At 34.9% G+C, this 71,773-nt stretch overlaps 5 protein-coding genes and 1 pseudogene across 6 annotated transcripts; 3 read left to right on the forward strand and 3 right to left on the reverse strand.

The window, feature by feature from the left end:
- Positions 1 to 3,677: 3,677 nt before the first annotated feature.
- Positions 3,678 to 5,455, forward strand: LOC105774745 (glucan endo-1,3-beta-glucosidase 5). The gene is made up of 2 exons (XM_012597310.2): positions 3,678 to 4,074; positions 4,176 to 5,455. Exons 1-2 carry the CDS (start codon positions 3,731 to 3,733, stop codon positions 5,305 to 5,307), a joined length of 1,476 nt encoding a protein of 491 aa, XP_012452764.1. The 5' UTR covers positions 3,678 to 3,730; the 3' UTR covers positions 5,308 to 5,455.
- Positions 5,456 to 6,309: 854 nt separating this feature from the next.
- Positions 6,310 to 9,704, forward strand: LOC105772792 (uncharacterized). The gene is made up of 6 exons (XM_012594246.2): positions 6,310 to 7,224; positions 7,322 to 7,419; positions 8,044 to 8,068; positions 8,552 to 8,672; positions 8,758 to 8,892; positions 9,123 to 9,704. The coding sequence occupies exons 1-6, from the start codon at positions 6,741 to 6,743 to the stop codon at positions 9,337 to 9,339; spliced, it is 1,080 nt and encodes a 359-aa protein (XP_012449700.1). The 5' UTR covers positions 6,310 to 6,740; the 3' UTR covers positions 9,340 to 9,704.
- Positions 9,705 to 9,874: 170 nt separating this feature from the next.
- On the reverse strand, positions 9,875 to 18,004 carry LOC105772791 (alpha-aminoadipic semialdehyde synthase). Of its 2 annotated transcripts, none has more exons than XM_012594245.2 (26): positions 17,838 to 18,004; positions 17,614 to 17,672; positions 17,025 to 17,280; positions 16,862 to 16,948; positions 16,658 to 16,787; positions 16,385 to 16,558; positions 16,158 to 16,240; positions 15,947 to 16,048; positions 15,766 to 15,841; positions 15,527 to 15,698; positions 15,090 to 15,186; positions 14,770 to 14,936; positions 14,624 to 14,684; positions 14,339 to 14,479; positions 13,026 to 13,379; positions 12,813 to 12,893; positions 12,526 to 12,591; positions 12,150 to 12,267; positions 11,815 to 11,944; positions 11,497 to 11,576; positions 11,119 to 11,277; positions 10,782 to 11,019; positions 10,582 to 10,690; positions 10,342 to 10,503; positions 10,179 to 10,248; positions 9,875 to 10,104 (listed from the first exon to the last, which is right to left on the reverse strand). In XM_012594245.2, the coding sequence occupies exons 3-26, from the start codon at positions 17,271 to 17,273 to the stop codon at positions 10,052 to 10,054; spliced, it is 3,159 nt and encodes a 1,052-aa protein (XP_012449699.1). In that variant the 5' UTR covers positions 17,274 to 17,280; positions 17,614 to 17,672; positions 17,838 to 18,004; the 3' UTR covers positions 9,875 to 10,051. The 2 variants fall into 2 exon arrangements, with proteins under 2 accessions (XP_012449699.1, XP_052488967.1); XM_052633007.1 differs by lacking the exon at positions 17,838 to 18,004 and adding an exon at positions 17,814 to 17,832.
- A 2,640-nt stretch (positions 18,005 to 20,644) lies between these two features.
- LOC105771778 (uncharacterized) lies at positions 20,645 to 23,521 on the forward strand. The gene is made up of 6 exons (XM_052631980.1): positions 20,645 to 20,779; positions 20,891 to 21,026; positions 21,109 to 22,190; positions 22,428 to 22,697; positions 22,774 to 22,848; positions 23,273 to 23,521. Exons 1-6 carry the CDS (start codon positions 20,645 to 20,647, stop codon positions 23,519 to 23,521), a joined length of 1,947 nt encoding a protein of 648 aa, XP_052487940.1.
- An 11,793-nt stretch (positions 23,522 to 35,314) lies between these two features.
- On the reverse strand, positions 35,315 to 35,941 carry LOC105771779 (uncharacterized). The gene is made up of 2 exons (XM_012593173.1): positions 35,711 to 35,941; positions 35,315 to 35,656 (listed from the first exon to the last, which is right to left on the reverse strand). The coding sequence occupies exons 1-2, from the start codon at positions 35,939 to 35,941 to the stop codon at positions 35,315 to 35,317; spliced, it is 573 nt and encodes a 190-aa protein (XP_012448627.1).
- A 14,258-nt stretch (positions 35,942 to 50,199) lies between these two features.
- LOC105772374 (alpha-aminoadipic semialdehyde synthase-like) lies at positions 50,200 to 52,038 on the reverse strand (annotated as a pseudogene).
- Positions 52,039 to 71,773: the final 19,735 nt, after the last annotated feature.

Genomic DNA, 71,773 nt, shown 5'->3' on the forward strand with positions numbered 1-71,773 from the left:
ATGTAAGGACCAAAATTAAGGAAATTGACAATCGTGATCACAATGATTGAATGACATGGCAAGTAACGATATCTATAAAATATTAGACTACATTTGTCATAATATTTAACATACCACAATACAATATTCATATTGCATTATGATTTGTTTAAAAGAAAATTAAAATTGTAATCACTTATTTCTTAAAAAATATATTTTTAATCACTCAATTTTGAAAAGTTTATAATTTGCATTAATAATTCTAAAATGTGTTTTTTTATAAAGAAGAAAAATAAAAACGACAAATTACATCACATAACCTATTTCCCTAAATGAGGATACTTCAAAAACATGTAATCCATGACTATTCAAATGAACCAATTTAACCAGTCTATCAGCTTCCTGGTTCTCTTCTTTAGGGATATGACAGATGCTTCAAAGTTGAAGCCGAGAAAACAGTTGAAGAATTTTCCTGATCAAAGCAGAGTTAGATCTTCTTGTGAGTCCCTTCTTTACAACATTAGCCACTTCAAAACTATCCGTTTGAACTAGCACATTATCATAGCCTCGGTCAATCAATATGTCTAAGTCATCTAAGATGCCCCACAATTCTGCCTTGAATACTAAGCAACTCCCTAAGAATATGTTAAAGCCAAATATCAATTCCTAGCTTGGTCTTGCACAATTCCTCCTACTGAAGCAGAAACATCCTCAATTTTTACTGAACCATCAGTATTCAAGTAGACCCAGTTTCCATTTAGATTGGAACACGAACTTGGAGCCTGAATTGGTCTTGTTGGGGCCCTAGCTGTCATCATAAACTGTTTGGCCTAGCTATAGGAGACCTAAATAGTCTCAATACTATTCCAAGATGCCCTTTGAAAAATAGAGAGATTGCAATTTTTCCATATGCGCCATATGAGGATCCCAAAAAAGCATTTCCAATCGGCTTCTCCAAATCCCAAGTCATGCTCGTTCTATAGGTTTGAGACGATCCATTCATGTAGATTAGCTGACTAAAAGCTAACAATTTTATCAGTAGGAATTAAAAGATCCCAAATATGCCTTGCAGCAGAACAATCCCTGGTAGCATGCAACACATCCTCAGTAATGTGCCCACAGACCTCACACATCAAACTATGGCCTATACCTCACCAGACTCTTTCAATATTAGTAAGCAACCTCTACTTGAGAGCAAGCCAAATAAAAAACCTAACCCTTTTGCGGTCTTTGAAACTTCAAGAGGATCTTCCACACAGTCTCCTTCAACTTCCAGAAAATTTCTCGAATTTTCCCATATGCACTTTTAATTGAAAATGTGTTTTGATGTTACAAAAAATTCATATTTCAATTAGAATTTCTTGATTGATGTAGAATGTAATAAATAGTTAAATTTATTTGGATGAAATCAAATGATAAATTTTAATAAATTAGATAATTGAATTTTGTTAGAGTTGTGTGACCCAAATTCCTGTTAAAAAAAGTGACAAGATAGGGGGATCTGTGGGGTAAAGGCTGCAGCCCACCACAAATCCCCATTAAGCATAAAATTGGACTGGGGTTACAACGGTACAAATTGCAGAAGTGAAATCCGTATAGAAGTACACTTCTTCTATTTGATATTGATTTGAATAAGATGTTTCAACCTTATTGCATTGCTTCTATTAGACTTTGATTAGAATAAGGTTTTTAAACCTATAAATAGCCGCAGTCGTCTCTTCTCTTGTATCATTAGAATTCAACAGTTAGTGAATTTTTCTTCTCCTCTACCCGTGGTTTTTCCCGAAAAGGTTTCCACGTAAAACCTGTGTGTTCTATTTTTCTCTCTTTCTTTGCGATTCATTATTATTATCGACGTTCAAATTTCACAAATTTATTGATACAAACTAGTAAATTATGATAAATAAGGCAATAATTATAAAAATCTAATTTATTCATATAAAGTAGTAAGTAATGCTAGGATTAAAACAACTTTGAGTAGGAGAGTTGGAAATTATTTGCTGAATGTGTATGGTTCCTACTTGATAGTCAATTAAATAATTTTGCATTTAAAACTCAAATAAAATATATAATTACCATTTAAGAATTTATTTAATTAAATCTCATATAATTGGGAGTTAGGCGTGGAAAAGGAGGCAAAATAAAATTTTCAATAAAACTAAAATAAATTTACTTTCAGGTGAAAGAAAATTGTTTTCAAATATGAATTTTAACTAGAATTTATTAATTTTAAAAGTGTGTTTGGACATCATGAAAGTGTAATTGTTTGGATAGTAATTATTTTTCTAGTTACAATAAATTATAATTTCTTAAACGTGTTTGGATGATAAAATATAATTACACGTAATTTTTTATGTCTTGTTTAGTAGTATAAATTATAATCTCACAGTTAAATAAATTAATTTTTTTAAAAATATTAATTATTATAAAAATTATCAATAATACCTGAGAAAAAAATTCTAAACAAGTAATAAAAATTGTTAGTCCAAGAAAATAGTCAGCAATACAATTACTAATAAAAATAACAATAAAAATAAATATCATATGAATTTGTTTGTAATTGCTCCAGCATTTCATATTTGTTGGGTTATTACTTTTCTAACCTTTAACATTTACTCATTATTGTCGATTGAGTCTTAGTTCGACTGGCATGAGAATTGTTGCCAATGCAGGAGGTTGAGTTTGAGCGCGTTGAAGCTCATTATAAGTTGGAGAGGGTATATGAGTAATTCTAAGCATTGGATTAAAAATAGCAAATGTGATCAAGGAGATTATTAAAAAAAAACATTTATTCATTATTATCAATTTCTCCATCTGAATATAGGAATTTGTATCTCTGAATAAAACTGTGTATTTACACCATTAAGATGATGACATATACTTTCTAAAGTATAAATATTCCAATTCCACCCATAGATAAACCTGCCAAGTATATAACTTACAAACATAATTCAACAGTGAAGCAGTTTTGTTAAAACATGCTAATTACCTTTCAATGAAACCCACTTATTAAAACATGCTGATTGCTATTTATTACTCCCAAATCTAATCTAATTATTAGTAAACACTACCTAAATCTAAATACAGATTTTGTGTGAAAAGGAAAACATGTAAATTATAAAAAGAGATCCAAATTGAAAAGCCCAGAACTGGGTTACTTGATCAAGCTAGCTCCATTTCAACCCTCGGGGAAGAAACATGGCTTAAGAATTAAGATCTAAACTAGAGTCTTGAGTGACAAGCTCTGGTATCTTCTATTTATGGAATTGTAAGTGAAAATGAAGCTATCCACTGTGACGAATATTATGGGCTGAAATGTAACAAGGAGAAGTAACGAAAAGAGACTTTCCATTAATGACAGAAACCTTTTTTAGATCCTAGTTCCAAAGTATGCATACATTCCTTCTATTCTGGTTTTTCCATTTAGGCTAGGCTAGCTGCTCCTATTGAATATGTGTACACGTCACCATCTCCAACATGTTCATTCTATACCTTTCTTGGTTAACATAACCTCTAGCCTTAAGATAATGTTTTTAAAATGATGATTCAAATTTGGGTTTTTCCCTTTGGAATCCAGTTCGTTGTTGAGCCTTTATGTAATTCCTTCCCTTTCTTTTCCCATTGGTAAAAGCACATTTTCTCCACCTTTATATGCCTTTAAACCTCAGACTACTTCCATTTATAAGCACATACAGACAAGGCTTAAGAAGGAAAAAGAGGCTTTGTCTGATACTGATTATCGTTTCCAAAAATGGGTCAAATCCGTTTGGTGTGGTTCTTGTTTCTTTGCCTGTTGGGACATGAAGGGTTGGCTAAGGGTGTGTTAGGCTTGGCTTGCAACTGGGGGCTGCAATCCACGCACCCATTGCCACCTAACATAGTGGTCAGGCTCCTGAAAGACAATGGGTTCAACAAAGTGAAGCTGTTTGAAGCTGATACTGGGGCACTCAAGGCTCTTGGCAGATCTGGTATCCAAGTTATGGTTGGAATACCAAATGACATGTTGGCTTCGCTTGCCAGTGCTGTGGGAAATGCCGAGGCATGGGTGAAACAAAATGTTTCCTACTATATATCCACCCATGGAACTGATATAAGGTACACTTTCTTTTTATATGTATATTTGCGTATGTTATGTTCTTATATCTATATATAGTTAAAAGATAAACTTTGTGTGGTGTATAATTCCAACTTGCCAGGTCTGTAGCCATAGGCAATGAACCTTTCCTACACTCATACAAAGATATGTTCGTGCGTACAACATTGCCAGCCCTTGAAAACATTCAAGCAGCTCTTATCAAAGCAGGCCTAGGCAAACAGGTGAAGGTAACCATTCCACTGAACGCCGACGTCTACCAGACCGACTCCGGTCTACCCTCCGGCGGTAATTTCCGACCCGAATTGTTGGATCTAATGACAAAGATCATCAAGTTCCTACAAGAAAATGGTGGGTTTATCACCATCAACATCTACCCCTTTCTTAGTCTCCAAGCTGATCCCAGTTTCCCCAAAGAATATGCCTTCTTCAACAACACTGCTAGTCCCCTTGTGGATGGTTCCATCGTTTACACCAATGTTTACGATGCCAACTTCGATACCCTCATTTCAGCCCTCGAAAAGAATGGCTTTGGACGTATGCCTATCGTCGTTGGAGAAGTTGGGTGGCCAACTGATGGTGATCCTAATGGAAATATAGACAATGCTAAAAGGTTCAACCAAGCACTTATAAGCCGTATAATCCAAGGCCAAGGTAGCCCAAAACGCCGTACCCCGCCTGATGTCTACATCTTTTCTCTCCTCGATGAAGACCATAAGAGCACTTTGCCTGGCAACTTTGAGAGGCATTGGGGTATCTTCAAATACGACGGCAGCGTCAAATATCCATTGGATATGGGCAATGGAAGAGCCCTCGTCCCAGCTAAAGGTGTCAAATATTTGGCCAAGCAATGGTGCGTAATGTCTCCTTCGGCTAGCTCGTCAGACCCCAATACGTTGGCACAAAGCGTTACCTACGCATGCGAGAACGCGGATTGCACCAGTCTGGGGTATGGATCCTCGTGTGGTAATCTGGATGCCCAAAGCAACGCTTCGTATGCGTTTAATTCGTATTTCCAGACCATGAACCAAAGCAAAGAAGCATGTTCTTTTAATAACTTGGCTACCATTACAAACGTTGATCCTTCTAAGCCACCTTGTCGTTTCGAGATCATGATCGACACCCGAAAACAGAAAGCAGCTCGTACCCCTTTCAAGTCTTCGGCTTCAAAAATGGAAGGCATATTTGCAGCTTTGGTTGTGGTGTTGGGTTTAGTTATTTGTGGTGTTCATTGATTTGAGTTCTTAATTTGCCTTTGCTGCAGTCACCCAGGCAACCATCTCTTCCATTTTCTGAGGTTAAATTTACTAATTTATTTTTAGACCCCATTGTAAATTTAATTATTCAATCAAAACATTCCTTGTTTGCAGATTAAGATATAAATCCTCGCTATGATATCTCTCTCCTCAATTGTAATATATTAAAAACTTCACATTCAGCGCTATATTGAAGGTGATAATTATGGTCTCAAGGAAGGAGAGGTCAACTGAAACGTAAAACGACTCCATGGGGGGCTTCCTTCATTCTAAAATCAGGTACTTAAATAATTTAGGTCCGAGGCCCAATGTTGGCCTTGCACAAAACCAAAGCGCCCACCTTCAACAACTGGACCAAGAAGCGAAGGGCACTGCCACAATACGCAATTTTCCATTCAGTCTAAACTAACCATAAATCAATGATTAAACTAATTTAATATTTAAACTTCAAAACGTTAAAATTAGGTGTTTATAGTATTAATAAGTCCTTATTTTAATATAAACATTAAATACATACGAATCAAATTATTTATGGTATGGATAATTTAAATCCAATGTGTTCCGATAAAAATTATGAGGATTAAATTTTTTAATACATCAATAATTTAATAATTAAACTAGTTGAAGGCTTATTGATAAAATGACGATACGTTGAGTACCAAATTAAAATTTAAGCATCATATAAAGGTGTACGATGGAATTAACCCTTTATATGAAAGTAATGGATAGAAAATGCGGAACGTGATGAAGATAAGCAATTGGAGTGGCTGAGCCAGCGGCGCGCCTATCAGGTTCTCGGCTGCACCGCACAGCAACACACGTGTTTTTTCATTTGTATAAAATATTGTTGTCCCAGGTATGATATAGTCATCAGCAGCAGAGCTTCTGCCGACCCGGTCCTGATTCAAATGGGTTAAAATCTTTGAAACTCATTATTTAGAATATTAGTTTTAAAAATCCAATTAGATCTGATTTAAAAAAGAAAAAAACAGAAATTCGGCGGTCCCAAAGTCACCCATCTCCTCTCATTTTCGGCATTTTCTTTAATTGGTTTTAAGAAAAGCAGAGACGAGGTTCCAAAATTTGTAATTCATTTACCTATTATTATAAGTAAACATCATTTTATGAAATCCCTCAGATTCTCCTAATTTCTAGATATCCTTCAATAAATCCCTTCTTCTTTTAACAATTTTCAATTATAAATAGTTCACTATCGCCGCGCTTTTCTTTTACTCCCTTTCTCCCTCCCCCATTTTCCCTAATCAATTCAAACACTAGTCTCTCTCTTTTTTCTTTCATTAATTACTCGATTTATTTAACCATTTCTTTTTCTTTTCTTTTCTTTTTGCTGCAAAAATCATTGTTATTGTTTGCATTTTCTGGGGGGAAGCTGGAATGTGAAGACCTTCGTTATGTTACAGAAGCAAAGCAGCAGTGTTCGTTTCTTCTTCAATCAAATCTCTAACCGTAACCGTAAGGGAAACGATATTTTCATGGCGTTTTTGGCCCGTAACGACCCCTTTTTTTCCAGGCACCTTCACACGTCGCCCAAAGACCAGCGCCGTTGCTTCCAGTTCTTGGGCAAACTCGTGCCGCTCGAAAATTACAATGTCAGCCGCTGCGGCAGCGGCGGCGGTTTCAAGTTTAATAAAGCGGCCTCTAGCTTAAATTTGACTGTCAAAAGTTGTCTCAATGATTCGCCGAGAAAGTGGGATCAGAAAGCACTCGCCTTCGCTTCCCAATTGGCGCGCGAATTAGAAATCTCTAAACATGATGAACCCCAGAAAAGGGCGAATACGGTGGCTGATTCTCGTGGCTTGTCTCAAAGAGGGACTCTTGATTTTCCCGACAAGCCGTTGCCTGAGAAAATCGTGGTTGCTGTCGATGTCGATGAAGGTACAATTTTTTTTCCTACCCAGCTCTTTTTTTATGAGAAGAAAATATGTATTATCTAACGCAATGATTGCTTTTTCTTATTTTATGGTATAAGCAGTACTGGGAAACTTTGTGTCGGCTTTGAATAGATTTATAGCGGATCGTTATTCGTTAAATCATTCAGTTTCCGAGTACCATGTTTACGAGTTTTTCAGGGTAAGATTTCTTTTTCATGACTTGTTTATTCATTGTTGGGAATAGTAGTAGAATGAAGTCAAGATTCGAGAATATTTGGCATTCTTTTGGTACTATAAGTCAATCAATGTTGAGTTTTAATTAAGTGGAAAAGATGATGAGCCATAATTATGTGAGTGGGCGAAGACCCACAGAAGAAACAAAGAAAAAAATGGCTCTTCACTGAGTACAGCAAAGCTGGCGAGGTTAAGGGAAGGGGGAAAAAGTCTCATTTTTATGCCAGGAATATCTTTATATGATTGTTGTAGAATTAGCTAAGGCTTCACGGGGTTTTTAGCTGTGAAGTTGTGTCTTTTGTGCTACCATTTTGTGTGAATAGTTTCTACTAGAATGCTGCTAGCCATTTGCACTTTAAGTTATGTCAGTAATGGTCTCATTCAGTAAATTATTGTGAAATGAATTTGCTTCCATGTTTAAGTTGCAGTAACATGCTTGATGGTTTACTCTGCGGTTTGGGACTTGGGGTCTTCCAGTTTAGTAGTTTTACTTTTGTCATTGTATTTTCTACTAGGTAGTCAGATACTGCATCAATGTTGGTTACTTTTCTTAGTAAGTGTTCTAATGCATATTTTATTTTTGTTACAGATATGGAACTGTTCTCGCGATGAAGGTATCACTAGACATACTGATTGATTCCTCTGTGGATGTATATATATATATTAAATTAATGTCACAAAAGGCATCCAGTAAGATGCTGCTACTGCTATTTTGAATTTCATCATATTCTTTGTATAAATTGCACTGACTTTAGCTTTTTTATGCATGAAAGGTAAAGGTTGTCAACCTAGGTGTAGTCTTTTTGTGGGTTTCTGTTGTTTTCTGAAATTCCTACTTTAAAAAAATAGAGTAATAGAATCCTTATTAGGAAGTGATTTGAGGAATTTCTTTTTTCATCATAATAAAGGAGAAGTATCAGATTAAGTTAAATTTGTATCAATAGTAACTTTTTGCAAACTTGCTGAGGTTTCTACATTTTGCATATGTTCTTATTGTTTAATAAAATGTTGAATGTTTTGATATTCTTTCTGAAAAAACTTTCAACTCTTTGGCTAAGGATTACTTCAAAACATACCCTGTTTTGTTGTTTTGGCAGCTGATATCCGTGTCCATGAGTTCTTCAAGACACCATACTTCAAGAATGGTATCCATCCACTCCCAGGCGCTCAGAGGGCGCTTCACAAGTTATCTAGATTCTGTAACCTTTCCGTTGTAACGTATGTATGCATACTATTCTTACTTAATGATGCCTTTGTTTCTGATCTGTTCACTTAAGCAGTTCTTTCATAATTGTTTGAGTAGGTCTCGGCAGAATGTGATCAAGGACCATACAATAGAGTGGTTAGAGAAGCATTATCCCGGACTTTTTCATGAGATTCACTTTGGCAATCATTTTGCTCTTGATGGTGAATCTAGACCCAAGTCAGAGATATGCCGGTATGCTCATCAGGCCTTGTTAACCCATAACATTGCTTTTGGATGATTTTAGTAGCAGCTCCATTTTCATCCGTGAATTCCTTTAATGATTTCAAGTGCAATTGTTTGTTTATTATGAATGATGCAAGTAACCAGCATCTTTTCATGGTAGTTGTCTTGCCGAGGTTATTAATTCCTTGGAGAAGTTATTTCTGACAAACCTTTGGTTGCTATGTTGATTTCTCTTGCAGGTTGTTAGGAGCCAAGATCCTAATCGATGATAACCCTAGATATGCTATTGAGTGTGCTCAAGTTGGAATCAGGGTTCTGCTTTTTGACTACGAGAATTCTTATCCTTGGTGTAAGACGCAATCAATTGATGAACATCCTTTGGTGACTAAAGTGCATAGCTGGGAAGAAGTGGAACAACAAATAGCGTCTTGGATCATTAGTTCTACTATCCTTTAATATGGTCTTTATGGTCAGACTCCTACTTCACAGTTTTGTTAACTGTTTCTCATACTCAAAAATATTTGATAGTCCCGAAAAATTTGAGCTTGTTATTGTTCAGGGCAAATCAGCCATCTCCCAAAATTGGGGACATGGTTGTATTGACAGAAACTGGAAGGAATGTGAGTGGAATAATGCATTAATGTAATTAGTAATTCCGTAGAGTACGGAGGGTTCCACTGAAGAAGGAAAGTTTTCTTTTTAGCTATCCTTTTGTCCAGTTTTAGGGGGAAAAAACATTAGTGAGATCCAAATTGGGTGAAGTGACGTATCATTGAGTTGCTCAACTGGCTATAATATCCAAATTCAAGGTTCTTTTCCAATTGTAGTATCAAGTTTTGTATTTTTTTTCCTTTACTTGCAAGGGTTCTTTTGTTTATTAATAATGATGACATGCAAAGCCTATGTGAAGGAGTAGATCATTAGCATCTGCAGTGAATCCACCTGACAGGTAGCCGTGCATTACAATTTACAAATAAACTCTTTCCATCAATGGCATTCAAATAGTGTTTATATATTCATTTATTAAATAACATCTGTTGTTTACATGCCCCTCGAAATAAACTATATATGCATTTTTACGTATTGGAGTACGCACATTATATACTTACATAAGCACTTTATGCTTTGAGATGTCTGGTTGAATCATAGATATCTTGAGAAATGGTGGTCACTCAGTTTTCTCCATCAGTTTGATACCATAGTCTTGAACAATTTCCAAAGCTGCCACGGTCAATACTATTGATGGTTAAAAATCTCTAAATTAATGGAATAAAGCTGGGTATGGAGAAAATTACCTGGTAGATAAACTTCAGGAACAATAGGCCTCAATACACCTCTTGTTTTGATCTTGTTTACAATTAAAAGCTGAAACCATCAAAATTACAATAAATTAATTTCAAAGCATTTTCAATTATAAAGAGTTTGATGCAGAAGAAGAGAAATGTTGTTAAAGTGTACCAGAGCTCCAACTGCTACTGGAACGCCAACAGTAAGGGCCATAGCAGATATCACTTTTCCATTCTTAGCCTTCCCGAATTCCAGTAAAGTCGCGGTATGGCGCTCGGTCTGTTTGCTATCAGGGAAATCTACTTCCACTTCATGGTGTAACAAAACCATATCCTGAGGATCAAATCAAACAGCTTGTGAAAAAATTCATCCAACTTTTTTCTCATTAAATTATGAGTAATTTATATATACCTGTTCTGTGTTAGAGTATGTTAGCCTTTCTTCCATTCGATGACATGTTACGGCAAATGCGCTTTGGCACGAAACCGGGATTCCTGTCTGTTCGTTTAGTCCCAAAAACCTGAAAAAGATGAAGAGTGTTATGGTTTGCAACTTTTGATTGCTATGTCAAAAGAATACATAATTGATACTAGAATGTAAACTGGGCTTACACAATCGTTTTGGCAGCCTTTACAGCAACTCCTCGCTCCTTGCAATGTCCAAGTTCCAGGATCCTTTCGGCTATCTTTTTTTCCCCAACTACAACTTCATTCATGTCTTTAGTATCAATTTTCAGAAGCTCACAAAGGAAATTTCTAAATGTTGGTCGACCTTCATGTTTGAGAAGTGGATGAGTTTCAGCATTGAATATACCAATTCTTACAAGTGTGGCCATTATCTCACTAAAACCTGGAAAAAAATATAAAGATGTTAATATAAATTCAAATTTCTAGCATTGAAGCTTAAACAGAATTAGGAGTAGCAAAACTCAAGAGGGGAATCCCATGCCTTCATAGCGGAGAGTTCCACGGAATATTGTGGATGCTTCATGTCCGATCCCATACAGATCCCCATAAGTTAACGAGTTACGATTAGGAAGGCACTCCAATGCAAAAGCTGGAAGATCAGGTATCCGAAATCTCCCAGCCGAATCATAGAGGTCATCCCCTGAAAACATGATCGATTAAGTGAAACAATAAAAGGTAAATCCATAAATTTGTAGCCATTACATGACACTAATATACAGACACAAGTCTTTAACTAATTAAGGATCATAAATATGTAACTATAATAAAGGGTGATTAATATACATGTTTATAGTAAAACAAGTTGACTTGGATACATAAATTGTTTTTCTTTGACTTGTTAAAGAAGTTGACAGTTTACCATTTACATGTACTGTTTCACCCTGAGATTTGTACGTGGCAGGATTTCGTCCTGCTCGAATAGCTCCTGCAGGATTCCAACTGAAAAATCAAGAGTAACATTTGTGAGTTATAACTATGGTGCTCAAACATTCAACTTCCATTCATTTATAAGAGTAATATCATCAGGGAAACAATTAGTTGGCCTTCTAACTCCAAAACCAAGCAAAAAAAACAAAACAATGTGTGCTTCAGTTAGACCATGTAGTTTAAAATAGAGTTTAACAGCCTATCTTAACACAATTCTACTTGTTCAGCATTAGAAGATAATTCAATGGACCTGAATTTATATGCCAACGGATTATTTGCAGCTGCTGGAGATGGGATCCCTCCACAATAGGAAGTGAAAGACTTTATTTTGCCCTTTTTGAGATGCGCTTGGTTTATCATCTTCATTGCCATCATATGATCTGAAAAGCAGAAACAACATATTTAATCCATAATTATGTTCTTTATGTATAGGATAATCATATCTCCTTATCCATGTTAAAAAATGCGTCCAACATGGGTTCTTCAAGAAACCAGAAGAGTCTGAGTAACATGCTTTATTACAGAAGCCAATGACATGAGCAAGCTTTAAGAAATACAGGCACTACAAAGCAAAACTAGATTTACCTATTCCAGGGTCCAAACCCATTTCACCAAGAATTGTAATGCCAGCATTCTTGGCCTTTTCATCCATCATTGACATGGAGTCATCGACATAGCTTGCTGTGACAAGATGTTTTTTAAGCTGCATAAAGTGATATTAATACAATAATTTTAGCTATGATCACTGAAGAAGCATATTCACGGTAACAACTCAAACATTTGATTATTACTTTCATCTATTGAATCATTTTTAATTGCTCGCACAACATAAGTTTGAATCATTTCGTTATCCACTGCAACAGGGTATGTTAGAAAGCTAGCATCAGTTTTCAAGGTACTTATTCAGTAAATACAGTGTTTCAGAAGTTATCACTATGCTGAATTGTGTACGAGAAAGTACCTCGACGCACACGTCTGCTATGGCAACATGGCAACTAGCAGGCAACAAACTGATAACGATCTCAACCTGTTAATGGCACAGAAGAAAAGCATATATGATAATGTAAGACCCTGATCTAAGCCTTGAAACAATAATGCACACTAAGCAAAAGGCTTACCTATAAAAGTAACAAGAAGCTACCGAATCAATCATTTCAAATCATTTCGTTCATATATATATCATTTGATACAAATTGCTTCGTGGACCATTGCAGTATGTAGTTACTACTATTAGTTATTACATCTAACCTGCGAAATATACTGATGGAGAGCTCTATGATCAGTGACATCAAGCTCAACTGCCGTTGTATTCGGAATACCTTGAATTATCTGCCATCAGATCCATCATTATCGGAACATAAACTGAGATTTCTAAGCTTATGTTACTCGGACTTGAGAGTAACACGAGTATGATACTCGGACATGAACATTTCAATAAAAATGAAAAGTCCGAGCTGTTACCTCTTCTGCATCCTTAAGGTATAGAGATGCAACAATAACATGAACATCCATCTGCTCTTCGGAATCATTTTGGAGGCAACTTTTATACCATTGGCAAGAAGAAGCGGTTCCTATTGAGGCTAACAGCTCGCAAGCCGGTTGACAAACACGGCCGGCGCCGAGTATAAGCACCGACTTCTTCCTTTTGGGGTCGGATTCGGAGTCTTTCTTCATCCCAGTCTCCTGGAGCTTACCAACTTTGAGGGAAATCTTATTCAGTTGTTGACTTGGGGTTCCATGATTTTCAGTTGGATTAGCTATAGATGTCAATGAATCAATGATCTGATTCAGAACTTTCCCATCATCTGCACCAACCTAAAAAGGAAAACCCGGCTTCTAGTAATGAATTTTAACTTGAAATAGATACGCCATAACTAGATTTAGAAACTAAATAGCTTAAAACTAGTCGCTTTCAATTTCTTGATGATTTAGGAAGAAGATAACCGGTGTATGAATTACGTAACTGGAATAATCACGCAACTGAGGAGTGAATTGATGAATATCTTTGTCCTTTTTCATGTATCAACAACCGTGTGTTTCTTGTTATTTTGTGTAATATTTTACTTTTTCTGCTATCAAGTCGGTAGTAGGGGTGTGAATGAACAGAACATTCGATTAATTATTTGTGAATTGTTCGTTTATGTTTATTTATTAAGTTAAACAAATGAGTATGAACACGAATAGAAGTGTGTTCAACTCATTTATGTTCACGAATAAACTTGTTTAAAACTTGTTTATTGACTCATTTATTTATTAATGATATTTTTTTATAAAAATTTTATTAATATATATTAATAAAATTATCTTGGTTTGTAATTTTTTATTTATAATATAATTATTAATATTTACATTTGACTATTTTATATTTAAACAATATATGTGTATGTATGTATTTATTTATTGTTTTTATTATTATTTATTAACATTATTCGTGAACATGTTCAATTATATGCTCATGAATATGTTTGTAAACATGTTCGATTAAGTTGAATGAACATGTTCATGAATATTAAACAGACGAACATGAACATAAGTTTATTCGTTCAAACTCGGTTCATTTATAGCCCTATTTAGTAACAGTCGCACTAGATTTTTTAATAAAATTAAATATAAGAATTAACTTAAATTGATTGTATTAGTATTAGACTTGAATAGTCTAGGTTATATATTTATTGAGATTAAATGGTTGTATTTATCTGATTATAAACCACGCAGTAGGTGGATAGCCTAATCACATGGCATAAATAGCCGATGCATTAATTATATATACTTACCTCAAGCTCTGAGTAGGACATGGCATCGGTACTCTGGCCTACTTGGCACTTTACCAAGTGAAAGGAACCACCAGCTGCTTCTATTATATCCAATGCCTCATTTATTAGGAACTGATCAAATAAGTGCCCACTCAGTGATACCTGTCCATCATTAATTACAATAGGGTCTGATGGTTAAATTTGGTTTCGCTCCTTCTACTTGATCAAATTTCGGATTTCATCCCCGCATTTTATTTTGATATTTAATTAGTCGAGAGCCATAATGTGATGGATTTAGATACTTACCAATACACTGTATTTCTTTTTGTTATTGATGTGTCCATTAGTATGATTATCTGATATATCTCTGCAATAAAAGATAAATTCAGTTATGAAAGTATGGATGGATCAAATTTGGTTTTGATGTCCCAAGATTGGATTAAAATGCTTACAGTGTGTCAGACTTTCTCATACGAGGGATATATTCATATAAGGTAGTAAGTGTTCCCCCATGGACTATACAAGCTCTGGTGAGGTGTGCAGGCAACTTTGTGAAGTCTGCTGTAGAAGCTAAACTCCCAACGAACTGCGATAGAATGTCTCCAAAGTGTTGAGATGCCTTGAAACAGTTAAGAATGGCATGTTAATGAACATAAGCTGCATAATTATTAACCTAAAAACTTGTTCATTCTACGGGTCAAAGAAAAAAAAAGCCATAAGGTTAAGAATAAACTTCAATGGAAACACCATGGAAGGGAAATATGAATTGCACCTCTTTTGCAAACTCAGTTGGGAGAATATCAACGGCTGAACATATTATGCCATTACCATCCATGTCATTATGGTACGAATCGGTCAATGGCTCATATCTGAAAAGCATGATTGACCATATAAGAGTATTTCAAATATCATAGTAGATTTAGTATGATTTGAAATGCAATCCACGATATATATGCATTTGGATTAGGATTTGACACCAATGGTAAAGTTTGAGCTTCAAAATCAACTCCATCATTAAGTGTGAACTAGGAATCATTAAGCCTCCACTTCCACGGTACTGTGTTTTATGCTATTGGGGTAGGATAAAGACAGATTCCTGGCCATGCTTTCAATTTCATTTTTTATGGAACTTCAAAAATGGGATTGCTTTTAGTGTTTCAGTAGCCTAAAAAACAAGGCATTTTGAGGATCAAAGCAGCATTAGAATACCTGAAGAAAGGCGAGTCTATTGATGTGGTTTGATTAACAAACTCAACTGAGCCCCCTATGTCACATGTTATATCAGAGATCCCAACAAGTGGACATCCTTTCTTGTTTAGTTCTTGAATCTGCTTGGTACTCAATAATCTAGGAAATCTTCTCTCCCAGTACATGCAATTCACTGTCACAAACCGCATTTCAGTGATTTATAAGCAATGAAATCTTTACAAAGTGAAAAACAAACCTACCAATTACTGATGCATATGGGGCTATTTTTTCATGGAAAATGGGGTTGTAATGTTCTGGATGTGCATAATAATCTGCCTGGAATTTGAAAAGAAAAGAGAAAAGGAATACCAAAGATCAGTCTTTCAGTCGGAACCGAAAATGAAGAAGAAAAAACAACCAGAAGTAGAGAGAATGAATTACTTTATCAAATGTTTTTGAAGGATCTTTGTGTGAGACCATGTCGCGACTAGTCACGATACAACCATAAACTTGAAAGACCCTCTTCGATGTAACATTCCTTCCCTGAGAATGGTTTAAAAACTTTGATGAGAGCAGCATCAGAAGTGGGGGAAATTGATTGGGTAGATGCCACTATATGCATAAAAAAGGAGTACTGAAATTGGAAACTGACCTTTCCAAAGAGTTCTGGAAGTCTGATTGGTTCAACAAAAACATGAGGAAGTAGTTTAAATATCTCTTGAGCACCAACAGAAACTGCAAAGCAAAACATTGGTATTAGGCAAGTTTATACATTAAGTAATCTAATAACATCAAATGAATGCAAACTCTGTAGCAGCACAACAGACATGTATTCTGATGGAAGATCACATAATTGAATGTTGTAAGAAGTTCCAGTACCATTTCCGGAACCCGTGAATACGAAGACTACAGGACATATCCCTGAAGGCAGTCCCTGAGAAGCTATCTCTTCACCCACGGTGATCACTGCAGCCTTTGCAGCAGCCAAGGAAGGATACATATATGATGCACCCAGAGACAGGAATGGTGTTGAATATCCCAGACTCAAATACCCTGAAATCTGATGACAATTCAGCATCTTCACATAGACAAAGGTATGCAAATGATAAAATCTCCAAAATTTTTAAAGGATTAAAGAGTCATATAGCATACGCTGTCCCAATCCGCGTAAGAAATCGATCATTCCTGCTCTGCCAGCATATTTGCCAAATGCAAGTAACCTTTTACCATTGTCCCCAACAATAAGCTCATAGTCATACAACGATACCCTCTCCGCGAGGATCTACATGCATGCCATAGACAAAGTCATACAATAAGTTCATAGTGTCATACAAAGATACAACAAAAGAAGCTTACCTTATCTAACAATGGCATATTCTCCTTCTGAGCTTTGTGAGTATGTGAGAAGAAGGCATAAGCTCTATTAGGAAGAATCATGTCTAACTGCAATAAAGCACAACCAGTTAGGCCATAAAAGATTGTAAAATGTAAACAATAGGGAATGGTGAACCTTTAGCACCTTTGGTTGCTTGATACCCAAAATAAGACCACATTCTGATAAGTCATCTGAAATGTGACAACCAACATCCTCGTAGAGCGAATCGTGATGGATGCGCTTCGTCGATGGCTGCACTATTATACGAGCTATACCTGTTTTCTCCCTCCCACTGTGTAAAAGTCGAGCACAATGTGATGGGGTGAGAGGAACCCTTCTTTCCCATTTATTTGATGACTCGGAAAGAATCCCAACAACTCCATTTCCAAGCATCTTGAACCTTCACCAGAGAAAACAAAAGAGAAAAAATGAACAACTAGGACTATTACAGGCTTCTTTAGAATGGTATTGAACAAAAAATACTAATCAAAGTATGTTTCTTACAGAGGATCCCATAATAAAATAGAAAACAAATTAAGTATGAAACAAATTGCTGCAGAACAATTATACCTCAATGAGATATTTAAATACCGCTGACAGTTTTTTTTTATTAGGACCATTTCTCATTCAATCGAACAAATTAAGTGTGATTTTGAAGTTATATAAAAACAAGTTGAGGAAAGATTCAAACACGTAAGAGAGATAAACAGAGATTGAAGAAAATAAAACTTACTTGTAAATGAAGAATTAAACGATGAGATGAACCCAAATTGAAGCGGTGATCAAACAATTCTGGGAAAGAAAAAGATATATCACTGAACTGAAGAGTAGAGACTATGAACATGTATGAATTACATGTCATTAGAACAAATATTAGTCTGAAACTCAGAAATCATATTGATTGAGTTTAACAATGAAAGTAATAATAATAACGTTGAAACAGAGGAACCGCTTTACGTCGAAAGAAAGGAAAAGTTTAGTTGTGAAAATAGATGGGCGGCTGCCACCTAGCTCCCTGGAATCATAGAAGAAGAGATCGTAATACGGATTAAAGGCTTCAGAGCGGAGGAAGTTTATCAGAAAAATATAGTATAAATAAATGAATGATGATATGTTAATGCATGTATCTGGAATCCTACTCGTGAAACATGGATGGATTATCACTTCCTTTTTTGTTTTTGGGTGATGATAAGGATATGACGCTAGGGACAGAGAAGTGGGTCCCACTTTTCAGTTATTACATATCTATTACTTCCAATCACGGGGGTCCACGTATATCCTAGCTCCAAATGCCTTCCCATATTAAATCATGTCTAATGTTAGGTTTCAATTTTTGCCACCTGGGACAAGTTACCCTTTCTCCACCTCATCACGTCTCCTTAAGACTTGCATTTACTAAATGAATACTCAAAGTGGAATGATACCATTTGTATAAATATTAAGGAAAGCTTCAAAAATAAATTATGATGTTGGAGTCATTCAAAATGGTACCACCACTTTTATGTGTCAAGGTTTTTTTAAAATTTTAAAAAATATTATTTTATTTAGTGGAGTTGTTTTAAATGGTTCCACTAGTGCACTGTGCTTTATTATTATTATTTAAGAAATATCGATAGATAAAAATTAACTCCCCAAAATCTACTAATTCGTCTGCCGTATTGGCACGGGGTTCTCTATTTACCGGTTTTGGCACGTTTTTCTGTCAATCTGGTTCAGGTTTCTTTCACTTTTCTTTTGTTAGTTTTCTGGGTGGTTCACATTCAATTTCTTTTCTTTGTTTCGACTGGAATAGTGTCGTGGCTGTGATGGAAGATGCATTGGAGAATTTGAAATTACTGGATGAGGAGGAGGAAGCGATCCAAGAGGATGAAGGAACCGTGAGTGTTGCTTATCAATTCTGTCTGGTGGGTCGGTGTCTAACAGATGGTGTTGTTCACTTTCCTTCACTGCGCAATACAATGACGGATCTTTGGCATCCTATAGGAGGAATTTGTATAACGGAGTTGGGGGAGAAACGGTATCATTTTCAATTTTTTCATGAGGTTGATCTTGAAAGGGTTATTGCTGGTATACCGTGGTTTTTTAATAACCATTTACTTATTCTTCAAAAAGTTCCAGTTGGGGTAAATCCAGCAATGATGGAGTTAAACCATACGGAGTTTTGGATACAAGTTCACAATTTACCTCCGGGGCTGATGAGTGCATCAATGGCAAAAAAATTTGGTGATTTTTGTGGGAAGTTTATTGAGTATGATACGTTCATTCCGACCTTAGGGCTCCAGAAATATTTGCGTGTTCGTGTTTGTTTAAATGTTACTGCCTCTTTGAAACGTAAAAAAAAAGTTCTGGTAGGGAAGTCTATGGTTGTTTATGCTCGGTTCAAATATGAGAAGTTAAGTTTATTCTGTTTTATTTGTGGAAAGTTGGGGCATAGGGAGAGCTATTGTTCTTTTCGACTAACTATTGATTCATCAAAGATAGTTTTTGGCTGGGACTTATCGTTGCGCGCGGTGGTAAGACGTCGGAACATGGTGGTGAGCAGGTGGTTACGGGCAGCAAAAATTTGGCAGGTGTCAAATTTGGTAATTCGTTAAATGCGGAGAGAGATTTAGGACTTAATTCTAAGAGGTCTGGTGGGAATTTGAATCCTAATCCTAATCTAGTTCCTTTGGGATCGGATCAAATTCAGGGAGTTGGCAAATCAATCATGGGGCGTGATGGGTGTATCGATGCTTTGACTACTGATGGGCTCGTTTATGGGCCCATGAAGTTAGTTTTGGATGAGGAAAATGATCCAATTGCGTTGTCTGATGGCAAAAAGCGACAGAGAATTGTGGAGAGTTCACGAGTTCTTATGGATGCTAATGTGGGATCAGGCTTGATAGATGTTTCGGCTAGCTTTGATGGTCAGAGCAGCTGGGGCCGATAAAAATACTAAACTGGAATGTTCGTGGTTTGGGGAGATCACGAACAGTTAAAAGGCTCAAAAATAAGTTACGAGCCATTAATCCCCGTATTTTGTTTCTTATGGAGACAAAATTAAGTTTAAAGAAAATGGAGTTGGTAAGATTAAAGTGTGGTTTTGAGAATGGTATTGATGTAGGTGTAATTGGTACAAGAGGTGGGTTATCGTTGGGATGGAAAGGAAATACATTGGTCCAGCTTAAAAGTTTTTCCTATTCTCATATTGATGTTGAAGTCCATGATAATGAATGTGGTGATATTTGGAGGCTAACAGGGTTTTATGGGAATATGGAAGAAAGGTGTAGAAGTGCTTCGTGAGACTTGCTTCGTCAATTAAACCATGATCAGATGATTCTTTGGGTGGTTTTGGGGGACTTCAATGAGATTACAAACTCTTTTGAGAAGAAGGGTGGTCGAGTCAGATCAGAGCGACAAATGAGGGACTTTCGTAGGGTTCTTGAAGACTGTAGCCTTAATGACTTAGGCTTCGTTGGCCTGTGGTTCACGTGGAAACGATGACGGTTTTTTCGATGCTTATAAGGGAACGACTGGATCATGGAGTAGCGTCATTAAATTGGGTAAACCTCTTTCCTGGGTATCGTCTAGAACATTTGAGTCATTCTTTTTTCGATCATTGCCCTCTTCTCTTAGATACTTTGGGGATGGCATGGAATAGTCAAAGCAGTCATATGAAGTCTTTTAGATTTGAGGCCAAGTGGTGTTTAGATGGTTGGTTTGAGGGAATTGTGAGAAGATGGTAGGAAGAAGAGTCTGATGGAGTATTGAATAAGTTGAAGAAGATGGGTCACCAAATGCTTAAGTGGAGCAAGGCCACTAGTAGTAAGGAGAAGAGGAATCGACTTGTTTTAGAAGACAGATTAGCTAGACTTTATAATCAAGATCCTTCTGATGAGATTCTATTGGAGATTATGGAAGTCCAATTAGGACTTAATTTGGAAACTGAGAAGGAATAGTTATTTTAGGAGCAACATGCCCATGTTAATTGGCTGAAGAATGGGGACCAAAACACTTGTTTTTTTTACAAGGTTGCTGTGCAACGACACTTTCGTGGTAGAATTTTTGAACTGGAAGATGGAGCCGGTAGGAGGACTACCTCATCTGAGAAATTTATACAGATTGCTACAGACTATTTCGATAAGCTTTTCTCTGCTTCAGAAATAGGTTCAGATGAGCATTTGTTTGACTTAGTTGAGAAAAAAAGTTACCTATAGTATCAATGAAAGGTTACTAAAACAGTTCACAGAGGAGGAAATTGTCTATGCAGTCAAGTTATTGGCGCCATTGAAGGCCCCTAGTGTGGATGGCTTTCTGGCTCTCTTTTTCCAAAGATATTGGCGTATTATTGGTCCTGAAGTTTCCCAAATTTGTTTATCCGTGTTGCATGGACATTCAGATATAGGTGATATCAATAGAACACGCATAATTTTGATTTTTAAGATTGATAAGCCGAAAACTATGTCGCATTTCAGACCTATAAGCCTGTGCAATGTTATTTACAAAATTATTGCAAAAGTCTTGGTCATATGTATGAGTGATATGTTGGGAAATTGCATTAATGAAGTTCAAGGGGCTTTTACTCCAGGAAGGCTTATTTCTGATAATGTGTTGATTGCTTATGAGATACTTCATTCTTTAAAAATGAAGAGGAGTGGCAAGAAAGTCAATTTTGCGCTTAAACTCGATATGAGTAAAGCATACGACCGTGTGGAATGGGATTTTTTGGCAGGGATGATGAAGCATTTGGGTTTTCATATGGATTGGATTGTTCTTATTACACGTTGTGTCTGCTCTGTTACATACTCTATTAGTCTTAATGGATCCAATAGTGATTGGTTTTCTCCTTCCAGAGGACTTAGGCAAGGAGATCCTCTCAGTCCTTATCTGTTTTTGATTTGTGCTGAAGGGTTTTCTCTGCTGATTCAGGATGTTAAAGATAAAAAGAAGATGTTGGGGGCGCCTATAGGTAGAGAGAAATTCTCGGTCAATCATTTGTTTTTTACTGATGATTGTACTATTTTCGGTGATGCTTCTTGTGAGGGTGCAGAGGTGGTTCGGGATGTTATCCATGAATATGAAATGGTTTCAGGACAACGAGTGAATTTTGATAAATCCCTAATATATTTTGGTAAAAATGTTGCCTCTAGCGTTCAAGAGGACATAGTCAAGTTGTTAGGAGTCCAGTTGGCCTCTAATCCCGAGAAGTACCCAGGCTTGCCTATGATGGTGGGTAGGAGGAAACAGTGGGCTTTTGCTAATTTTGTGGACCAATTTAGGAAACGGATTGAAGGGTGGAGTTTGTGCTATTTGTCAATGAAGGGCAATGAGGTATTTATAAAATCGGTACTACAGGCTACATCAATTTATGCTATGCAATGTTTTCTGTTGCCAAAGACGTTATGCCGAACACTTGAAGGTATTATCAATCGGTTCTGGTGGACGAATACTAAAACTTTGAAGGGTGTTTATTGGATTAATTAGGAAACGTTATGTAAACCGAAATGTTTGGGAGGCCTGAGGTTTAAAAATTTGTTGTTGTTTAACAAGGCCTTGTTGGCAAAGCAGGTGTGGCGCATTTTATCCCAGCCTCAGTGTCTTTTAGACAAGGTTTTAAAATCACGTTATCTTCCTTTTTATGATATTCTAACAGCAAAGGTTGGCTCTTACCCTTCTTCTACATGGAGAAGTATTTGCAGTGCTCGGGAGCTGATCGGAGATGAGATTTTGTGGCAGGTGGGAGATGGTATCCGCATCAATATTTGGAATGACCCTTGGTTACTTGGAAGGGAGAACAATAGAATTCTGGTTCAGGAAATTAGGCCTTCTTGGACGAAGGTTAATCAGCTAATTACTAATAGGAACAGTACCTGGAACAGATAGTTAATCCATAGTTTAGTGGATGATGTTACAGCAAATCGAATCTTATCTATTCCCATTTCTGCAAGTAGGCCGGATGATATGCAGGTCCGGAAGTATGAAGGTTCAGGTGAGTACACTTTCAGGAGTGGGTATCGAGTCCTCATTACATAATATTTACAAAGTAATTTATACATGTCCTCTAGTGATGAGGATTACAAAAGATTTTACAATGATTTATGGGCTTTGAATATCCCTGAGAAAATCAAAATACATATTTGGAGGACGTTTAACAGTCTGGTGCCCACTATGAAAATCTGGCAAGGAGAACCTTGTGTGAGGAGACCATGTGTCCGCTGTGTAAGGAAGGGTTGGAAAACACCGAGCATCTGTTGTGGTCTTGTGAGATTGTACAGAGTGTGTGGACTTCGTTGCAAATTCAAATCCCTTCTTTTGATGATTTCCTGGATTATAAACATCGCTTTGTCAAAACATATCTTGAAGCAGGTGGTCGTCAAAAACGGCTCATTTATATTTCTTTATGGTGGCTTTAGTTTCATAGAAATAAGTTGGTTCATGAGGGGGTTAAGTTTTCAATGCGAAATTTATTGGGGTTTATCAGGGGTTATGAACAAGATCTTGGTTTTGTACATGCAAACCTCTGTTCTGTTCCTATTTCTAGGGGTAAGGAACTATGGAGGCCTCCTGATTATGGTATTATTAAACTTAATTTTGATGCGTCTTTTATTCAGGAAAAGAAGCTTGCTACAACAGCAGTCTTAGCCAGAGATTACAGAGGGTAAATTGTAGGGGCAGATACTTATCTGTTTGAAGAAGTTAGTGATGCTTTTGTGGCAGAGGCAAGAGCTTGCGAAAGGGTTTTACTCTTTGCGCGTATGAGGAGCTTTAGGCGGCTGATTGTGGAAGGTGACTCCCTGTCAGTCATCAAAAATGTTAAGAAAAAAGAGGAAAATAGATCGGTCCTTAGGCCGATTATTCATCATATTCATCGATTGCATCTGATTTTTGATGAAGTTACTTACAATTTTGTGCCCCGTGCGGTTAATGGTGCGGTTCATGCGTTGGCGCTGGAAGGTCGGAGAAGAAGGGTGGGTGGGAACTGGGTTGATGGTGTACCGGATACTGTGAGGCTGGTGGTGGAGAAAGACTAGTTGTTTTGGAATCAGAGGATCTGAGTTCTATGGTTTTCACTTTGTGTTGGAGAAGGTTATTTGAATCTCCAGTTCTGGTTGCAAAGTGTTGTTTGCTCTTGGTTGTTTGTCGTGGTTGCAGATATTGGGGAGAGCTAGTTTGGCTGATATTGGATGCTGAAGCGGTGCTGCTGCAGGCTCATGAGTTTTCTTTGCTTTTAATTCTTGGATCGATAATTTCTAGGATCTTTTTATTTCTTTTTTGCTGGACAGCTGTTGTCTATTTGTTTGTTTTTGTTGTTGTCATTTTCTTTGCTCTTTTGATGGTCTTTCCAGCTTCCTTTTTGTTGATCCTGTTTATTAATAATATCAGTCTAATATTGACAAAAAAAAAAGAATGCAAAAAAAGCCATTAAGAATAGCGTCACTAATGTACAGTGTTTTTTTTTAATTTTAATTAAATTTAAATATAAAAACAATATTTTATTTGGTGGAGTCATTCTCTCTGACGTGATCAAATAGCTAAATATAACCCCTGATCACTATAAGTTGAAGTAATTTTTTTATTTATATTATGTTAGAGGAGAGGATGAATGGGAGAGAAATGAGAAGTTTTTTTTTATGTATTTGTGTTTATGTTTATTTAGTAAATTTTATAATTTGAGGTATGTTTTGTTTAACGATAATCTGGTGGAGCTTCGACACCGGTAAATTTAATGATTATTTTTGGTTGCCAGTTATTTATTTGGTAACGAGTTCAAATTGGTTATGCAGCAACGAATGAATTATTTGGAATTCTCTAGGTGAACGAAATGTTTGAAGGTTTTAAGGAATTCCAAATCGAACCACACAGGTGAGATCATCACTATCGACAGCATCCAAGAAGAGAGATAATAGCATTGAGAAACTTGCTCGAACGACTTGCTCGTGTTGTGGTTAAAAATTGTATTTTTCAATTGTAAGACACAATACTATCGATCTTGAACAAAATCATTTAATTATGTTTTATTTGTAAGACATAATGTTGTTGGTCTTGAGAAAAATCATTTTTTTAGTATTGAGAAAGTTGCTCGTTTTGTAAAATTATATATTGTAAGTTTAGTGAAATTATTTTTGAATGTTGCAAATGTAAAATTATATTTTGTAAAATATAAATTTTAAATTATGTAAATCGTAGGCACGTACTCCATCATTGTTGAAATCTATTCCTAAAGTTTATTGTATGACTCATCCCAGTTGTCGTACAACTGTTCCATGACCATTTCTTTCGCCCACCATGCTTTCTTTTACGACACTCTGTACTGGAACTGAGCTTGCATGTTTTTAATCAATGTTGACACATGAATGGTTGGGCTATCTTTCACTAGTGGCATGATGCAGTTGCAGATGCTTTTGGCATATAGTTTTTGGGGGTCTTGAGTAATACGTGCGACAATGCATGTATGGCGCCCTTCTAATTTTCATATTTGCCACTATTGAGTCCTCCGTATAAATACAGCCCAAACCCGCCAGCCACACCCTTTGCCAACCCTCTAACATTCCCCAACATATAATGTCAGTGTAGACTTGACGACCTTGTAATCAATCAACACTTTCATGTTATACTGTTTGATGGTAAACACACAATCCACCTTGTTCTCGAACCATTGCCCAACGAACAACTCCTACAACTACGAATTTAACGCCAACCTGTGAGTAGGGATTACATAGGCGTACTCGAAGAACTTAGGTGCATGCGTTGCATCTGAATCTATGCACAACATGTCACCCCAAGGTCATTTCGTTAGACAATGCCATGACTCGAATTACCTGAAGAAGGGGCGTGAACATTTTCAACCTTCTCTGGACCTTCATCGTCAATATCCTCTAGAACCTCATAAAAATCGAGGTCACTATAGTCTTTGACATCGTGATCAGAATCTTTACAATTATTGGACCCATCTTTGACGTTTGTATCGGTGCCTATCACCTCCAGATGTATTTGTAGATAAGGACCCGGGACAGGGTTGTTATACGAACTCTCACCATAATTTGGATTTTCGGGCAACTATGATGTCCTTCCCCAGCTTGACTGATTTGTCCATCCGACATTAAGATCAAAGTCAAACCCGCGATGTTGACTTATTGAACTGACATTCTCAACAGGCTCTAAGTCGACTAACTCAACAAACAACTTAATTGGTTGGGAATTTTCATTCCCGACCGACCACCATATTTCCATCATAGTGCCCAAGTCGTCATCATCTAACAGTTACATCTTACAAAATTTCAATGGATCTGTAGAGATTGGAAACTTGTAAAATAATCTGGACATCGTCGTTCCACAACGAATAGTTATTTTCCTACTGATCTTTCTTTTCATTTCTTCAAGCTTCACAGTTTTATTGAATCGCAACCCAACTCTCTGCCAACCTTGAAATACACAACCAATATCACATTCTACAAGTTCACCATAAAAAAGAACGTACACCAAAAACATCGAGTTATTCATCTTCACCACAATTTTTGAGCTCTCCTACTAAACGCAACAATTTTTCTCTTTTCTTATTTTCCAATTCAATTGTTACCAGAATGTTAAGTAGATCTATATATGTAGCACCACCAAAATAAAATAATAATTTCACTAAAAGAATTTAAAAAAAACAATTAAAAAAACAAATTACATTGGTGGCGCCATTCTATATGGCTCTATCAAATAAAATAACATTTTTTAAAATAAAAAACTAAAAAATATCTTTTTCATTTTAAATTTTTTAAAATAAACAAAAAAAGAACCATAGTACACTGGTGATGCCATTTAGAAATACTTCACCAAATAAAATAATATATTTTTTAAAATTAAAAAAAATACCCCTAACACATAAAAAGTGGTGACACTGGTTTGAATGGCTCCGCTACTATTATTTATTTATTGGCCCCCAATTATAAAAAAATCTTGGTATTTTTTTAGTATTTATACAGGTGGCGCCATTCTCCTTGACTTTACTAAAAACTTGATTTTTTTATTGTGATGGCTGACATGGCATGTTAGTGCACTATTCTCTTTGACTCCACTAACTTTTACTATTCATTTCAAATTATTTACGATATAATCAAGAAAATAATAATCAAGAAAATGAGTCATTTTCCTAATTTATTAAAATTTTAAAGTCATTTTAATAAAAAGCCGCATTTACCACATATATATATATATATATATAAAATTGGAAGGCTTCAAAGCATCTTTTCGCCTTAAAAGTATAAAGTTTTCTCTTTTAGTATTTAAATTTTCTTGATTTCTAAAGTTATATTAAAAAGTTTTTTTGTTGTTGTAATGTCACCTAAATTAAATGTATCATGTGATACTTTAACTCAATTAAAAGTGTCATGTGATACTTTAACTTAATTAAAAAGTATCATTTGGCATCTATATGTATTAACAATAAAAATAGATTAAAAAATTTAATAAATAAATAAAATTATAACAAAATAAAAATAGTTTATAAAATAAAAATATAAAAATTATTAGGTTAACAGTCATTCATCACTCAATCAACTCTCAGTCAACACTGACCAATGATTGGTCAATATCAATCAAAGACAAAAGGGTATTTTCTTTTTATTTATTTATTATTAATTAAACTATTTTTAAAATTTTTATAATTTTAATCTATTTACTATTTTTATTACATATGGATTCATGTAATAACTTTTAATTAATTGAAGTGTCACATATTGTCATTTGGGCACATTTTAACCATATTTTAATGGTTATGAATATTTTTAATGATAGTGGAGTGAGCTAATAACAAAATAGGTATCAATCTAAATAAATAATAATTAAGTATCGAAATAAGAAAAATATATACTTTAGGGCATTTGAAATAATTTTCAACGCATGTTTGTTTTATAGAAAACTTTATGTATTAATTGATACCAATATTTTTAATCATTCAAATGATAATAATTGAAACATGAATGTTTTGAATAATTAATAATAGGATTAGTTCTATTTATTTAATTATTTGCTACATTTTTATCATTATTTAAATGTGAGATTGTAGGTTTAATTATGAATTTAGCCTCTGCGGTTTTGAAAGGATGTCAATTATAGAGCTTATAATTACGCTTTGTTTAGACATACTTTTTAAAAGTATTTTTGTCTTGTAAAATATTTTTGGCTTGAAAGTTGAACAAGTAATCTTTGTTTAAAAATTTTGACTTTTGAAAAGTGCTTTTGCTCAAATAAAAAAGTTAAAATTTATAACTTTTTTTCAGTCAAAAACACGAAGTTAATTTACTTTTTCATCCCTCTATTTTTCGTCTTCCAAAAACACGCGGAAGTTTTATTTCTTTTTCATTTTCTCTTTCAAAGTTGAAGTTCTCTAGTTCTCCCTTTTCTTTTATTTTCTTTACTTCTTCCATTTTCTTCAAACTCCCCTAATCCCATCTTTAATGCTTAAGTTAATGAAGTTAAAAGGAAAGGGAAAAGCATCTACTCACATAACATTTCTTTACTAGAGTAGGTTTGTAGCATGATGTAGTCGCATAACAAGCCAAATATATCATTGTTCGAATGCCTTTTGAGCTAATGCCTTACCACCTAACCTACGTGGTTGCCACATGCTTCTTCATATAACACATGGAGCATGTAGCGTACGTCTTTAAGATCCAAGAAACGCAATGATGGAAACATAAAAGGATTTTTATACAAGATGTGATGGAGGAGAGTGTACCAAGCTTGATGCTTGTATTTCCATTGTTTGAGCAAGTATCAAATCTGTAGGTAAAATGGTGCCATTAACAAAGGAGATGGTGTTGGTCGTGAGAGAACAAACCTGTAGAGATTGTTCATATTTGACTTGCATCACTTGTGCTTTTTTATAAAAATAATACTAAAAAAATTAATTAAATAAAAAAATGAGGTGAAGAGCAGATTAATTACAAAAATAGAGTGTTTGTTACAATGTTTTCTATTTTTTCCTAATCATGTTGCAATCATGACGTTTTAAAAAAAAATATTGGTGCTACTTGACACAGTGGCAACACTGACATGTATTTCCAAAAATACCTATATTTTCACGGGTATACATGGTGGGAGAAAAACGAAAAAAATAATTTTCTATTGGTGTTGTCGGTGTGTTTGGCGGCATCACTTTAATTTTTTTTAAATGGCATGTTAGAAAAAAAGCTGCTAAAGTAAAATAAAGTGGCTGAGCATATGGTGTCATCGATGTGTAAAGTGGCACCGCTTTATTTTTTTAAAAAAATGGCCTGTAAAAAAGCAGCTGAAGTGAAATAAAGTGACTGACGTCATATGGTGTCGCTGATGTGTCAGGCGGTACCGATCTGAAAATCCGAGTCCCGCCATGCTGTCAGGCGACATCAACCCCTATATAATGTCCTGTCCCTTACGAAGATACTGTTTTCATCTATTTAAGAGAAAAAAAGAGAAAAAAAATTGTTTAGCAATTTGGGAAAGAAAAAAATTGGTTTAACAAAATAGGAAAGAAAAAAAAAAGAGCTTTGAAATTAATATTGAAGATCAACATATTTGCTTTTCATTTTAGACTTCAAAAATCAAGTCTGAATTTATAATGTTAGTTTGTATTTATTTTTATATAATTTTATTTTATTTTATTTTGATAATTAGTAATATGAGATGCAAGTTATATTATTTCATAAAAAATATTTTTTTGCTTTAAAATAGCATGAATTATTTTAATAGGAACTAATATTTTTTATTTTTAATTTATTTTATAAATTTGATATTGAAGATGAATAACCAATTCTTTGTATACATTCATTTCGATGGGGTAATTTTACAAACAACAGTTGGTTGTCTATTTGAATCGCTCCATCAAATAGGAATAGGATTTAACAAGAATGTAAAAGTCGATGAAATAAAGCAAAATATTACAGTGAAAATTGCACGACGTTGTGAGAGGAGGATGTCTATTCTACAAATTTCTAGTTTCGTCAAATCCGTGCAAATATAAGGAGATGAAACTTATAGAGGATGATGATACGAAGACTATGATCGCACTATATTGCTCGCCTAGGAACATTGAACTAGTTGAGTTAGTAAATGTTGATCCCGTTCAAAATGCCACTCCGTTAAATCAACAATATGGAGTTCAAGACTCGTATACGGAGGTTCCGAGAGCGTTTGCCAATAGCCGATCGTCTGTATAGGGGTTTGACTTTGATCTGAATGTTGCGTGGGTAGAACTGTGCGATTATGGAATGACATTGACATGGGCTGATAATCTACACAATGCTCCGACTGTGTATAACAACCTTAACTTGGGTCCCCGTTTACAAATACAATATTGTATATTGTCAGATATTTAAATATTACATTTTAATACTGTAAAAATGTTTATAGTGTACATTATAAAATTTTAAAATTTGAATTACAATATTTTAATTTAAACAATTTATTGATTATATTTGTAAATAATTACAAATAATTAAATTTACATGTATCAAAACTGATGGTTTGATAGAAGTTGTTCGTGGGGTGAACCATTGTAGAGTATTGGGGTGTGGAGCTAAACATATCAACCATTATTGATGATATTGGTTGTTGATAATCAGAATTGGAACCGAGCATCTCTGGAGGATATGCATTGCCCTAGGACCTCGACACAAAACTGTTAAAGCACAACTCTTGATGGTATGTGTCCTTGCAAGTTCAAACTTGGCCTTGGGAGCAGGAGGCGGATGTCCGTAGAAGGATGTGATCGACTTGGTCCACTTTGTTGATGCCCTCATTATTGCATGTGTTTAGGGATTATAATAAACTAGCTACCAAATAAATATGGCAACCTATTCTCTATGTACCAAAGTTGGTAGTGGACTAGGAGCATGAAATCCCTCATACAAGACTCCAATCGAGGCCTTCTATCCATCTGGGCGTTCCACAATACAATCCATTATTGATGCTCCAATGCCCAATTCTTTGTATCTTTTCCTTTCTTATTAATGACGTGGAAATTGTCGAAGTTCAGCGAAATGACCGAAACATCTTGCTTACTTTCGAATTATTACAGAACTTGATCCTCGTTATACTATTCAATGATTGAAAAAATTAACACGGGTGTATTAATGCACCATACGAGTGAATGGTTGTAAGTCGACTCGGGAATTACACACGCAACGTCCGACGCAACATATGACATTCACACAAACTGCACAATTAATAACATGATTATAGTGACATGAGTAAAATAACATAACTAAAGTAATTACATGACATGAATATAATTTTATTTTGAAAAAAATTACCTCCTCCTCGATGTACACCTCAATAATTTATTTGTAGACAATAAGGGTTTCAGACTTCTCGATCCCTGGACAAGTAAATCATCTAAAAAGAAAGCAAACTTGTTAGATAACATGATCATAAAAAAATAATTCTTGATCGAAGTTCAAATTATTATTTTTACCTATTTACAAGTGGGAACACATATTTTTGGTGAATTAGTGATGCCAGAAATGACATCCTGTACAGCGTCTAGGATTGCAACAATACTAAGCACCCACCTATATCTTGTGTATCATGCTTTGTTGCCCAAAAAACTCACGATATAATGTTGCTAATATTGGTGAACCCCAACTGTATGAACGACCAGCTTGAAAATCAGCCAACAGAGGCAAGTATGTAAAGCCCCTCGCTTGACCTAATCGTCAAATTCGAGCTACGAAATGCTAAATTTTTTGTCAGTGCAACTACAGTCAATCAGTCAACATACAAGCACTTATACATGAAATCAAATGTTATTCAAACTTAAAATATGATAAACAATCATTTTCTCGTCTTAATTGAGCTTACGAAAGCCCTTTTGTTGAACTGAGCACGAAATATGATAAAATTTCAAAGTTTTAAAAGTCCAAGGTCGATGTTGTGATATCACTTCCTCCACGTCGAGACGTATCCAAACACTTTGTCATGTTGTGACCTTAGGCCACTCGACGTCGTGATGTAACTCAATGTTGAACGATGTTGTGACAAAGAAAAGTTGTTTGTCGGGACGATGACCCTATTTTTGGTAATGAACCATTTGATACCTATTTCAATGCTTCCAAACAAACTTATAACATATGCACCTAATGTCAAACACAATTGATCCAAAACATGCCTAAAATTATACCAATCAAGTTTAAGCACTCAATTCAACTTTTTAACAAGTGTTCACAACATTTATACCAACTTAAGAATTTCAATACCATTTGAGCACACCAAATTAATTCATTCAAATGCTTAACCTTACATATGCCAAATCTATCAAAACTTACCATTTCACTTGTAATACATACATAATCCATTCACCAACATTTCTATGCCATTAACCATGAACTGTTGGATCTGGTGCCCTGAGTGTAGTATATTTGTTTATAAACTTGTAATTTTTTCAAATAGATTGGTTAATAAAACAAACTTATTGATATACTATAACACTTGGGTATCTTATTGACCTGGAATCTAGGGAAATTTAGGATTAAATTGAAAGGATTAGTGAATTGTAGAGTTCTACTGGGAAATTTAGAAATTTAGTGGTCGAATTATGATTAGTTGGATTTCAATCCTGGTTTGGTTAAGATGAAACTGATTGGTTCTGTAGTGGGAGACAAAATGATTAAGGATGAATGGTTGTGGCGACCAATGAAGATCATGTCATAGGAGTATATATAGGTGTGTGGAGATGAAATTTCTCAATTCTGTTTACACATTTTTCTCTCTATAACATAATCTTCTTTAGTCGCTTTAAAAAAGAAGAGGATGTAGTTGAAGGAAGCTTTGCATGTCGTAGCATTCATGTGTATTGAAGTCTAGTAATAGAGAAATTGAGGAATTGAAGTTTCTTTACCTCTCTGTACTTGTGGATTGAAGAAAGAAGTCTGATTTTGAGTTTTAAGGGTTGAACACCTTTATTTAGCCGATAAATGGTTGTCATGCTTAGCTACCAGTACAAATGAGGCTCTGGTGTTTAGACAAGCTAAGTTGACAAGGAGAATGAAGCAATGTGAGTTTCTGTACCTTACTTTGGGTGATAGATGATGCTATGTGACTTGTATGTATCACGTTGATGGCATACTGAGATTACCTAATATATGGTGTGTATACGCTTGAAGAAAGAGTAGGCTGTGTATGTGCACAATACTTTGTGAGCTCTTATCAGTTGTCTGCTGATTATTTTAGGGTAGAAAGATAATGATAGATAATTTGACGTAATGTTGTTTAATGATAAATTATATGATATACTTGATTAATGTATGTGTAATGTGGAGGAAAGTGTTGATAGGATAAATGAAGTTAGAACTTGGGCATGGAAATTTCTGTTAGATACTGCCATATGCTGTTGCTGAGTACAAACAGTGATGTGCGAAGCTTTGAGCCTTACGGAGGGGACACTATGGTGTTCGAGCATCAAGATGGAATAGATAGAGGAATAGAAAAAATGGAATTTTGTTAGGATACCGCCATACGATATTACTGAGTGCAAATCGTGATGTGCGAAGCTTCAAACCTTACCGAGGAGGGGTAGTTCAGTGTTCGAGCATCAAGGTGAAATCTGAAATAGGTCTTTCGGGATGACATCGTGATTATGGTTATTAGGTTTCGTAGAGCAACAATGTGATGGTGGTCTGCAAGCTCTATGGATTGACACCGTGACGACAGTAAGGTTCTACGAGGCGACACCTCAAAAGAGGTCTAATATGTAAGACCACAGCTCGACTTTAACAACCAATATAGTCTACTGGGATAGCAAACACGGGGTAGTTCACCAGAACAGTAAATACGGGGAAGTTCTTTCAGGACGTCAAACATGGGAATCAAAGTTGGAAAGTTAGCAGTTTTGGAGGAACAATAAGGATTAAAGTAGAGTTCGTTGTGTGTGATTGGAGCAATAACTTACAAGAATGAATGAGTTTAGTGTGTATGAGGAACATAGTCCATCGAGATAATGAGAGATTTCACCAAAGGCGATGATGAATGGGCCAAGGGAATGCCATAACCCAAATTAGGATAAAAAGAGGAAGAGGCTCCTTAGATAAAGAGGTATACATAAGTACGTCAAAACTAGTCTGCCAAGGAAGCTACGAATCTGACATGGTCCAAGCAGGAACAGAATAGACCCCAATAGGATGTAGTCACGAGTCAAAAGTCGACAAAAAGTTCGCTGAAAGATTTAAATAGGCCAAAAAGGGTTTTTGTGAGAGGAAATGCCTGCACAAGGCTAGATGGTCAGTAAAGTCTATGTGAAAATAGTGGAAAACAGAGCTGCATCAGGACCATGTTAAACGACAAAGATCTTGTTGATATACCAAAGGTAGAAACCACATGTCTAATGTAGCCTCTTTAAGGAACAAATTAAAAGGAAGGGTTGCATTGTAAACACTAGTTATCCCAAAGAAAAGAGAATGTTCAGAAGAGATCATATTATGGTAAGGTTTCGTATTACGATAGTTATTCAAAAGACACTGAGTGTCGCCAGCCAAGAGTAAAAATTACAAGTAGTAGGGATGTGGATTAACGAAAAATGGGGTGAAACCCCAATGAGAAATCAAAGCTATGGCTTGATTAGAGATCATGTTTGCTAATGAACGTATGCCATATTTCACAAACTTTGTCTTTGACTTTAACCTTGGACATGTCTTCAACTAGATTGAATTTGTGCAGCAAACCAAGTGATCTATAATTGACATGGCCTAACCTTTTATGGCATAAACTAGCTTTATCAACAAGACTAGTATAGGCCTTCATTTCCAACTGATTCACTTCCAGCATAAAACATCTCTCAGTCATAGCAACTGTAACTAGTTCTTGACCAAGTGAGTCCTCAATAATACAAGAGTTATTCTTGAAAATGAGTGAATAACTCTTTTCTATTAATTGACCAACACTAAGCAGATTTTGGTCTATATCAGGTATAAAAAGAACATCTAAAATTGTTTTGTTACCTGAATGTGTGCTGATTACAACATTGCCTCTACCTCTGGCCTCAATAAGGTTTCCATTTCCAATACTGAATTTGGAAACAAAGCTGCTGTCAAGATCTCTGAAAAACCCTTCATTAGATGCCATATGATGAGTGCAACCACTGTCTACTAACCAGTCCCTTCTGGCATTGCTTGAGATTACAAAACAGGATACAGTGAAAACATGCTATTCCTGAGCTTGAATATCCTCAGCAACTTAAGCTTGATTTTGCTGCTGAGTTTGTGCCCTTCCTTTGTTCTTGCAAACCTTTTCAATGTGACCACACTGCTTGTAGCTCCTACATTGAATACTAGGCCTGTACCAGCAGTACCTCTCCAAGTGTGTGGACTTTTTTCAGTGAATACATGGTGGAAAATTTTCTTCCTTGCATCCCTCTTTGGTTTCTCCCTTTTGTCAAGCCATAGTTTCTTTCCTTTGTAGCTCGAACCTGAGCTTTCTTTGGTTTTTGCTTGGAAAGCTCATTCAGGATGCTCCTGTAGCCTATTGGCCATTATTTGCTCTAGTGCATATAGAACATTTATCAACTCAGGCAATAAAATGGTTGATAAGTCTCTCAAGTCTTCTAATAAGGAGATTTTTGCTTCAAATTTTTCAGAAAGGGTTGTAATGACCTTTTCAACAATTTTGCCCTCACTGAAATCATTTCCAAAGAGCCTGATGTTGTTGACTATGGTCATTATTCTATCAGAGTACTGTTTAATAGTTTCAAACTCTCTCATCTTCAAGTTCTCAAAGTCTCTCTTGAGGTTGATCAACTGCTGCTGCCTGGTTTTGTCTGACCCTAGAAACTCTTCCTTCAGCTTCTTTCAGGCTTGCTTTGGAGTGTCACAAGCCATTATTTGAGTGAAAATCACATCAGACACTCCATTTTGTATGAATGACATTGCTTTGTGCTTCTTAGCACACTCTTCACTATGTTGTCTGATTTGTGCAATAGTGGGATTGGCCCTCAATGGAGCTGGTTTTGTGTCATTCTCAACTACATTCCACAAGTCATGTGCTTGCAAGTAAGTCTTCATCTTCACTACCCAAATGTGGTAGTTCTCACCAGCAAAGACAAGTGGTGGTGGTGGTGTAAAACTCATGTTCAAGCAACAATAAAAAAAACTTCAGTTTCTTTCTCTTCAAGGTTTCTCACAAAAAAATAGCTACCAACAACAGAGGCCCTCAAATATGACAGGCTTTGTATACCATTTGTTGGGGTTTTGACAGAAAAACAAAGGGGAAAAGAAGTGATTAAATGCCAAAGTTACATATTTTATGTAATTAAATTGGTTAATTTATGAGAGTGCACCACTAATTTTTCCATGTTTTTGTTGAATTTTGTGCAGGGGTGCAATTTGGGGCTAAATATAAGAAAAAGGAAACAATTGGGCTAGATTGAAGAAAGAAGCAAAGAATGAGGGCCAAAGCAGAATTTTTCCAAGAATAATTAGCTGAAATTGTTGACTTAGTGGGAGATTATTTTGGGATATTTTTTATATCATGGAATATTTTTCCTTGATTTTCTATACTAGTTGGCTCTTAATTTAGCAAGGCCACTAGTATAAATAGAGGCTACATTGTTCATTTTAATCATCAATCAATTGAAATATCAAGCTTTCATCTTTCAATACATTCTCTCTTTTCTACTCACGAATTTGTTTGTTGTTTTTAGTTTCCTTTACTTTCAATCCATTAATTTCCAGCTTGTTACCACTTAAACCATTTTCAATTTCCTTTTCAAACTTTCTTTCCATCTCCAGTAGCTAATTCACTTTATTACACCACCAAAATTCCAGCCCCCCAAACTAAATCACGCAACCCATTCCTTTCACCCATTTTACCTTATTTAATTTATCCAATACCAACATGCCCCAAACCTTAGCCAACTAAATTCATTTTCAGCTTTAGGTCGGAATTAGCCTCGTCAAAACCCGTGAGTTACAAACCCAAACAAATTAATTCCTAAATTCCAGTACTTATTATTTTCCGGATTAAGAGTATGATTTTGTCAACTCATAAAGTCAGATCAACACTAAGTCAAAAAAGACGCAGTTTGAGTTAGTGTGGTTAGACGTACAGTTGGAATCCCGAAAGGAACGTTTCTAATCGGTTTTCTGTGAACACATTGGCGTGCCAAGTGGAGGTAGCTGTTTGGTTCCGTCAAGGGAAGTAGTAACCGGATTTAAATGTCCCACGCGGTTGAGGACATTGGTTCGAGCTAGGCTCTTCTAGAACGCAAGGCTGCCGGAGTTCTAAATCACGAACGTTTCGTGGTTGTTCGATCGGTAAGGGTTAATTATTGGACGTTCCATAACTAATTTACACAAGGAAGATTTGGTGTCCGAGGAGTCCTTGGTAGCTATAGCTAGCTTATTGGAAAATAGGAGTTCATCTAATTTTGAGGATCGGTTCAAAGACGAGGAAAAATCCGTGCCTAAAGCTGAGCTTATTCTAATTAATTTTTCTTCATATTTATTTAACTGCTTTTTATTATTTCATTTTCAACCTTTACTTTTACGCTTTTTATTTATTTATTTCAGGTTCCAGGTTTTCGATTTCATCCTCCCCCCTAATTTCTTGGGCACGACAACTGCCCCGACATAAATCTGGTCAAGAGAGCAACAATTTGTAGTAAACTCAGTCTCTGAGGGATCGACCTTACTCCCTATACTGCTTAAATTGCAAATTAGGCGTAAGTTTATATTGGTGGATTCGACACCCATCAAGAAGCAAAGAAATGGATGCAAAGAGAATTGAACAAAGTTGAAACCTGAAAAACTAATTTCATATTAACTTTCATTAAGATAAAAACATATATGTTACATGACAGTTTCCTAATGCATAACTGCTCCTACTAATTACTTGACTAAAACATAGCTTGAATTACAAACAAAATAAAGTTGACTTATCAGCAATTACATCATATTGAACATCATTCAAATCAGCAACTAATCTTACTAACTTTAAAGACAAATTACAAAAGAACTAAGGGTGAGTTTGGATGGGCGGTGCGTTTACCTGGGCTTAGTGTAAAAACAGCGGTGGCGGTGAGATTAGATACTGTAGTAATACTATAGCGTGAGACAAAAAGTAAGCTAAACGCACCGCACCCAATCGCCCATCCAAACCCACCCTAAAGCTAGTTACAAATGAACAAAATGTTGCTGCTGTACTGGTTGAGCTTCAATGCTTCTCTGCTGTTGCATTGCAAGCCAAAATTCAACATATATTAATGAATGTATGTGTGTGTGTTAAAAAAAAGAACTAAATGGCGTGAGTAAAAGAAGAAAAGAAAAAAGAGTGAAAATAGAAAACTAGCAGCTACAGAGAAAACAGTTGTATTATATTGTGAAATATTTGTGTATAATAAAATTGTTATTTCAGCTATTAATTCTCCATTACGCTTTCAGCAGAGTCGTCTTCATCATCAGTTGGATTGGCTAGCTTTAGTTCCTTTCCCAAACAACGCCACTGTCCTACAGCTTGGACTGTCTCCGTATCCAGATTTAAACTTACCATTCTTTTCCTTTTGTTGCTGCTAGACGATGTTGTTCCATGTTTTTCATTGACAGTAAGCTGCAAGTTGTTTACAGTAAAGTGGTCTGCTAGGGTCTTGATACCCTCCATTTGCTGACGGATAAGGCTCACGTCAGAAGGGTTTGGTGCTTCAAAGTTAGATGAGTTTTATCTAGCATTTTTATCGCCTGGAAATCTTCTGGTTCATATTCTGCGTTCCTTTTATGGGTTGTGAAGGATTCAAGAAGTGCAGCATGAAGGTTCTCCTGATTTGTTTCTTCTGAAAATTGTTCTTCAATCACCATATTTTTTATCATAATTTGCTATAGTGTCTCTAGTTGCAGGCTCCAATTACCCCACACGCAAACTATGAAAGAGCGCGCGCACACGCAATTTGAGGGCTAAATGTCTGCAGTACCATAAATGTATTTTACTTTATGTATGTTATAGATTTCAAAGAGATTCCTGAAAAATGGAATTATTTTTGGGAACTGTTATATTTTTTAATATTCTTTCGCATAAAATATTTTTTAAAATTATTTTAGTGAAACAACCACGTGAATATATTTGTTACAAAATATTATAGTAATCAAAATTTATTTTGTAATAAGATAAATTTTTATAATAATTAATATTATATATAAATTTAATAAATTACATATACATATATGAGAGTAGACAATGATACATTAAGGTTGAAAGAGATAATGATTTAAACAAATACTCATATTTATATAATTAAAATAAACATTTTTATACTATAAATAAATATTATTGAATATTTATAAATTGCAATATATATTTATTATTAAATATTAATATAAATACTTTTAATACTATATTAATAAAATTATTTAAAATTTAAAATTATTATTGTTAAAGTTTAATATCAAAATAAAATTGTAATATTAAATAATGAGTTATTATTTTGTACACTCACAATGTACTTTTATTTCACAAATAATTTTTAAATATTTTACTGTACTCTTAGGACGAGTTGTCAACCTCTTGACTCTAAAAACTCCATTAATAGTGAAAAAATATTTTTTCTTAAATAATTTATTAAAATATAAATTATATTAATCATATTAATAATTTATTATATTATTTAACCTTAAAATATTTTATTTTTATATTTTTAAATATGTTTTAAAATTAAAATTAAAAATTTATTACTATAATATTAGATTTGATTAAAGTTATTTTATATAAAAATAAATTTACTCAGAAATTTTTTCAAACATAACTAACACTTTTCAAATGGATAAATCAATTTACAAGAAAAATAATTTATTTGTAAATTTGGGTTGCTTTAATTATTTCTATAAAACAAAAGACATTTTCCCCAAAATAAATGGAAGTCAGATAATTTTTTATAAAACTATGGATTTTGCAAGAAAGTGGTGATAGAAACAAGATGAATAAAATGTTTGGTGAAATGAGTAAAATGATAAATAATCTCAAACCGATTTAATTATATTCTTAATTTAAAATAACCTACCCTATCTCCTCTTTTTGCTTCTCCTATTTATCAAAAACCCATACGTATACATTATTGTTTACATATATATAATATGATAATTTAATTTGATATGTTGTCTAGTAAGAGCACAATAAGATAATATATTTTACTTACATCAGTATTGTTTGTATTATATATTTTACAATTTTTTTAAATAATTTCATTATAAGTTTTGATCATATCTGCTTTTTCTATATAATGACTAAAATTATTCATAGCCTCTCCCCAACCCATAAATAGGACGATAATGCGTTTCAGCGCACTTGAATCTACATTCTCTTACATAAATAATAATATCCATAACAATCAAGATAAAAATCTATCAGCCATTTTACAAAATTTCTTTTATGAATATTTTATCGTACATCTGTGTGGGATAAGGATGTAGTGGGCAGAGAAATTTAAAATATAAAAAAAGAAAGAAAGTGATGAGATGTTGGTTTTATCTATACCTAGCATTAGTTGCTCAGCTAACGCAGGAGATTAGTAATTTATTTAAATAAATAGTAAATAATGGGTAAATTACACATAAAAGCCCTATTTTTTTAAAATTTACCGAAATAGGCTCGGTATTTTATCATTTACCAGAATGAGTCATTTTCCCCGAAATCGCGTCCACGTCAGCGCGATGTCAGGGGATGTGTCAGCAAATCGCGTCTACATCAGCGCGATTACTTACATGGCAACAAATCGCGTCCACGTAAGCGCGATCTTTTTTTTGAAAGGCCATAACTTTTGGCTCGGTTGTCCGATTGAGATGATTTTTTTTATTTCGAATAAATTTTCGAGATCTACGCGCTGACAAACGGCTGAAGGCGGTTTGCCGCAGTTTTCGTCGAAAAAGATCCTTTTTTACCTCTAAATTTTGATTTTTTCGGTTTAAAATTGAATTTTGAAACATTTAAATCATTATTTTCCTTATTTATTTGAAGTAAATACCAGAATTTTTTTACAGAATTGTTGTATTATTTTTTCTGATTTGACACGTGTATGGAATAGGTCCGATAAATCGTGAACGTAAGTAATATAATTAAGATAATAACAGTATTTTTATAATATGTCGTTAATTAGTTTAGCTTAGTTGGTTAAGATGCTTGCTCTTTTCCTTAGTACCTTGGTTCAAATCTTGTTGGTAATAATTTTGAATCTTTTTGTACTTGTTGCATTTATTTTTTAATCAATTAACTCTTCAATATTACATTAATATATATTATTAGTACAATAGTATAGGTTGATTGACAATTTGAGCTACAATATTATGAATATTAACTACAATACATAATTTGAGCTACATATTACGATAATACATTAATATGTATAATAAAATGTATTATTAGGGCAAAATACCAAAAAAGGGCAAATTAAAAGCCCTATTTTTTAAAATTTAGAAATAGGCCGGTATTTTATTATTTACGGAATGGGTCATTTTCCCCGAAATCGCGCCCACGTCGGTAGCGATGTCGGGGGCGATGTCGACAAATCGCGTCCTCGAGGCGCGATTTGTGTCCACGTAAGCAAATTGCGCTGACGTGGACGCGATTTGCTGACACGTCCCCTGACATCGCGCTGACATGGACGCGATTTCGGGGAAAATGGCCCATTCCGATAAATAATAAAATACCGGACCCATTTCGGTAAATTTTAAAAAAATAGGGCTTTTTTAGTATTTTGCCCGTAAATAATTTCTTAAAACTTATTAAATTAAGTAATTAATTAATTCTTATATAAAATAATGATCTAATTAATCATTTGATGGTAATAATATTATCAATATATTATGATTTTCAATTAAGAAGATTAAATTTACTTACATTTAAGATTGATTATATATTAAATTGATATATGTGTGAATTAAATTCAGAAAAATCATTTTAAATAAATTATTTAAAGTAAAAACTTAAAAAATTATGTATGATTAAAAAATGATTATTAATAATTATATTAATTTTAAATTAATTTTATGACAATTTATCAAATTTAATTATTTTAAATACATTATTATTTAAATTTGAGAAAAAAGTTATTTAAATTTATAAGAATTTTATGGCCAAATTTTTTTATAAGAATTTATATTAGATTTGTTATTTTTGTTTGTGGATTTAAAAAGCTTAAGTGGCAATTAGGATAATAATCCTAAAATAAATAAATAAATAGTTTGCAAATAAATCTAATATGGATTTCAATCAACTTGAAAGTAGTTGTAATAACAAAATCATCCAAATACTTCATTCAATACTTTTAATTTTAAGAATTTAGCTCATTTGAGGTTAATTTAAAATTAAAATCAATTGATAACAATTTTATTGAATTTTTTTATTTTGAATATGCGACTTTTTAGTGTTCAAAGGTTTGATTTAAAATTAAAGTTTAAGTGATAAGTCATATTCAAATTTATAGACATAAATTAATACTGTTATCAATTTAATTTTAATTTTTGAATCAAACAAGTAGATGGATGAAATTTCTAAAATTTAAAATGAGTAGAGAGACTTAATCCATAAGTTAAAAAAGTACAGGGACTGAGAGATAATTACACCATTTTCTCCCTTACTTTCTCATCCACCCAAATGAAAAAACACCCAGCTTCTTACGTGTTGGTATTCAAAAGCCTAAATTTTATAGTACTTTTATGTTTCTCGTTATAGATACGTAAACAAAATTTAATGTTACATCATCCTAGTGTCACGGGCAAAAGTGCAAAGCCCGTGACCATGGCATAAGATGTGCCCCATGGAGGTCTATCGATTAGACAAGGAACATTTAGCCCACGAGAACTTGCCCGATTCAAAAAACTGTTGGAGAAGCCTGTCAGATTGAAGCCTGGTTGGCCCGATAATGAAGACGTGGCAACTTAGGCCAATTTTGGTAACTAATATTAGAAGATAAATTGAATCATATCTTGTAAAGATTAGATTAGATTTGATATGGCATATCATGTAAATCCCTAAAATCAAGGGATATGGTTAATCTTGTCCGTCGATGTAAATGTATCTTGACCGTCGGTTTTGGAGAAGCTCAACTATAAATAGAGAGCCTCCCCCTCATTTGTACTCATCCATTGTAAGCTGAATTCTTAAGAGTAATAGAATTCTTTGAGCATTTACTCAAACATTTTATGTGCATTCTTTCTTTGGCTTTCTGTTGCTCACTTGTAGCTTCTTTTGGCACAATCGTTTCCGTTATACAAATTGGTGCCTTGGACGAGTTCTAAAAGAATCCTCACTTTTGGGCGTAAAGGCTGACTTAGGCGAGTTTGGATCAAATGGATCACCTAAGGTCACACGGATTACGAGACGAAAGGTCTAGCCCCGTGACAAGTGGTATCTAAGCTGTAGGTTTGAACCAAGTGATATCCGAGTTATTGGTTTGAAGGCACCGTTGGGATGTTGAAATAAGTTGTTGGTCAGAGTGAGCTAATGGAGACATGTGAGAGGGCCAGAAAAGTAAGTCGCTCAAGGGACATGCTAACAGCTTTGGAAAATCGAGTGGTTAATCTCGAGGAATCCGTAGGGAACATGAAAGAGACGCTTGAATTGGTCGAATGATGCACGGATGGGTTTGACTCAATGGAAGAGAAACTCAGAGATTTTGTGTTGGATTCTCTCGATGCCAATGCGGAAAAGATGAATGAATTAGTCAAGTCCACTACGAAAAAACTGGCAGAGAAGGATGAGAATCTCGAGGATATGGTGCTAGCCATGAAGAAAGAAATGGAAGAGCTCAAGGGGGAGCTCACGATTTACAAAGCCGCTTTGAGTAATGGGATGTTGTCTTCAAAGCCGAAGTAACAAGTAATAGATATTCCCAAACCAGAGAAGTTTAAGGGTGCACGATCCGCAAGGGATGTGGACAACTTCTTGTGGGAAATGGAGCAATACTTCCGAGCGATAGGCATCGAGGATGATATCATTAAGGTAAACACTGCTTCAATCTATTTTACCGATGTGGCTCTCTTGTGGTGGTGTCGTAGGTCCACAGATGGGAAACGTGGTGGGAACGCAATTGGGACTTGGGAGGAGTTTCAAAGAGAGGTGAAGAAGCAATTTTACCCACAGTATACTGAGAAGGAGGCTCGAGCTGAGTTGCATCGTCTCACGCAACAAGACACTGTTCGGGAGTATGTTCGGGCATTTAGTGAGTTGATACTTCAAATTTCTGACTTGAGCGAGAAAGAAGATTTTTATTGGTTCGATGATGGGTTAAAGCCGTGGGTAAAGCATGAGTTACGTAGGCAAGAATCACCGTATTGTAGCCATTGCCGAAGTAGAGTCATTTGTTTAGCTTGGTCCAACGAAAGACAAGTTCCAGTCGTCTAAGCCCAATGGAAAGGGCAATGGTGAGAGAAACCATGAAGAAGATGAAGGGGGACATAGCGATGATGGCAATAGTACCGATAGTACAAGTGGCAATGGGAAACCACGAGATGCGAAGCGGGGATCCAACAACCCGAGGGATAAGGGAAAAAGAATAAAATGCTTCATTTGTCAAGGACCACACATGGCGCAAAAATGTTTGAATAAATTGATGATTTTGGCGATCAAGAAGAAAGATGAGCTGAAGGAAGAGACGAAGCCTATTGAGGGGAAGACATCGAGGGTCAATTCGATGGTGCTCATTCCTAAGAAGAGGAATGGTGAAAAAGGGTTGATGTTTGTGAACATTAACATTGCGGGTCAGAAGCGGAGTGCTCTTATTGATACGGGAGCATCAGACTTGTTCATATTGAAAAAGGCTGCGAAGAAGCTTGGTCTAGCGATTAGAAAATCGAATAAGAAGGTTAAGGTACCAACTTCCGAAAAAGCCTCAACTGTGGGAGTAGTTCGTGATGTGGAACTACAAATCGGAGAATGGAAGAGCAATGAAGAATTTGAGGTAATCCAATTAGATGATTACATTATGTGCTTGGCTTAAACTTTCTTGATAGGATTCAAGCAACTCTGCAACCATGGGCCGATCAAATCCATATTGTCACTAGTCCGTTAACAAAATTTGTTGTGCTGGTGCATCGGGATATGAAGGTTGGGACCAAGGTGTTATCGTCAATCCAACTAGTTGAAGATGTTTCCTATGGGAAAAATATTAACTCGTCAGAACGGAATGCTAAGAAAGCCCATTCGGAAGTGTTAGTGGCGCAAGGGATCGATATGAAGCCTACAGATTCGACTGTGGAGCCGACACCTTTAGGAAATGTGGGTTGTGCATTGGGCTTCGAGGGAAAATGAGCGATGCAAAGACAGTCGAGACGAGTAAATGCTGCGAGTAAGGTACATTACAAACACTCTGATAGTGTTTTGAATTTTGACTTGTTGGCTTGGCAAGATCGTATGGGCCCTTTCAAAGTTCATAAGCAAGGAGGCAAAGGGACTATGGGTTGTACAAAGCGAAGATGTGAGAATCCAGGGGATTCCAGTGAGAACAAGTCAAAATTGGGGCAAGTTAGAGGGGAGATTTCTTACCAGCGGGATGTACCAACGAGTGCGACGGTTCAAGTTAAGAGACGGCAGAATCCGAGGCAAAGGTCTGAAGCAAGGGACAACTCGATCACAAGACAAGTCGGGAAAAAGCCAAGGCAACGAGAAAGTTCCAAGGTGAATCAAGTCAGTGTCATTCAGAAGTCGCAACGAAGGTGTTGCGAGAATAGGTGGGGGAGAATGTTACGGGCAAAAGTGCAACGCCCGTGACCATGGCACAAGATGCGCCTCATGGAGGTCTATCGATTAGATGGGGAACATTCAGCCCACGAGAACTAGCTCAATTCAAAAAACTGTTGGAGAAGCCTGTTAGATTGAAGCCTGGTTGGCCCGATAATGAAGACATGGCAACTTAGGCTAATTTTGGTAACTAATCTTAGAAGATAGATGGAATCATATCTTGTAAAGATTAGATTAGATTTGATATGGCATATCTTGTAAATCCCTAAAATCAAGGGATATGGTTAATTTCGTCCGTCGATGTAAATGTATCTTGACCGTCGGTTTTGGGGGAGCTCAACTATAAATAGAGAGCCTCCCCCTCATTTGTACTCATCCGTTGTAAGCTGAATTCTTAAGAGTAATAGAATTCTTTGAGAATTTACTCAAACACTTTGTGTGCATTCTTTCTTTGGCTTTCTGTTGTTCACTTGTAGCTTCTTTTGGCACAATCGCTTCCGCTATACAAATTGGTGCCTTGGAGGAATTCTAAAAGAATCCTCACTTTTGGGCGTAAAGGCTGACTTAGGCAAGTTTAGAGCAAACGAATCGCCTAAGGTGGCACGGATTGCGAGACGAAAGGTCTAGCCCCGTGACACTAGTGCTTAAATCATAACATAACAAAACCTCTAACCACCTAGGTAGTCATAACAATTTTACTTCAATGTATAAATATAACTCATTGATTACATTCAGGCAAGTTATTTAAATTATTTTTGTAAGCGATTTAAAAATAAATCTCGATCCAATTTAAGAAAATAAACTTGGGCTCCACTTGATCTACTTGTAATACCTTAATTTTACCCGGTCTAATAAATGCAAAAAACAGATAAAATAATAAAATAAAAATCGTCCATAATGTTTGATTACAAACGGGTTACAAGGCCCAAACCTAAAGCCCAATTACAGTTCAGCCCAAATAGGCAAGAACAGTTTCTGAAACCCTAGCAACAGCAGGATCTTCGCGCCGCAACCATCAAGAGCCGAATCTCCATGCAATCACCTGCAAACACAAGAAAGGAAAGAAAAATCAAAGAATCGAAATCAAATCAACATTGGAAGATTTCTTTTTATTTCTTTCTTTTCTTCTTGTATTGACGATCGCTATAAAAGCGATTTTGACGCACTGTAACAAGGATCGGATTTTGGGAAATCAATAAAAAAAAACACAATTTTTTAACACAAAGGGAGAATCAATCAAAACTCAAAAGGTTGATATTTTATTTTATTTTTTCATCGATTACTTCTTCGTTTTTCTTCTATTTTTTATTATTTTTTTAACTTTACTAAGGCAGGATAAAATGAAAAGGGAGGAACTTACCTTCGTTTGCCTTTGAAACGCCATTGGAAGATCGAGGGAGCCACCCCCGAGGATCGGTGGCCGGAAGCCGTAAGGTTTTCACGAGTTCTTCGCGTTTTCTGCTGGATTTTGGGTATTTTGAGCCCAGATCTGGGCTTGGGAAGGTTTAAAAAGCCGAAAGGGGTTTTTTTTCTTTTTTCGGCCATACAGACGGTGGTGCTGCGGTCTTGGGAAGCAATGGCCGTGGCGGTGGCCGATGACCGTCGATGATGGCCGACCACGGAGGATCAAGGGTTCAGAGGTTTTTTTTGTTAAAAAGGATTTGTTTTTTTTTAAAAGAAAGTTTGGAAAATAAAATTTGAGGCTTTAATTTTGGCTTAAATAGCCAATTGAAAACAGCGCCGTTTTGGAGGGGGAGGATCCGCGCGTCGACCCGACCCGGACCCAGGATCCGCGTGTTTTTGTGCGAAGGGGAAAATTGCATTTTTAGCCCCTCCGCCTTTAAATGTCTTTATAATTAGGTTTTTATTTTTAAAAAAATTCGCCCTGTAATTTATTTTAATTTCAATTTGACCCTTCTTGAACGACATCGTTTTAGAGGAGAAGGGAAAATTGCCTTTCCAGCCCCTCTATGTAATTCGCGCGTTCAATTTGGTCCTCCAGACTTTATTTATTTACGGATTCACCCCTGTTTTTTTAATTTCTGTCCCAATTTAGTCCTTTCTCATAGTTTTCTTAAAATCAATATTTCTAATAATTTTTTTATGAAATTATTATTATTATTATATGTATACATATAAATATGTTTCTTTTGCATATATTTACACCTTAGAAAACTAATATTTTTCGTATATTTTAGACACATGTTTTATTAATTTTAATATTATCTTAAACTTGTATATTTTCATGGATGTATGTATATTTTATTTATTTCAGTTATTTGTCTATTAATTTATGTTTACATATTTTTATTTTGTCCGTTCATTTAATATTCAAGAGCCATTATTTTATTTATTTGTTCATATATTTGTATTATTTCTATGCTATCGTAGTATTATTGCATTATATATTTAATGTAGCATAACATTACATTTTTCACTCAATTTTAAAATCAAACTTTTTTCAAAGTGGATATTCTTTTAATTAAAATAAAAGCTCATTATTGGGAATTCAACACGTTGTGTCCTAAGTATTGGATGTGGCGCATTGATTTTTTGAAATGAAGATTTTTTAAAAAATCATGAAGGAAATATTCCGAGTTTGAGATTCTAAAGGAATTGTACCCTAACGTATTGGGTGTGATTTCTTAAATCTTGGATAAGTGGATGTTCTTTTAAAGTAAAGGAAATATTCCGAGTTTGGGATTCTAAAGGGATCGTGCCCTAACGTATTGGGTGTGATTTCTTAAATCTTGGATGAGTGGATGTTCTTTTAGTTTTATTGTATAAATATTCTGACCTAATTCATTTTGGGGGAAATAAGAATGTTGTGCCCTAACGTATTGGGTGTGGCATTTTTGCTTCTCTGAATTGAAAAGGGTCTTAATATGCAACGCTTTAAGTTTTTTAAAGATTATATTTTTCCATATTCTCGACCTTAAGACACTAATTAATTAACTAGGTACCAATTTTAGGCGTTACGAGGGTGCTACTCCTTCCTCGTACGTAACTGACTCCCGGATCCGTTTTTCTAAAACTTGTAGACCAAAGCCATTTTTTTAGGTGATCCAATCACACCCTAATAAAAGATTGGTGGCGACTCCCAATTTTCATTTTTTCGAAAACCTAAAATTTTTTTCAAAAAGATGGTTTCGACACTACTTATATTTGATTTTTTAGATTAATTTTTATTTAAAATAAATGTTTTTAAAAATATAATACATTAAATGCACTAAAAGTATAAAAAATTAAACTTTTCTAACACATTAAAACTACATGAAAAAGTATTTATATTAAAAACAATACTATAAATATAATAAATGTTTTATTGTAGTAAATATAATTTTAAAATTTTATATTTTGGGTTGGGTTATTTAGTTGAGTAAGTGTGTTTTTAGGTTTTGAGTAATGGGTTTAATTGTTATTAGGTTAGTGATTTAATATAAATATAAAAAAAATATAATTATTATTTAACATATATAATTAATATAATTATTTTTATAACATAATATATTCAAGCCAACAAAAAAATCTTGCCCAAAGTCCGATCCATATAAAAAACGGGCCTTGAATTTTACCCAAGCTTATTTTTAAGATCTCGTATTTTTATCTAAACTCTCCCATTTTTCAATCGGGCCACCTGATAGGGTGACCCGGTCCATGAGTAGGTCTAAATATAATCCTATGAAAATGCAAGTTTTTCAAATATAAAAGTCTAAAACTTCGAAATTGATGTCCACCTATAATTAACATTATAATCTGTACTATTCATTATTTAAGTTTTTGATAGAATTGGTGTCATAAGTCATGAACAAATTTGATTAGTGAAATTACAAAATGTCTTTTGTAATTAAAATAAGTTATATCATTTGAGAGTATTTTAGTCTTTTATTAAAAAACAAAAAAAACTATATATTATGAGATTGAATACATGAAATTTACATCAATTTTACCATTTACATTTTAATTGTATTATTCATATTTTATCATCTTCATCAATTGTATATATTGATAATATTGTTGATTGAAACAGTGTCACAAATAAACTCGATACTAACTCAAGATGGATGATGTACAACACCATGATAAACAAATGTAGTGCAAATACTCATAATTTAATTTAAAAGCATCCTTAATATTAAAATAGAAAGAAGAAAGAAAAACTAAACCCAATAAAGAGGACCACTAAAAGCCGGGGTAATAGGCTCACCTCATATATCGGAATCTTAACATCCTATACCTTCATTATAAGAATTCATGGAATTATCAAAAACCAAATCCGACAAAAAGGAATGGGATGAACATCCCATTTAATGTACAATTTTAATTAGTCAAAGAAAGTAGATAAAAGATAATAAGGTTTCGGTTTAGATACTTACCAATGCAATTTATGTCTTAGTCTTCATTATGTGTCCATCAGTATGATACTCTGCATTTCATGCAATGAAAGATTCACTTAACAAAGTACCTATTGATGGAATTTGTTTTTGATTTTCAAAGATTTAACTAAAAGCTTACTGTGTGTCAGAATTTATCGTACGACATACAAGGAAGTAACTGTTGTCTGCTGTAGAGCTAAAAATGGCAGGTTAATGAACATAAGCTGCACAAATTTCAACCTAAAAACTTGTTCGTTTTATGGGTCAAAGCAGAAAAGAGAACCAAAAGGTTTTCAATAAACTTCAATGGAAACACCATGGAGGGGAAATATTAGTTGCTCGTCTTTTGCAAACTCAGTTGGAAGAATATGAACAGCTGCACATATTATGCCATTACCATCAATGTCATTTCGGTAGGAATGGGTCAATGAATCGTATCCGAATAGCACAAATATTTGATGAAACTTCACTGCCTTAAGTTTTATAATAAAAATGGGATCTTTTTTATGTTTCGGTATCCTAAAAACAAGGTAATATATTCCAAATAATGCATTTGAAGATCAAACAAGCATTAGAATACCTAAAGAAAGGCGTCTATTGACCTGGTTTGATTAACAAACTCAATTGGGCCCCCTATGTCACATGTTTTCTTATTTAATTCTTGAATCTGCTTGGTACTCAATAATCTCGGCAGTGCTTTTTAAAAACGTTTTTTAAGAATGTTTGTGCTCAACCATGTCGCGACTAGTCACGATACAACTGAAAACTTGAAAGACCCTCTTTTGATGTAACATTCCTCTTTGATGAGAGGAGTATCAAAGGTGGAGAAAGAAATTCAAATATACAAAAAGGAGTGCTTCTCAAATATAAACTGATCTTCCCAAAGAGTTGTGGAAGTTTGCTCGGTTCGATAAAAGCACGAGGAAGAAGCTTAAATATCTGTTGAGCACCAATAGAAACTGCAAAGCAGAAGGGAGAAAGGAGAGAGAAATTTTAATATGCAATGCGAGGAAACTTTTAAAAGAACACTCAAACATTGGTATTAGCAATTTAAACGGATAGATTGAACAAATGACGAAGCAACTTTATACATGTATCTAATAACTTCAAATGAATGCAAAGTCCGAAGCAGCTCAACATATACGTTTGATGGTCGTATTGAAATGTTATAATGGCTGACAATGAAAATAGTAAGCAGTTCCAACACCGTTTCCAGAATCGATGAATTCGAAGACAACAGGACATATTCTTGAAGGCAGTCCCTGAGAAGCTATCTCTTCACGCATGGTGATCACTGCAGCCAAAGAAGGATACATATATGATGCACCCAAAGAGAGGAAAGGTGTTGAATATCCAAGACTTAGATACCCCGAGTAAAATTACAGTCAACAATTCAACTTTTTCATACAGACAAAGGGATGCCATGTAAGACAACAATGTTTTGGATTCAGCACAAGTAAAAACAATGATGCAAATGATAAAATCTACAAAATTTTAAAAGGATTAAACGCTCATAGAGCATACACTGTCCCAATCCAGGTAAGAAATCGATCATTCCTGCTCTGCCAGCATATTTGCCAAATGCAAGTAACCTTTTACCATGGTCCCCCACAATAATCTCAGTCATACAATGATACCTTTTTCTCCTGGATCCATATGCATGTCATACAATAAACTCATACTCATACAAAGATACAAAAAGTAAACCTACCTTATCCAACAATGGCATGCTGTCCATCTGAGCTTTATGAGTACGTAAGAAGAAGGCTTAAGCGCTCTAGTAGGAAGAACCATGTCTAACTGTGACAAAGCCAACCAGTTATTAAGGAATACCTGGGTAGTCGTGTCAGCTATAAGAGATTGTAAAATTTAAAGTAAAAAATAAGGAACGGTTATGATACCCAAAATAAGACTACATTCTGACAAGTCATCTAATATGTGACAACCAACATCCTCGTAGAGTGAATCGTGATAGATGCGTTTCGTTGATGCTGCACTATTATATGAGTTACACTCGCATTTTCCCTCCAATTGTGTAGAAGACGAGCACACTGTGATGGGGTGAGAGGAACGGTTCTTTCCCATTTATTCTTAGACTCGGAAAGAATCTTAAGAACGCCATTTCCAAGCATCTTGAACCTTCACCGGTAAAAAAAATCAACTATGTTAAGCCAAATATTATTGATCGTAGTAGTCAAGCAAAATAATAGCCTAATACAAAGTCAGTGAAGTTTGATAAATATCACGCCAAGAGATGGCCATAAGTTAGCTTCACAGAATAATAATAGATAATAGGACAACCTTGTTAATGAGCAAAATAACCATATATTTAAGGAATTATGAATAAATATAAAAAGAATTGCTTAAATCTAATTCAACTTTGATTATAATTTTAGTTAGGATTCTCTAAACTCCTTAAAAGAATATATATATATATATATATATATATATATATATATATGTGTCAAATTTGTTGAAGATCCATTCAAATGTATTGAAAGATTTTTACCCATATGAATTTATATGATTATGGATTTTGGGTAAGAGAATTCCATGTCTTTGTTTTTAATGACAGTCACTTTATCTAACTTTTATTAGAGCTAAATAATTGTTAGAATCTTGAGCTAGATAATTGTTATATAATAAATTATTAGTGCAGTAATTTCTCATTCTATTTGTAAATTTTAAATTAATTGGATAAATAAAATTTCTCAATTAATTTATTATATATTTATATGGTTATCCTCAATAATTTTTATATGAAAAGTAAAATAAATAAATAAATATTAGTTTACTAATTACCTAAGAGTTTAGTCAATGTTAAGTTACATCATATGATAGATTATGATGTAAAAAGATAGTTTATATTAGTAAGTAATTAAAATTGTCCGTAGCCCATAGAATCAAAATGAGCAATTGAGTTATGAGGACTATTATGTTGTATATTAGTTCAATTGGGGAGATGACTTATCTTAGGTATTAGAGCAATTAACTCCTAAAAAGTAAAAACAAAGGTGTGATTGTCTAGATTAACAATTAGGCTAGATCCAAGTAGAATTTATCATGTATTCGTTTATGAATTTATTCACTTATGACCTATAAGGGGTGACTTTCCTCACACTACACCAAAACAGGTCTTTAGCGGCGTATTTTGTGGCGTTTGGACAACAAACGCCGCTAAAAATTGAACATTAGCGGCGCATTAACGAAAACGCCGCTAATAATAAGCAATAGCGGCAATTCACAAAAAGCGCCGCAAAAAAATAAGGCCAACGACGCCGTTTCCTGAGTTTTTGGGCCATTAGCGATGTTTTTACAAAAGCGCCGCTAATGCTCCTGTCTTTAGCGGCGTTTTCTGAGAAGCGCCGCAAAAAACCTAAGGGCAACGAAGTCGTTTTCATTGTTTTGGGCCTTTAGCGGCGTTTTCTTAAAAGAGCCGCTAATGATTTGTTTTTTAGCGGCGTTTTTCTGTAAGCGCTGCTAATAGTAATAAAAAACCATTCCAATTATCTCATGATTTGATATATTTTTTTATTATAAGATGAATATTTCGTTGTACTTATTATATATTGGTCAAATTTACATTTAAATGATAACAAATAATATTAATGTTTAATACAAAATGTTTTTATTAATTAAAGAGAAGTCCTAATTAAGTCCTAACTATTTATTATTATTTTTCAATCACAGTTTATTTAAACTACTTTAGTAGAAAATATATATATAAAATTATGAGTAAAATAAAATATAATAAAACTTAAATTGTTGTGTTGTAAAGAATAAAAATAGAAAAAATTTGATATATAGTTCGACTAAATTAATATATAAATCAAACAAAGTAATAGAAAACACCAAATTAATATCGTGATTAATAATATTATATATTATTTAATTAGTCGGGTTAGTACGGATAATGATGAATAATTATGATAATATGCATGGGACATGGCATATAGCTTCCTAAAACGATGTGGAGTGGGCACCAAACTCTAATAATATTTTTGTAGTCCATGCCCCAGTAGAATGGGTTGAAACATCGATCTTTTTCTCTGGATAATGATATGCAAAGTCAGATGCTTAGGGGTTAGGGGTCTAGAGGTTAGACGTTAGGCTTTAAGACTTAGGGTTTAGGGGTTTAGGGTTATAGGGGTCGGGTTAGGGTTTAGAGTCTAGATTAATATTTTTAGTTTATATTTTAAATATATGTTCTTTATGTAATTAATTGTAAAAGAGATAATAATAAATTTAATAAACTGAAATTATGAGTATATATATAGTTGAAATTATGGCTTAAGAGATATATATTAATATATGTTATATTTAATTACTGAGATTCATACCATTTGATATTATAAGAATCTAAAATATTTGTTTTGTACTACAATAATATTATGATTGGGATTCTTGGTTTTTGAGTTTGGGGTTTAGTTTTTGGGGTAAGGGTTTGTGGTTTGGGGTTTGTGATTTGGGGTTTGGGGTTTGGGGTTTGGGATTTGGGTTTTTGAGTTTAGAGTTTAATGTTTGGGGTTAGGGGTTTGGAAATTTAAGGGTCGGTTTGGGGTTTAGGGTTTAAATATAAGTTATGATATAATATTTGATTTTGGGGTTTGTTTATGGTTGTTTCTAGTTTTTGGGTTCAGGTACGGTGTTAAGCTAACAGAGTTCTGGTCATGAGTTTTAGGGTTTAAATGTGGATATTTTACAATATAATTGAATTAAATTAAATTTAAATTATCAATTTAATAAATATATATATGAAAAAGGATTAAATCCCAGAAGCTTACAAAAATTAGATGGTTTTAGGGTTTAAATTGTATTCATTGAAAACGACGCCGTTTCTAGTGGATTTGCATTAGAATTAGCGGCGCTAAACATGAAACGCCGCAATAGATGAAATAATACCGACGTTTATTATAAAAGCGCCGTAAAATACTGTAAGTTGTGAAGAAAACGGCGCCGTTTTCCTATTACATTTAGTGGCGTTTCATATAAAACGCCACAAGTATGTTTTCTTTGTTACGGAAACGGCGTCGTTTTCCATTGTTATTAGTGGCGTTACACCCAAAACGCCGCAAATATATTTTAAAGATTACACGGGTTTGCGTTAAACGACTGCGTTTGACCTTATATTTAGTGTCACTTATATATAAACGCCGCAAAATCGAAATGGTGTTACGAAAAACGGCGCCATTTTTTTATTACATTTAGTGGCGTTTTAGATAAAACGCAGCAAGTATGTTTTCTTTGTTACGGAAACGGCGTCGTTTTCCTTTGTTATTAGTGGCGTTACACCCGAAACGCCACAAATATATTTTAAAGATTACAGGAGTTTGCGTTAAATGACTGCGTTTGACCTTATATTTAGTGGCACTTATATATAAACGCCGCAAACTCGAAATGGTGTTATGAAAAACGGCGCCGTTTTCTTATTACATTTAGTGGCGTTTTAGATAAAACGCCGCAAGTATGTTTCTTTGTTACAGAAACGGCGTCATTTTCAAGGATATTTGTGGCGTACACCCAAAACGCCGCAAATATATTTTAAAGATTACAGGAGTTTGCTTTAAACGACTGTGTTTGACCTTATATTTAGTGGCGCTTATATATAAACGCCGCAAAATCGAAATGGTGTTACGGAAAATGGCGCCGTTTACTTAGTTGGTTTTAGTGGCGCTTTTATTAAACGCCGCAAATTTGCATTATAACTTAAGGAAACTGCGTCGTTTTCCATTGTTAGTAGTGGCACTTTGCTTAAAACGCCGTTTTCTATATATTATTCGTGGCGTTTTTTCTAAAACGCCAAGAGGTTTAGTTACTTGATGGGGAAACGACTGCGTTTGGCGATATAGTTAGTGGCGTTTGTTTATAAACGCCGCAAAGGGGTTAAATATGTTGACGTAAACGACGTCATTTGTTTTCCACCATTTTGACCGAAACAAAACCAAATTAATTCCCCAATTCTCCACCCCCCCAAAACAGACATCTCCCCCAAATCCCTAAAATTTCCCCTAATCCCTAACAGTTCCCCAACGTAGTCCAGAACGGCGCCAATTTCTTTGCTGCATCACAGCCTCTGTGCGTATCTGGTACCGCAACCATCGGTAAGTTCGTCAACTTCCTTTTTCTTCTTCATGCGTGAACATTTTCTGGAGGCTTGAATGCCGATTTAAATTCAAACTGCATGCTTCTTATCCGTGAGTCTCCGTACTTGTTGCTTGTGTTCTGGGGGGATTTGGTTCAGCTTGCAGTCCCCATGTGCTAGTCTTTTGCTTTGACGTCAAACTGCATGCCGCCTTCTGTTATCTCTTTTAGGGTTCAACAACCAGTAGAACCCCTTCAGTGGATATTAGCAGGAAAAAATGTTAACTTATTAAAGCACTTAGCCAAATTTCAATAATTTAGTTACAACCGCCCCTTAGTTTAGATTGCTCGCTAATTACAATAGAATCTTCCAAACTGTTTACGTGACAACCTATTTTTGAAAGAACTAATTTTCTCTTAATAATCTCTTTGGAAGTATCAATTCATGCTTGAGAAATATGATCTCACTCTGACACTTGGATCTCTCTAATAATCAATTCAATAGCACTTTTCCTTCATTGCTAATTATATAATATTAACAAATATTGAGTCACTTTTTCTATCAAGCAATGAGTTTCAAGGCATGATTTTGCTCTGTGTTTTTGTCAATTTGTCAAGGCTAAATGAACTTGATATTTCTTTTAATCACTTGGAAGTGGAAGCAGAGATGATGTTACCAAGTTGTCAAAAACAATGATTTGTTGTCATTTTGATTTTTGATATGCTTGATGTGGGGTTATTTAATTGTTAACTTGTTAGCTTGTTCAAGATCTTGCTAATTTATTTATTCGTTATTACTTTTCAATGTTAAAAGTTGACAGCACACATATATGCAGTAAAGGTTTAGTGTTTTAATATTTTCTAAGTCTTTGAATTTTTTAAAATCATTTGTGCATAGATGGCATTCTTTTTTTAACATATTTGGTTCTCATATTGATAAAGTTTTACAAACTAAAAAATATTTGTCGCTAATCGATCATGGTTCATCTATTGTAGGCAGAATTAATATTTGGTGCAATTATTTTCATATCTGACCATTGACATCTGGTTTGCTGCCTGTGTTTTGGCCAAACTATTGTTTGGCGGTACATAAAATTCATATACATTTTCCCTTATTTATATGCATTTTCCCAAATTACTTAACCAAATTCATGTTTCTGACTGCAGTCTGTCTTTGTTGGTGTGAGTGAAGTAGACAAAGTTGAGTGAAATATTAAGGTATATTTTAGTTCATAACTTAAATCAGATCTAGTTTTATCATGATGATTTTTGAAAAATGTTTCTTTTGCGGCACTAGTTTTGTATACATGCAATTGGTTTTGGTTGTTTTCCTTTAGCTTATGTTTCATTTTACTTATTTTACAACTGCCATGTACTTTTCTGACTTATGTTTTCTTGTATTATCCATCAACGGTTGTTATATATATGTTGAGCAAAATAGAAGCAATTTAATAAATTGTACCGGGAATTACATTAAAATATTTTATTTTAAAATTATTCGAAATTTCGAAACTATACGTTACATTCAATAACAAATTTGTCCACTTACTTTTCACATTTCAGTTTCATTGATATCAAATATGCTTAATTGTTGTATACATATTATTCTATATCGCAAGTAAATTATTTGAAAATGAAGGTTATTTATTTCTAAATAATATAAACATTTGGTTAAAAGCTTGTATAGTTTTAAAATAATTATATGTTTTCCTCCAAAATTTTTGTTTTTCCTTTAGTTGCTATTTTAATCACGGAAATTTTGAATTACATAACTTATATAATATTAATATTACTTTTATAATATTAAGATCAAATTTGAATTACATAACTTATACAATAATAAGGTAAAATTTCTAATTACATAACTTATACAATATTAAGATAAAATTCAATTACATAACTTATATAATATTAAGATTACTTTTATAATATTAAGATCAAATTTGAATTACATAACTTATATAATATTACATAACTTACACAATATTAAGATAAAATTTGAATTACATAACTTATATAATATTAAGATTACTTTTATAATATTAAGATCAAATTTGAATTACATAACTTATATAATTTTTCGTAACTTATATAATATTAAGATAAAATTTGAATTACATAACTCATACAATATTACATAACTTATACAATATTAAGGTAAGATTTGAATTACATAACTCATACAATATTAAGATTACTTATATAATATTAAGATAAAATTTCTAATTACATAACTTACATAAATTACATAACTTATACAATATTAAGGTAAGATTTGAATTACATAACTCATACAATATTAAGATTACTTATATAATATTAAGATAAAATTTCTAATTACATAACTTACATAAATTACATAACTTATACAATATTAAGGTAAGATTTGAATTACATAACTCATACAATATTAAGATTACTTATATAATATTAAGATAAAATTTCTAATTACATAACTTACATAAATTACATAAATTACATAACTTACATAAATTAAATAACTTGCATAACTTGCATAACTTACATAACACATAACCTTCCTAGCTTACATTATTTAGATAATACATAGCCTACATAACTTACATAACTTACATAAATTAAATAACTTGCATAACTTACATAACTCACATAATACACAACTTACATAACTTACATAATACATAACCTTCCTATCATATCATAACTTACATAACTCATTTATAGTAATATCTGGCGTTTTAACTTACCCGTGCAAATTATTGTCAACGTCAGACTTCAATAATTAAGAAATGGACCGGTCTTGGATGAATTTGTCAAGGGTAAGCAACGGCTATCGAACAACAACTGATAGATGAGCCGTATGTATTCTCATCTCAAGTCAAACAAGTTTTTTACTCAAAAGATCCAACTGATGAGGGTTGGTATGTTGTACTCCGTAACATCCCTAAAGACTTGTTTGACATGGGCAGTGGAAGTAGAGATAACATCGACGACAGATCAGAAACTTTGCCCTTTCCAGAACAAAACTTAAATGATAATATCCCTAGTACTAGTGCACAATTTCAATGGGTTCGTCAGGATACCGATGAAGATATTTACGAATAATGATGTAGTAAGATTTTACGATTGTTTAATTATATGTAATATCATAATTTAAATCTTGGTCTTATTGTATATTTCAACTATTTTATATGTGCTATTATTGTTGTAATTAGTTATTAAGTTTTCAACTATTTTATGTGTATTGCAGATAAAATGCCTAGAAGAAAAATTCTAAGGGGAAGCATTGTTCAAAATGATCCAAACTCGACATAAACAAATAGTCTTGAGCAATGACATGACAATTGGATCTTGAATGTTCCGATTACGGTGAGGATCCTCTGAAGTTCAAAGTAATTTTACATTTAATTTACATGCGTGTTGACTTATAATTGATTTATTTTTAAATTCTTATATTATAATATACCATTTGTAGCTGAAAATGGTGGGACCTTGCAGAGGTCGAGGACGACGCTACTTAGAGAGTTATCTGAGTTAGATCCAATCGAGCGTGTCAAAGTTGGACGAAATAGTTTTGGTCAGCCTGTTGGATCAGAAGCTCGACTTTTATCAGGATACATGGGCATTTTAGCACGAAATCCGAATATGTTGGCTATCAACTACGAGTCATGGCATCAAATGCCCGATAGCAACAAAAACCAAGCCATCGATAATATTAAGGTAACAAAATGTTAATGTCATCTGTAATGCTTGAGACATAGTTTCATTTATATTTACTTTATTAACTTATGTTTTTTGTAGGCGAGATTTGCTTTAGAGGTCTCGGATGCTTATGTAAAGAAGGCATTGGGAAAAAGATGGAGAGATAATAAAAGTACTTTGAAGAAAAATTATTATAAGACAAAAACAACCCTCGATGAGAAATTCCAAAATGTCCCGCCGGGTATGTTGAGGTACTAATGGGAAGATGCGGTTAGATTTTGGCATTCGAAGAAAGGCGAGGTATGACGTTCTTCCAAACTATTGTAATTATTTCGGTTTATAGTATTTACTATTTACGAACTAAAAATTTCATAACGTAGGATCGTGAACAAGTTGGAAAAAAAGTGAGTGAAACAAAATTCACTCACACAGTAAGGTCGAGAAGTTTTGCATGTGTAGCTGAGGCAGAGGTATTTTGAATTTTTTTAATATTCTCAAATATGTATAACTTTCCATTAAATAACATTTTTACACATATATTGTAGGAATTGTCGTCCGGTCAAAAAGTTGGATGCCTTCAACTTTTTGAAATTACACATAGGAAGAAAGATGGATCTCCCATGACTCCTGAAGCTGGTGAAATAATGGTACGTTTACTTAATACGATTTGACTTGTTTTAGTTATTTATAGTGTTTATTTTCTAATGTTTTAATTAATTGCTTCTAATGCGACTATTGTTATGTTGCATATGTGTTTTAATATATATTGCGTTCCTAACTATGTGATTTATTTATTAGGAAAAACTAAAGGATAAAAAGGCGGAGTACGAAGCGATTGCTTCTAGTGATAGTTCTGTTCATCTTGAAGACATTGATAACTGGATTATTAATGAAGTTTTGGGTCCTGAAAGGTATGGTCGGGTTCGATTTCAAGGATCTTTTGTTAGCCCAACCCAATATTTTAGATCCAGCTCGCAACAATACATGGCTTCGGGGAGTCAGGCTCAAGCTGAAGTTCAGAGGTTAAAAGACCAGATGGCTTAGATGCAAGCGACCACAGTTGAGGTTCAAAGGAAATATGAAGAACTCCAGCTACAACTTAAAGCAGAGGCGGCGAGGGAAGCGATGGGCTGCAATGAGAGAAGCAGAGGTGCAGCGAGAGAAGCAGAGCGAGCAAAAAGTCGACGAACTCCAAAGAGCAGACTTGATTATGATGAAGATGTTTCAGTCGCAACTTCTGCCGTCATAGTGTATTACATAAATATTTTTATCATTTTAACATTTAACATTTTTGCAAAAATAATATGAAATCACTTTTATTTATTGATATTAATATTGTTTTTATTCGTTTAATTTGGAATATTATATAAATTTATTACTTTCGGCTGGTTTAGATCTGTTTGCTTTTGATTTGTTGCTACAGGAGGGCTGAAAAAATGAAAATTTTAATATAAAAAAATCCTAAAAATAGTGGCGTTTTTGTGAAAAAGCGCCACTAAAGACCATGTTCTTTAGCGGCGCTTAGAAAAAAACACTGCTAAAGACAATGCACTTTAGCGGCGTTTCTTTCAAAGTGCCGCTAAAGAACATGGTCTTTAGCGGCGTTTTTTTCTAAGCGCCGCTAAAGAACATCGTCTTTAGCGGTGTTTTTATTATAAGCGCCGCTAAAGAACATGGTCTTTAGCGGCGTTTTTTTCTTAGCGCCGCTAAAGAACATGGTCTTTAGCTGCGTTTTTGTTTGTAAACGCCACTAACGTTTGCGTCGTTTTTGTTAGCGGCCTTTTTTGCGGCGCTTTTGGAAGCGCCGCAAATACCTTTAGTGGCGTTAAAAAGTGTCGCTAAAGGCCTAAAAAAATGCCGCTAAAGACTTGTTTTGGTGTAGTGTCAATCCTGATGAATTGACTAACCATGTGTACCTAACTCATATATTTTGATGTACTAAAAACTTGTATTCCTTTGATTTTGGAGCCGAAACTAGTATATTGAGTATATGACTTATGTATAACATGACTTCAATTACTAAAATTCATAGCTTGGTTAAAGTGTAAATAATACCCTCTCACCAACATTACATGAATTATGAAAAAGAAACGTGGTCGTAAGTCATTGGTTTGGGTGAATTATTATCATTATATTATTTGTTAGAAATGATACTTTTCATTTTATGAAAAACAATGGTGACCATAAGATAAAATATGATCGATTTGGGTGAATGGATTCTAACCCAAAGGGATCAATGATATCTGTAATGCCTAAATTTTGCCCGGCCTTTAATAATAAAGTCCTATATTTTACAAAGTCCAAAATAAAATGAATCGACCCAAGAATGCAAGGCCCAAAATACAGGAGCAGAGGCCCAAAGCTCCGTGGCCCAAATCAATTACAGAACCCTAGGGTTTTTGAGGAAACCTTCGTGCCGTAACCAAGATCCACACGAGCTGTGTCCCCGATCTTCGCCTGCACATCAAGAAACAGCAAAAAAGGAAAAAATCAAAGATTTCAAATCAAAAGCAATTTGTTTCTTTATTTTTTATTTTATTATGGCTATAAAAATGCCATTAATGTACTGTAATAGGATGGGGATTCGAAATCAATAAGAAAAACACAATTATTTGTGCAGCAAAACACAGTTAGTTCAGTATCTGAAAGAGCAAAAATCGTTCCAAGGTTGATAGTTATTTCTTTATCTTTGTTAATCTACAGTTATTTCATTATATGTTGTTATCTATATGCTACGGAAATAAATAGAAAGAAAAGGACAAAATCGACCTGAGTGGTACCCAGAATCGCCGTGAACGGTCAGAAACCGAAAGGTTTCTCGGTGATTAGAGGCTCTTACAGCAGTGCTTTGTGGGTTTCGAGCCCAGATTTGGGATCAGGGGCTTTGAAAGGTTTGAATAGGAGATTTTCTCCTTTTTCGGCCACCGCAGACGGCGGTGCCGGCGCCGGAGATCTACGGCCGGCGCGGTGGCCGGTGACCGGCTGATGACCGATCGATGGCCGAAGGACAGAGGGGCTGAGATTTTTTTAAAGGATTTTTGGTTTTTTTTAATGGGATGGTTTAAAATGATTTTTTTGGAGGAATGGGGGTTTTATAGAGTACCAAAATGGTACCGTTTTGCAGAGCCCCCAGACGCCCAAAACGACATCGTTTTGTGGAGGCCGACCCGACCCGGCCTAGGATCCGCGTGTTTTTGAGCGGAGGGGTAAATTGCGTTTTTAGCCTCTTCATCTTTTAATATTTTTGCAATTAAGTTTATTTTGTTTTTTTTTAAATTCGCTTTTAGTTTATTTTAAAATTCAATTTGATCCCTATCGAACGACGCCGTTTAGAGGGAAAGGGAAATTTCCCTTCCAGCCCCTCCATGATTATACGCGCGTTCAATACAGTCCTTTTATCTTCAATTATTCGCGAATTTGCCCCAAATGTTTTATTTACAGTTCAAATTAGTTTTTTTATTTTGATTAATTAATTTTCATTTTTTATTTTGAATATTTTTTCCTTTTTATATTTGATTATTTTATTTAAATCTATGTATATGTATTTTTGTACACATTTATATATACATACATATTTACTTTTTAATGTAATGTAATTATTATTTTTTATTTTATGTAATTATTTTATAATCTATATATGTATATATATATTTATTCTTGTATATATATATACGTATGTATACATATAAATATTTTTAACCATTTTTATATATTTATATATATATGGATATTTTATTTTATTTTTTGAAAAACGCGAATGCATGATTTTTTACATACTTTATAATGTATAATTTTTTTCCTCCTTTATTTTCACAAATGCATTATATTTTGTTTCTATAGATTTTAACCCAAAATTTCATATGTGGGTTATGTGAATATCTTTTAATTTCAATGTATATATTATGTCTTGTTTATTCTTTATTGTTTCTTTCATTTGTTTATTGACTTGTGTTTTTCATTTATATTTTGTTCATTTATTTGATATTCTTGCATGTCAATGATTATTTCTTTTATGTATGTTAGTTTCATTTATGTATATGTTTACATTATTTCTATGCCATTGTAATATTTATTATTGCATTGTATATTTAATGTAGCATCACATCATTTTTTTACTCGATTTCAAACTTTTCAAAATTGAGATAATGCTTGTATTTAGGATTTTCAAGGAAATTGAGCCCTAATGTATTGGGTTCCGATTTTCTTCGTTAAATCTAACAATCGAGCATTTCTCTTTAATCAAAAAATAAGAACTCATTATTGGGAATTCAACACGTTGTGTCCTAACGTATTGGATGTGACACATTGATTTCTCGAAATGAAGATTTTTTCTAAAAAAATAATAAAGGAAATATTCTGAGTTTGGGATTTTGGAGGAATTGTGCCCTAACGTATTGGACCGCGATTTCTTAAATCTTGAATAAATGGATATTCTTTTAAATTTTTTATTACACGAGTATTCTAGCCTAATTCATTTCTGAGGAAATTAGAATGTTGTGCCCTAACGCATTGGTGTGGCATTTTCTTTTCTCTGAAATGATAAGGGTCTTAATACGTAACGTTTTTAAGTTTTTGCTAAGGATTATATTTTTCAAATTTTCGACATTAAGACATTAATTAATTAACTAGGTACCAATTTTTTGGGCGTTATGAGGGTGCTAATCCTTCCTCATACGTAACCGACTCTCGGACCCGTTTTTCTAAAGTTCGTAGACCAAAGTCGTTTTTAGTTGACCCAATCACACCTTAATAAAAGATTGGTGGCGGCTCCAAATTTTCATCGACAACTAATCTTTGTTTTTTTTCCAAAAATAAAAATGGTTTCGACAGCTTGACGACTTCACTGGGGACCGAACATTTTTAAAAAAATAAGAGAGTCGAGCCACAAAGTTGATTAATTTTTGTCTTATAGTCGAAAAAATGAAATTCATTTTTAAAAATCCTCTTGCATTCATGCTTAATTGATTTAAGTACTTTAAATTATTTTGCATTGTACATTACATGTACTGGATAATTTTACCCTCTAAGTGAGAGTGAGAAGCTATTCCTTCGTGAGGTTTTCACCTTAGTATAGGATAGTACATATGCCTTCGTGAGATTTTCATCTCCGTATAGTCATAAGGAAAATGTGTCCCCCTGAACTGAACTTGATCTATATGAGCCTATAATGGGTGAAGATTGAGGAATTTGCTGGTTCGAGTACCTTTACTTTAGAGCCAAACCACATATAATGAGCCTTAGGAGCTTGCCTTAGGTAGAGCTACACTAAACCCTAGTAGATGTCCTAATAGACGTTTTACTCTTCCTTGATTATATGCTTATATTTGATACTGACTTTTGTGTTTTATTTTGATTGCATGACATGGCATTTCATTTCATCATAAAAGGCGTCAGTTCAGGTTCAGTTGCTAGATAGAAAGCTTGTAATGGAAAAGGGTTTCTTGATAAAGTGGAGGACAATGCGGCTATCCGAACTTGGTCTGAAACAACGCAGCAAGAAAAAGGCGATAGCTTGGCCGATGGGTATGTATCGGAATTATGGGATTTTACTCGCATCAGTGTAACTCAAAACAATTTGCAGAAGTTAAAGGAAATCTGGGATCAGTGGAATAATAAGGTTAGACAGTTATTTTATGACAATTATGGGGATTTGCTTTATTTGCTTGATGTGAAGGTAGACAAGCATTTGTTTCGAGCCCTCGCCCAGTTTTGGAATCCTGCTTACAGTTGCTTCACGTTTGGGAAGGTTAATTTGGTGCCTACGATAGAAGAATATGTGGCTTTACTCCGATGTTCAAAGTTTCAAGTGGACAGGGTTTACTCAAGAGCGGTAAATGTGCCAACCTTTTCAAAAAAGTTGATGGGTATAACAGGGATGAGTGAGCAGTGGGTTGCTGCACTGATTAAGTAAAAGGGGGATAGTAAATGCGTTCCTTGGAGAAGTTTGAAAAATGTAATTCTAACGCACCCAGACGTGAAAAAGAGGTTAGATGTCTTTGCTTTAAGTATATATGGCTTGGTTGTTTTCCCCAAGGCCTTAGGGCATGTGGATGAAGCAGTCACCGATTTATTTGACCGGCTTGATAAGAAGGTTACACCGATTCTGGTAATTTTGGCAGAAACCTTTAGGTCATTGAGTGCATGCCAAGAAACAGGTGAGGGCAGATTTATTGGATGTGCACAGGTTCTACTTGTATGGTTTCACAGTCACTTTTGGAAGGTGGATAAGGTTTCGGATCAGGTTTTCTCTGAAAATTATTCACCACTAAAGGAGATAGTAGATACGCCAAGGAGAGACGACATTTCGGAGGAGAAGTGGATGGCAATTCTTCAAAATCTTTAGGAGGAAGACGTTGAGTGGAGAACTCCTTGGTTGCTTCCAGATGAGATCCTGTATAGGTGTGGTGATTTCGATTGGGTTCCACTACTTGGGATTTGGGGAGCTATTGGATATGCCATGTTATTGGTGCTGAGACAGTATAGGTCAATACAATTTATACCTGCGACCCAAGGATAGCTGATTGTGAATTTTCGTACAAAGATGATGGTTATAGAAAGAAGATTCAAGAGATGTCTAGCGCGTGGAAACAGATCCGCCGAATGAAAGGGTTAGCCGTGGGTCCGATGACAACTCCTGAGTACAATGAATGCTGGGGTAGGAGAATCAACGACAATATACCTAAGGTAGGTCAGGAAGGTCACCAGCCAATAGAGGAGCATTTGCGAGTTATCCCTTCTGAGTTGGAAATCATAAGATAAGATTTTGAGAGAAGAAATGTGGATTTAGAAAAGAAGATAGAGCAAATGGAGGAAGAAAAGACGAACTCGAGATTGGACATAGACGTTCAAAAGCTCGAAACTGAAAAATTAAGGAAAGAAAAAAACAAGGCTGGGGAGGAGCTGGGTCGTCTGAAGACGGATTATAAAAAGTTACATCTGTCAATGAGAACTGCCGGGCTGGGAAAAACGCCAGAACAGTGGCGAGCAAGAATTTGAGAATAAAAGGACAAAGCCGATAAATAGGAACAGAAATTCCAAGAGATGTAGAGGTGAAACGAGGCTTTAGAAAAGAGTTTGTCAGAAAGCCAAAAGGAAAAAGACGAGTTAAAGGATAAGGTGATCGTGTTGGAAGGATCTCTTCGTCAATATCGAAATCGAAATTCCGCAATAGAGTTGAAAGCAAGATTGAGCAAGATTGAAGAAATGAAGCAAAGAATCGAAGAGCTAGAAACGGCGTTACAAAATTGTGAAATCCGGATCAAGCACTTGGAAGCAAATGAAAATCGTAATAAGGAGCAGGTACACTACTTTTAGAACCAAGTTAGGAGCAAAGATCATATTATGGAGGAAGCTGTGGTCCAGATCCGAGAAGTAGCTGATCACGTACAAACTTTGGCAGTACAAGCAGACATGCTGAGTGTGAAGTTTGAATTAGAATCAGATCGGGGGCAGGAGTTAGCTGTGTTACTTAGGAAGATTAGAATACTGAGTAATAGGGCAAAGCTTTATTTTTAATTCACTTTATGTAAAGAAATTTGCTTTCTAGTAAAGTTTTCTTAAATGGAATTGAATCAAAATTGACTTTTTTTTGCATTCATTTCATGCATTGCATTTCTTCATATGCATTTTAAAATATTAAAAGATTCTAATTAATTTAAACCACTCCTCAGGTAATCTGGAAACCAACCAGCCTACTAAACACCGCTACGGTACTCGATCAAAAACTAAGGACATGGATCAAATGATGGAAAGGCTAGAACAGTTCCAAAAGGAAATGCAGGAGCAGCTTCAAAAGCAAATGAATGAGCAGCAAAAAATGATAGACAAAATGATGGAATCTCAATGGAGTATGATAGCTCAGTTGACTCAATGGTTGAACAAGGGAACTGATAAAGGAAAAGGCTCTGTACTCAATGTTGAAAAGGGGGACAATGAGGGACTTGTATATCCTCTAGACTTTACCCCCCAGCAAGTTGAGATATACCCGCGTAGGTCCTCTGTTACCATTAAGCTTTAGCAATTCCAAGACGACGTTGCAACACTAATGAATCTTCAGGCTGGATTAGGCTCTAACCCCGGGGTCAACCTTGTTAATCCTACTATCCCTGATTTCGATGAGACGGCTAGAAAGGAGAAAATGAATGATGAGTTGCCAAAACAGTTAGAGGAAAAATACAAATGGCTGGAAGAGAAATTTAGAGCGATGGAATGTGCGGAGAGCTACTATGGGATGGATGCTAAAGAATTGAGCCTGGTTCCGGACTTAGTACTCCCTTACAAGTTCAAAATGCCAAAGTTTGAGAAGTACAACGGAACTAGTGGCCCCAAAGCTCAAATTACCATGTTCTGCAGACGAATGACTGGTTATGTCAATAATGACCAACTCCTGATACATTGCTTCCAGGATAGCCTCACAGGGGCAGCATCCAAGTGGTACAATCGATTGAACCGTACCCAGATTAATTCATGGAGAGATCTAGCACAGGCGTTCATAAAGCATTACAACCATGTGACAGACATGGTACCTGATAGGATCACTCTGCAGAATATGGAAAAGAAACCCGACAAAAGTTTTAGGCAATATGCACAGAGATGGAGGGAGGTTGCTGTACAGGTTCAGCCATCTCTTCTAGAAAGAGAGATGACGATGTTTTTCGTTAACACATTGAAGGCCCCATTATTACACATATGTTAGGAAGTGCTACTAAAAGCTTTTCTAACATAGTTATAAATGGCGAAATGATAGAAAATGCTATCAGAAGTGGGAAGATAGATGCGGGAGAAAGTAGCAGAAGGAAAATGAGGTCAACAATACATGTTCATATTCAAAGACGATTACGGTGAATCAACAGGGAAAAGTGGCTGTTAACCAACAATGATCATCAAAACGAGGATCCGACACAAGGTAAAATACGGAGAAGCTTCAATTTACGCCGATTCCGATGTCGTATAGGGAACTATATCAGAATCTATTCAATGCACACGTGGTTTCCCCTTACCACTTGAAACCTCTACAGCCTCCGTACCCCAAGTGGTATGATGCAAAAGCATAATGCGATTATCATGCAGGAATCGTGGGGCATTCCATAGAACATTGTACGGCGTTCAAGAAGCTGGTAGAAAGACTCATAAGCATGGGTTTCATTAAAGTGGATGATTCACCCAGTACAGAGAATCTGTTACCTAATCACAATGAAAATAGAGTGAACATGATAGGAGGTAGCACAGGTAGGAAAATCAAGGAAAATATTGCAGAAGTAAAGATTCTTTTGAGATAGATCTGGAAGAAGATGGTAGAAAGCGGGTTGCTTGTATTGAATTTAGAAAGAAGCTTTGAAGTGGTGGAAAATTACTGTGAGTTCCATCATGAGGAGGGACACGAGATTTAAAAATGCACAGAATTCAGAGCCTTGGTTCAAGGCCTGATGGATAACAAAGAAATGAAGTTTTATGAAGAAGCGAAGGAGGAGGGGAGTATTTGCACATCCAAATCCACAAAGGTTCCAAGAGTAACTTAGCCTGTGGTCATCATCTCGAGACCAAAGAATGATGAAGTGAGAGCGCCAGTAATGCCAAGGATCATTATAAAAAAACATGCAACCTTTTCTTACGAAGATAGTAGGAAGGTTCCGTGGAACTATGACTGCAATACAACTGTCCCTAGAATGGAAACTACAAAGGACCAGGATGTGAATGTCGATCTAGAACATGTGAAAGGAAGGGCCATAATAGTGGAATAATAGGGGAAAATAGCTAAGCTTGTGTTGTCTATCAACGAACCAGTGAAGGAGGAAGAAGCCGTGGAATTCCTTAAATTATTGAAGTACAGCGAGTATAATGTTGTCGAACAATTGTATAAACAATCGGCTCGCATTTCTGTACTAACCTTGCTCTTGAATTCAGAAGTACACCGAAGTGCGTTGATGAGGATGCTGAATGAGACATATGTGTCCAATGATATTTTTGTCGGCAAGTTAGATCGGTTGGTCAATAATATTTGTGCTGATAATTTCATATTCTTCAATGATGATGAAATACCTCCTGGGGGCGTGGGATCTACTAAAGCTTTGCATATCACTGCACGATGCAAGGGGCATATTTTGCCAGGAATATTGATTGCCAATGGATCAGCTTTGAACGTGTTGCCATTATTCACACTCAACAGGCTTCCCATAGACAGTTCGCACATGAAAACATGCCAAAATATGGTAAGGGCGTTTGACGGTACAGAAAGAAAGGTTATGGGAAGAATTGAGATACCCTTACTGATTGGCCCAACATTTTATGAGGTAGATTTTATTGTGATGGATATCAAACCTTCCTACAATTGTTTATTAGGAAAACCATGGATACATTCTGCGGGGGCAGTACCGTCATCTTTATATCAGAAGCTGAAGTTAGGGTCAGAAGGTCGGCTAGTGACAATAAACACCAAAGAGGATATAATGCAGCTGTATCCAATGAGATGTCGTACGTGGAGACTAATGATGAGTTAGTAGAATGCTCATTTTGATCTTTGGAGTTTGTAAACGCGGCATTTGTTCCTAAAGGAAGCAAAATTTTGGTGCCTAAATTATCCAAAACTACAAAGATGGGTTTGCAGTTGTTGGTAGGGAAAGAAGTTTTACCTGGAAAAGGGCTGGAGAGATATCTTCAAGGGAGGATTGAGGTGCCAGTACTGAAAGGAAAGCAAGATCACTTTGGCTTAGGATACAAGCCAGACAGAGGAGAGAGAAAGAATGAGCTAGAAAAAAGACAAGAAAGAAGAAAGGCGCGTCTAAGTGAGGAGGAAACCAAATGGGAGCCAATGATAATTCCACACATATCCAAAACCTTTGTATCTGGAGGAGTTATTCATGTTGAGAGAAAGATACCGGTTGAGGAAAGCATTAAAGAGACGTTGGGAAATATGCACATCGATGCCATTCATAAGCATGTGAATGAAGAGGGGAGCTGGTTAGATATTCATCCTTATGAGCCTGGCAGTGATCTAGACAATTGGACTGCAGAAGAAATACCTAAAGTCTTTAGAACTGTCTCAGAGTAATATTCAGAACAAACTTGTTGTTTTAGCCTAGAAATAACAAGAACTCTTTTGTGAAATAGGCTTTTGTTTGAATATCATTATTTTAATAAAACATCTTTGCAATTGTTTCGAGCAAATATTCTTTTATTCTTTCCATACAAGTAAATATATTCTTTCATTTATAATCATTGCACAAGTAATTGTACATAAATTCATACATTCTTTTGTAACCATATTAGGTCCCTGTATATCAACAACGTGAATGACGCCGCTACGAACTCAGAGTGTCCTTTTGAACGAAACATGTGTTTAGAGGGATTGCACAACTTTGAAGGTGATGAAGATTGTGGTTTATCTCTGGACTTGTTGAGGATGGTAGAACAAGAAGAAAAACAAATCCTACTTCACAAAGAATCAGTAGAAATTGTAAGCTTGGAAGAAAGAAAAAAGGTGAAAATCGAAACTGAGATTTCCGCAAAGACAAAACAAGACCTCATTGAATTACTCCAACAATTCAAAGATGTCTTCGCGTGGTCGTACCAGGATATGCCCGGATTGAGTACTAACATTGTAGTGCATCGCTTACCTATAAGAGAGGATTGCAGGCCAGTTCAACAGAAGCTCAGAAGAATGAGGCCTGATATTGTACTTAAAATAAAAGAAGAGGTCAAGAAGCAGTTTGATGCTGGATTTTTACAGGAGGTCAAATATTCTGAATGGGTAGCCAACATCATTCCAGTTCCTAAAAAAGATGGAAAAGTATGAATGTACGTGGATTACAGAGATTTGAACAAAGCAAGCCCAAAGGACAATTTCTCATTACCACATATTGATACTCTGGTCGATAATACGGTAGGATATTTGCTGTTTTCCTTCATGGATGGGTTCTTAGGATATAATCAGATAAAGATGCATCCGGAGGATATGGGAAAAACTACATTCATTACTTTGTGGGGAACATTTTTCTATAAAGTAATGTCATTCGGATTAAAGAATGCAGGAGCAATATATCAGAGAGCCATGGTAGTCTTGTTTCATGACATGATGCACACAGAAATTGAGGTGTATGTTGATGATAT

Source organism: Gossypium raimondii, chromosome 6 (assembly GCF_025698545.1).
Source record: "Gossypium raimondii isolate GPD5lz chromosome 6, ASM2569854v1, whole genome shotgun sequence".
NCBI lineage: Eukaryota > Viridiplantae > Streptophyta > Magnoliopsida > Malvales > Malvaceae > Gossypium > Gossypium raimondii.

What these genes read in the sequence shown, in the direction of transcription:
- LOC105774745 (XM_012597310.2), top strand. Translation starts at nt 3,731, where the DNA reads ATGGGTCAAATCCGTTTGGTGTGGTTCTTGTTTCTTTGCCTGTTGGGA. An exon ending in ACCCATGGAACTGATATAAG is followed by an intron (nt 4,075 to 4,175) that starts GTACACTTTCTT and finishes CCAACTTGCCAG; the next exon opens with GTCTGTAGCCATAGGCAATG.
- LOC105771779 (XM_012593173.1), bottom strand. Translation starts at nt 35,941, where the DNA reads ATGAGTTTTACACCACCACCACCACTTGTCTTTGCTGGTGAGAACTAC. An exon ending in TACAAAATGGAGTGTCTGAT is followed by an intron (nt 35,657 to 35,710) that starts GTGATTTTCACT and finishes GCCTGAAAGAAG; the next exon opens with CTGAAGGAAGAGTTTCTAGG.
- LOC105772791 (XM_012594245.2), bottom strand. Translation starts at nt 17,273, where the DNA reads ATGCTTGGAAATGGAGTTGTTGGGATTCTTTCCGAGTCATCAAATAAA. An exon ending in CTTCAAAAACATTTGATAAA is followed by an intron (nt 15,842 to 15,946) that starts GTAATTCATTCT and finishes TTCAAATTCCAG; the next exon opens with GCAGATTATTATGCACATCC. An exon ending in TGAAACAGTACATGTAAATG is followed by an intron (nt 11,278 to 11,496) that starts GTAAACTGTCAA and finishes TCATGTTTTCAG; the next exon opens with GGGATGACCTCTATGATTCG.
- LOC105771778 (XM_052631980.1), top strand. Translation starts at nt 20,645, where the DNA reads ATGGGTCACCAAATGCTTAAGTGGAGCAAGGCCACTAGTAGTAAGGAG. An exon ending in TTTCTCTGCTTCAGAAATAG is followed by an intron (nt 21,027 to 21,108) that starts GTTCAGATGAGC and finishes AACAGTTCACAG; the next exon opens with AGGAGGAAATTGTCTATGCA. An exon ending in TTAGGCCTTCTTGGACGAAG is followed by an intron (nt 22,698 to 22,773) that starts GTTAATCAGCTA and finishes ATGATGTTACAG; the next exon opens with CAAATCGAATCTTATCTATT.
- LOC105772792 (XM_012594246.2), top strand. Translation starts at nt 6,741, where the DNA reads ATGTTACAGAAGCAAAGCAGCAGTGTTCGTTTCTTCTTCAATCAAATC. An exon ending in ATGTTTACGAGTTTTTCAGG is followed by an intron (nt 7,420 to 8,043) that starts GTAAGATTTCTT and finishes TTTTTGTTACAG; the next exon opens with ATATGGAACTGTTCTCGCGA. An exon ending in CCCAAGTCAGAGATATGCCG is followed by an intron (nt 8,893 to 9,122) that starts GTATGCTCATCA and finishes TTTCTCTTGCAG; the next exon opens with GTTGTTAGGAGCCAAGATCC.